Source organism: Salvelinus namaycush, chromosome 14, assembly GCF_016432855.1.
Source record: "Salvelinus namaycush isolate Seneca chromosome 14, SaNama_1.0, whole genome shotgun sequence".
Classification (NCBI taxonomy): Eukaryota; Metazoa; Chordata; class Actinopteri; order Salmoniformes; family Salmonidae; genus Salvelinus; species Salvelinus namaycush.
In genome coordinates this window covers 41,169,866-41,241,954 of record NC_052320.1, presented here as the reverse complement: position 1 = coordinate 41,241,954, position 72,089 = coordinate 41,169,866, and the positions used below count along the sequence as shown (strand labels likewise).

At 41.4% G+C, this 72,089-nt stretch overlaps 3 protein-coding genes and 1 long non-coding RNA gene across 4 annotated transcripts; 3 read left to right on the top strand and 1 right to left on the bottom strand.

The window, feature by feature from the left end:
- The first annotated feature begins 1,292 nt into the window (after positions 1–1,292).
- On the top strand, positions 1,293–4,685 carry LOC120058760 (probable G-protein coupled receptor 139). The gene is made up of 4 exons (XM_039007497.1): positions 1,293–1,371; positions 3,126–3,274; positions 3,734–4,438; positions 4,668–4,685. Exons 1-4 carry the CDS (start codon positions 1,293–1,295, stop codon positions 4,683–4,685), a joined length of 951 nt encoding a protein of 316 aa, XP_038863425.1.
- Positions 4,686–5,524: 839 nt separating this feature from the next.
- Positions 5,525–14,441, top strand: LOC120059522. The gene is made up of 2 exons (XR_005478155.1): positions 5,525–5,589; positions 12,119–14,441. It is a non-coding gene; the product is annotated as an uncharacterized LOC120059522 (long non-coding RNA).
- Positions 12,006–24,392, bottom strand: eif2d (eukaryotic translation initiation factor 2D). The gene is made up of 15 exons (XM_039008644.1): positions 24,148–24,392; positions 16,244–16,434; positions 16,066–16,149; positions 15,883–15,973; positions 15,623–15,730; positions 14,478–14,725; positions 14,033–14,150; positions 13,838–13,883; positions 13,534–13,640; positions 13,281–13,439; positions 13,083–13,172; positions 12,791–12,886; positions 12,577–12,697; positions 12,292–12,466; positions 12,006–12,175 (listed from the first exon to the last, which is right to left on the bottom strand). Exons 1-15 carry the CDS (start codon positions 24,201–24,203, stop codon positions 12,102–12,104), a joined length of 1,764 nt encoding a protein of 587 aa, XP_038864572.1. The 5' UTR covers positions 24,204–24,392; the 3' UTR covers positions 12,006–12,101.
- A 5,965-nt stretch (positions 24,393–30,357) lies between these two features.
- LOC120059520 (MAP kinase-activated protein kinase 2-like) lies at positions 30,358–63,144 on the top strand. Its single transcript, XM_039008643.1, has 10 exons — positions 30,358–30,946; positions 49,068–49,207; positions 49,314–49,378; positions 56,217–56,296; positions 56,402–56,528; positions 56,687–56,762; positions 56,868–56,992; positions 58,692–58,777; positions 61,340–61,420; positions 61,665–63,144. The coding sequence occupies exons 1-10, from the start codon at positions 30,713–30,715 to the stop codon at positions 61,806–61,808; spliced, it is 1,158 nt and encodes a 385-aa protein (XP_038864571.1). The 5' UTR covers positions 30,358–30,712; the 3' UTR covers positions 61,809–63,144.
- Positions 63,145–72,089: the final 8,945 nt, after the last annotated feature.

Genomic DNA, 72,089 nt, shown 5'->3' with positions numbered 1-72,089 from the left:
ATTTCTGTAATCGCCCTGTGATTTTCTCACTCCATCCTTTATCGAAATTCCTTCGTGTGAAGAGCCTGTCTAATGTCTGTGGTTGGTGGCCTCCACTGCTGCCAGCAACGATTTGGGTCTCGCAGTGCCTCCCTTTCAGATGGTTAAAGATACACTCTTGGGATCTTAAGTGCTTACAAATTCGTAACATACTGTACAAATTAAAATTCATATTTTATATTTTAATTTTTTTTCTGAACATTTAATTCAAATTGAAATTCGGAACCTATCATACGAATTGCCCCCCCACCAAAAATAATTATGACATAGTGGACCTGTAGTGGATCATCCATTTTTCCAACTGTCAACAACGATGACATGCGTAGCGCTTTATATCCGTGGCAAATATTTTTTTTGAAATCCCCCTTTATAATGATGATTGGTACCTGTTAATGGTAGTTTTCTGATAAGTGCGCTGTGATTTAGTTTTTCGGTTAGGGATTTCTTCTAAATGTCAACAATCCCAATTTAATTTAAACATTCACACCCCTATCCAGAACATGAATATCTTTATTCTGAGAACATGGCAACCATGGTCTGTGTATGTTTGGTGTGACATTGATGAAATATTCCCCTAACCTTTAGAAAACTGGACACGGATGTTCTTGCAATGTCCCATGAAACATGTTCTCAGAATATCCAATATTAATGTTCTAGACATGTTTCATGGGACATTGCAAGAACATCTGAGTCCAGAGAACATGCTAACCATGTTCTGGGTAAGTTTTGTTTGACATGTTCGAATGTTCTCCTAACTCTAACAACAATACCTGCTAAATAGGTTCTCAGGAGGTTTTTGCTGTTCCCTTATCTAACGAAAAACTGGACACTCTAACATCAGAGGAACATTACAGGTAATACAAAAATGTTCTCTCTCCCTAGACGGGTAATATTACAAAAACGTTCTCTCTCCCTAGAGTTGTTAACTTGGATGTCAGTATGAGACAAGAAAAGTAGATCGATGAGAGGAAGAAGGTTCTTTAGATGCACACAAGGTGAGTAGAATATCCAACCTCTGTAGTCCAACCAATAAGCTTGTCTGTGCCTCAGAGATCCTCACAGAGTAATGATTAACAATAGGTAAATAAAGACACGTGTGCACGTTTGCATGTCTGTGTGGGGTGTGCTTGTGAGGGGATAACTCTTAGTGATATGACAAAAGCACAGATATGTGCTAGTGATGTTGAGAGGAGAGGGACTCTCCTGGATGCTGTTTCTGCTAATAGTATACAATATATCTGGTGGGTAAAGACATGAACCCCCAAGAGGAACACTGGATGGTCACTCTGCAGGTTGTGTTCTACCCAGCCTTGGCTATAGTGGGCATCCCTTGTGAGTATACCTAAACCTATAGAACTAATTGCTGCAAGGTATGGATGTCTTATACAGATGGATGAGTACAATGACTAGGGGCGTTGTAGGAAAACTGGCACATTTGTTCAGCACACATCAGAATATGCATGTTATTTTTTCCCACAAATATATTTGACAAATCAAATGTATTCCGCATTTAATGGATAATGCATTTAATGGTTATAATGAATCTTTGAGTAAATTATTAAATAAATTATTAAAAAGAAACGTCCCTTTTTCAGGACCCTGTCTTTCAAAGATAATTCATAAAAATCCAAATAACTTCACAGATTTTCATTGTAAAGGGTTTAAACACTGTTTCCCATGCTCGTTCAATGAACCATAAACAATTAATTAACATGCACCTGTGGAACAGCTTACAGACGATAGGCAATTAAGGTCACAGTTATGAAAACTAAGGACACTAAAGAGGCCATTCTACAGACTCGAAAAACACCAAAAGAAAGATGCCCATGGTCCCTGCTCATCTGCGTGAACGTGCCTTAGGCATGCTGCAAGGAGGCATGAGGACTGCAGATGTGGCCAGGGCAATAAATTGCAATGTCAGCACTGTGAGACGCCTAAGACAGCGTTACAGGGAGACAGGATGGACAGCTGATCATCCTCGCAGTGGCAGACCACGTGTAACAACACCTGCACAGGATCGGTACATCCAAACTTCACACCTGTGGGACAGGTACAGGATGGCAACAACAACTGCCCGAGTTACACCAGGAACGCATAATCCCTCCATCAGTGCTCAGACTGTCCGCAATAGGCTGAGAGAGGCTGGACTGAGGGCTTGTAGGCCTGTTGTAAGGCAGGTCCTCACCAGACATCACCGGAAACAACTTCGCCTATGGGCACAAACCCACTGTCGCTGGATCAGACAGGACTGGCAAAAAGTGCTCTTCACTGACGAGGCGCGGTACTCTGGAGCGGGATCGATTTGGAGGTGGAGGGTCCTTCATGGTCTGTGGCGGTGTGTCACAGCATCATCGAACTGAGCTTGTTATCATTGCAGGCAATCTCAACGCTGTGCGTTACAGGGAAGACATCCTCCTCCCTCATGTGGTACCCGTCCTGCAGGCTCATCCTGACATGTCCCTCCAGGATGACAATACCACCAGCCATACTGCTCATTCTGTGTGTGATTTACCCGAAGACAGGCATGTCAGTGTTATGCCATGGCTAGCAAAGAGCCTGGATCTCAATCCCATTGAGCACGTCTGGGACCTGTTGGATTGGAGGGTGAGGGCTAGGGCCATTCCCCCCAGAAATGTCCGGGAACTTGCAGGTGCCTTGGTGGAAGAGTGGGGTAACATCTCACAGCAAGAACTGGCAAATCTGGTTCAGTCCATGAGGAGGAGATGCACTGCAGTACTTAATGCATCTGTTGGCCACACCAGATCCTGACTCTTACTTTTGATTTTGACCCCCCTTTGTTCAGGGACACACTATTCCATTTTTGTTAGTCACATGTCTGTGGAACTTGTTCAGTTTATGTCTCATTTGTTGAATCTTGTTATGTTCATACAAATATTTAATAAACGCAGTTGACAGTGAGAGGACGTTTCTTTTTTTGCTGAGTTTATATGGCTATAGTAACATTAAGCAAAGGCTGATACAAGCTTGATATAGGCTATGCATGTATGATTAAATGCTTAATTTCTTTCCAATGGTTTCCAATGGTTTTGTTTCCAAAACCCTAATGACACAAATCCCTCCACCAGCCAACATTGTTACCTTCCTCATCTTCTGGCGGAGAAACTGCCTGCTGTCCAAGTCCAGCACCTTCTACCTGATGGCCATCTCTGTAGCTGACACTCTGGTCCTCGTCTTCATCGTGGTGCTGGAGATCACGGTCAAATTTTGCCAAGAGGTACTTATTTAGTCAGAAATGTCACTGTTCTTTTCATTTCTAGTTCTGTCAGTAAAAGTTTACATTGGATTTCTATAAAAACGCTGTAATTACTACAGTAACAGCAAACAGCATTGTATTAACCCAGTAGCCTATTTCAGGGTTTCCCAAACTTTGTTCTGGGGCCCCCCTAGTGCATGCTTTAGTTTTTGCCAAAGTAGTACACAGCTGAAACAAATAATCAAAGCTTGATGATGAGTTGGTTATTAACTGAATCAGCTGTGTTCTTCTAGGGCAAAAAACAAAATGTACAACCACGGGGATCCCAGGACCGAGTTTGGGAAACCCTGGCCTACTTTACTAATTGTTTTGTCATTTCTTTGTAATGGATTTGAGTGTTTGTTGTTATTACACTGATGGCAATAGGAACTGTTCCCTCCATTGTATATGCACTTTAAATGAGGCTTGATTTGATTTGAGGAGCCGTTTTGGAGCCGTGAGCCCTGGTGCCGCCTGAGAGACATTTTCAGCTACGGGGCCTACAACACCTCAACCTGGCTGGTGGTGGTTTTCACAGCAGAGCGCTTCATTGCCATCCACACCTGGACCATCAAGACCAAACTCTGCACCCCGTGCAGTGCCTTAGCAGCCATCACCACCATCTTACTCCTCAGCCACCTCCTGGCAATACCCTACTACTGGTCCAATGTCTCAGTTTACGACCACAACCAGACCAGATGGGCCTGTATATACGAACCTGAGGCCCCGCATGGTTATGTGCATGCCCTGTTGGGGGCCCAGACCTTAGTGGCCTACGTCCTACCTTTCCTCATCATCCTCACCCTCAACGGGCTGACTCTGCGACAGATCTCCCTTAGCAACAAGGTCCACGTGGTGACGGATGCCGACCTAACCTCAGGGTCCTACAGGGTGACGCCCCTGCTGCGCTCCAGAAAGAGGAAGTCCGTAGTGCTCCTGGTGACTGTGTCCATGAGCTTTGTGCTGCTATCCGTCACCCGCGCAATCACCCAGATCATCATACGCACCACCTTCGTCTACGGCCAGGATCGCAACGACTACAACCTGCAGATCAATGTGGCGGCTGACATTGGTAGCATGCTGAGCCTCAGTAATGCAGCCATCAACACGTACCTTTATGCCTGCACTCAGGCCAAGTTCCGTCAGGTATTCATAACCTGTGTCAGACAGGTTTTGTCCCATTGCAAGACTAACAAAACCCTGCCCAGCAGTAGACCTGTTATTTACCATTTATAACACTTTAGCCTTGTCCAGGTCTGGACCAAGCTGAAGGTACTTGGGGTTAGTGAGACTGTTTAAACCCTAGTTTCTCAGGACAATGGAAAACGGATTAGTTCTCATAACACAAATTCATAAATGGTTACCGTTTCTCCAGAAATCTACAGTTAACTAGGAACTCCATAAAACTCAGTTTAATATTGTCACCCGGGTAGTATGTGTGGGGTGGCAGGTAGCCTAGTGGTTAGAGCGTTGGGTCAGTAACCAAAAGGTTGCTAGATCAAATCCCCGAGCTGACAAGGTAAAAATCTGTCGTTCTGCCCCTGAACAAGGCAGTTAACCCACTGTTCCTAGGCCGTCATTGTAAATAAGAATGTTCTTCTTCATTGACTTGCCTAGTTAAATAAAGGTCAAATTAAATGTGTACTTCACACCTTTTGTTGCTCTGTAAAAGTAGGATGACGTCAATGCTCACAGCAGAATTACACATCTGCAATGTTTGCCCCTGCAGTCAGAATTAATTTCCTTGAATAGGTTCCCAGTTACAATGCAAACAAAAGGAGAGATATACAAGAAAGGGAGAGCTCTGTTCCTGGCTGTAGCATTTTTAATTTCCTAAACAGGTGCCTGGGATTAAGAAATGCTATCTTGATTGTTTTGTCAACAAATATTTTGGAGTGGTAGCATTGTCTGCTGTTTGCTTAAGCCTGCTTGAAAGAGTTGTTTTTATATTTAATAACGGCAGCTGTGTTCACACTACCATATTGATCTGAGCCTTGCTGATGGAAAGCCACGACAGTGTCCGACTTTCGGCTATCGCAGATGCACCTCCCCTGACGACTTTGGTCAATAGTCGCCTTCAGTAGCCTTACAACTCGAACATACCCAATGAGTTCGACCTCCCCTGTTCAGACGTTGCATGCCTCAACCAATGGCTGCGTGCCACATCAACGACTGTGCTGTCGGGCAAAATCAATAGGTTAATCCTACCTTAAACACGCCATTTTGAAGTCAGCACAAACTACTTATAGGATGGTAGGTTCAGGTCGTGTTCCCCCAGAATGTCAGATCCTCACAAGGTAAAGTTCTTATTATTGAGAAGTGAATTTCTAAGTAGTAAGAGAGGATCTACAATATCAGAGGAAGGTATTTGTGTGTGCTAATTCCCAGGTTTGAGTAAAACGATGGAAAATATGCTTTTCTGTGTATTGGGCACAAAATGGTTGAATCAAGGGCATTTGTCAACGCATGGTGATGTGAAAAGTACATGGAAAATACATTGGCTTTGCAAAAAGTAATCAATGTTAACTGTTGTTTAGAGGGTGAAATTTCAACTACAGGATTGTCATAGCTAACCACGTTTCCATTCAGTTTTTATGCGAGTAAAGTCATATTGTTCAAGCTGTGATGGAAACAGATAATACTTTCTGAAAGCACTCATACCCCTCGACTTAATCCACATTTTGTTGTGTTACAGCCTGAATTCAAAATCTATTACCCTGAACAAAAATAAAACGCAACATGTAACAATTTCAAAGGTTTGCTGAGTTACAGTTCACAAGGAAATCAGTCATTGGAATAAATTAATTAGGCCCTAATCTATGGAGTTCACATGAATGGGAATACAGATATGCACTGTTGGTCACGATACCTTAACAATGTGGATCAGAAAATCAGTCCGTATCTGGTAAGACTACCATTTGCCCATGCAGGGCAACACATCTCCTTTGCATAGAGTTGATCAGGCTGTTGATTGTGGCCTGTAGTGTTGTCCTCTTCAATGGCTGTGCAAAGTTGCTGGATATTGGTGGGCCTTCAGCAATTTAGCATGTTTGCACACCACCCCGTAATTGTTTAATCTAGCATGGATGACAACCTGTAAAAAAACAACCTTGAAAACTTTTTCCAGGTTGTCTGGTCTAGTACTGCTCAGCTTTCACATTTTGCTGCATTAAAATTAAAATCTAGAAAGTGACTACATTTTTTCCCCTACAAACGTATACAATCTACTCCACATTTAAGTCAAATAAATTATAGAAAAATGATCTAATAAAAAATGGAATGTCTTGTTTTCACACCCCAGAGTTAATCCTTGGTGGAAGCAGTGTTGGCAGCTATTACAGCTGTGAATAATTTTGAATAAGATTCTCACAACTCTTTTGGAGCATACAGTGCATTTGGAAAGTATCCAGACCCCTTGACTTTTTCCACATTTTGTTACATTAGAGCCTTATTCTAATATGGATTTAATACATATTTTCCTGATCAATCTACACACAATACCCCATAATGACAAGGCAAAAACAGGTTTAGACATTTTTGCACATTTATATATTTTTTGTTACAGAAATACTTTATTTACATAAGTATTCAGACCCTTTGCTAGAGACTCAAAATTCAGTTCAGGTGCATCCTGTTTCCATTGATCATCCTTGAATTGTTTCTACAACTTCGAGTCCACCTGTGGTAAATTCAATTGATTGGACATGATTTGGAAAGGCACACACACCTGTCTATACAAGGTCCCACAGTTGACAGTGCATGTCAGAGCTAAAACCAAGCCATGAGGTTCAAGGAAATTGTCCATAGAGCTCCGAGACAGGATTGTGTTGAGACAGATCAGTGGAAAGGTACCAAACATTTCTGCAGCATTGAAGGTCCCGAAGAACACAGTGGCCTCCACCAGACTCATCCTAGAGCTTGCCGCCCGGCCAAACTGAGCACTCGGGGGAGAAGGGCCTTGGTCAGGGAGAAGACCAAGAACCCGATGGTCACTGAGAGAGCTCCAGAGTTCCTCTGTGGAGATGGGAGAACCTTCCAGAAGGACAACTATCGCTGCAGCACTCCACCAATCAGGCCGCTATGGTAGAGTGGCCAGACAGAAGCTACTCCTCAATAAAAGGCACGACAGCTCGCTTGGAATTTGCCAAAAGGCACCTAAAGGACTGAAAAACAAGATTCTCTGGTCTGATGAAACCAAAATCGAACTTCTTGGCCTGAATGCCAAGAGTCACGTCTGGAGGAAACCTGGCACCATCCCTACGGTGAAGCACGGTGGTGGCAGCATCATGGTGTGGGGATGTTTCTCAGTGGCAGGGACTGGGAGACTAGTCAGGATGGAAGGAAAGATGAGCGGAGCAAAGTACAGAGATCCTTGATGAAAAGTGCTCTGGAGCAGATTAAGACCTCAGACTGGGGCAAAGGTTCACCTTCCAACAGGACAACGACCCTAAGCACACAGTCAAGACAACACAGGAGTGGCTTCAGGACAAGTCTCTGGATGTTCTTGAGTGGCCCAGCTAGAGCCCGGACTTGAACGCGATCAAATAGCTGTGCAGCGACGGTACCCATCCAACCTGAAAGAGCTTGTGAGGATATGCAGAGAAGAATGGGAGAAACTCCCCAAATACAGGTGTGCCAAGCTTGTAGCCAAGAAGAGTAAAGGCTGTAATCGCTGCCAAAGGTGCTTCAACAAAGTACTGAGCAAAGGGTCTGAATTCTTATGTAAATGTGATATTTCAGTTGTATTTTTTATAAATTTGCTAAAATGTCTAAACCTGTTTTGCTCTGTTATTATGTGTAGATTGATAATTTAAAAAAAAAGAATTATCAATTTTAGAATAAGGCTGTAAAGTAATAAAATGTGGTAAAAGTCAAGGGGTCTGAAAACTTTCCGAGTGTACTATATATCAATTGTTTGTCAAAATTGCTCAAGCTCAGTATATTTTCTTGGGAATCATTGATGGAAGGCAGTTTTCAAACCTTCCCTGATTTTCAAGCAGATTTTCATGTCAGGACCATTCAGGAACCCTCAACACCTCTTGGAAAGTCATACTGGTCTGTCTTCAGCATTAAAATGTGTAATTGTCCTGCTGAAAAATACAACTTTATCACAGGGTTAGGTATTTGAGAAGACTACGACACCTTTCCTTTAACTTTTTACCTTTGCATCTATTATATTTATTTTGATCCTGACAGCGAGCTGGCCATTACTCTGACACTTAAAAAGGCACAACACAACTTGCTCTATAAATACTTTGAAAAAACAGTGAGTCTAGACAAGTTGAGCCACACGGCTATCTCTCTGACCACCACAGGGCTCATGGCACTAGCCTAGCTAGTTAGCATATTGCTAGCCGGAGAGAAGCGTGGGCTTCCCTTGTCTCTCAACAAACAAAATGTGTCTCTCGACCGTCGAGCTGTGAAGCTAGGGTGATCAGTCTAGTCAACACGATACGGTGAACGTAGGGCTGGGCGATATGGCCCAAATATCATATTACAGTATTTCTCACTTTTGACATTTCTGAATAATAAAACGTTCTAAGTATGCTTTTAGGGACGTGCATGACCCTAGGATGGCAACTTAATTCTAATTGGTTTTAATGTGGGCTTTATCCATCCTGATTCCTTTATACTGTTCAACCAAACTTCAACCAAAAATAAGTAGGACAATACTTCACTGTCAGTTGTCTTATTTGTAGAACATTGCATAGGAATCAAAATCCTCTTTTGTAGACCAACTATGGTACTCGACCAATGGTTTTCCATTTGCATAGTTATTTTTTACAATGTTTTATCATTTACACACGTTTTTTTGTGTTAGTATGCCTATAATTTTTTTCTGGCTGTGCATTTATCTTCAAATACAGTTCTTACTTTCACCACTAGAGGTAGTAAGACAACTGAGAACTATCTATTTGGCATGGTTGCCCTCCCGAAGTTGACTTGTGCTAGCAAGTACAACAGTTCTCAGCTTTTAGCAGTTTCTTGCTGGCTATAAAAACAGATTTAAATAATTATGGAAACAAATCAAACATGAAAATCCAAACCAGTCCATGAATGAATACAGGTATATATTATTTTTTTTCTTCAATAACACAAACTCCAAAGCAAATCAGGGGGAGGAAAATAGGTAAATAGGTATACTATATTTAGTACTCTAGTTTAAAGTCCTCTCATCCTCTCAGTTGTGTATTTATCTTCAAAATATTCTTATTCCGCCCAGCCCTAGCCTAAATGCGAGTTAGCAATTTTTCACTTGCGGGTGAAAAAGCTAGTTTGGGGTAGCTAGCCTTCCGGCGAGTTACCCGCGTTAGCTAAGCCTTACGGCAAGAGCTAATCGTTTTAGTGTCATTTCTAGCTAGCTAGGCGAGAGATCGGAGCTAGCAACACTACCGTTGCTGTGTAGTACTAGTACGGTTAGCTTGCCTTGCGGCGAATGCTAGTCCTTTGTTAGCTAGCCTTGCAGCTGGTTGGCTAAAGCCTTGCGGCGGCGATGACTAAACTAATACCAATAGCAAGCCGTGTGGTGCTAGCTAAACGGAGACTGACGAGTAGAAAATTAATTCTACTCTAAGCAAAACCTTTCAAGTTGAAGTCCTACATTTGGCAGTGTTAACCTCACAGTTCTCCTGAGAACGGTTCAGTAAGAAAAACAGAAATCCACTCGAGTTGAAAAGCGCTTTAGTGCACGCAGTCAACCTCCGCAAGGAAGACAGGCGAGAATGACCAGTTGGGCGGGCGAGGGGCTCACCTCACTCACCACTCGACCTGTCTGTCTCCATCAGATGCTGTGTGATTGCTTACTTCGAGCTGGTGAGTTTTTGTCAGGATCAAAATAAATAACAGAGCAAAGCCCAGGTAAAAACTTAGAGGAAAACCACACTCAGTCTTCTGAAAACTTAATCCCGGGAGAGATTTTCTGCAGGACAATTACACACATTTTTATGCCAAAGACACTCCAGAATGCATTTCCAAGAGGTGTTGAGTGTTCCTGAACGGTCCAGTCTCAGTCCTGACTTTAAGCTGCTTAAACAAATCTGAGACAACGTTTGAATATTGCTGTCCAATGATTACCAACCAAATTGACTGAACTACAGCAATTGACAAAAACAACAGAAATAAAGGTAGCTGCCAAAATAAAAGGCAACACTTCAAGTAAATGAGGGATAAAAAGTATATTGAAAACAGGTGCTTCAACACAGGTGTGGTTCCTGAGTTAAGTAATCAATTAAAATCTCATCATGCTTAGGGCCTGAGAAAGCATTTTGTGGAAGTATGGCGTCACATCCCTACAATAGAGATCCAGAGGCGCATTGAAGCGGTTCTGGCAGTTCATGGTGGGCCAACACCCTATTAACATACTTTATTATGTTGGTATTTTCTTTATTTTGGCAATTATCTGTATGTTGCCCTAAGAGTTGTGCAAGGTTTGTGGAATCTTATTCAAAATGATTGACAGCTGTTCCATTTAAATATTTTTGGGGAACATTTTCACATTTTCTTTCACTTTGAGAATGTAACGCAGATCGGTAGGAAAAATATAAAATGTAATCCGTTTTAGATTTAATTTTAAAGGCCGCAAAATGTGAACTGTGCAAGGGGTGTAGAACTTCACTACGCACTGTAAATATGAAATATACTGTATAGAATTGGGCCAAAGGCATTTAAAACGTGTTAGTTACTATTGTATTAAATGCGCTTATATTGTGACTCAAATTTTAATACAATTCTTCAATATGAAAATATTTTTCTTTTTCAAATGGGCTATACATGTTTTGCTTTAAACTACCACATTTGGACGGACATTACCAATACATTTTAATGACAAATGTTTTTTTTTTTTTTAAGGAAATCAAAGCCATCTATTTAATCTGATCATGTATAATAATAAGATATCTATTTAATCTGATAACTTTTCACCTCTGTGTAAAGCCTCTGATGGAAATTCACCAGTGACTCAATTACAGAACTATGTGATGGCAGGTTTTGGTGCAATGCTCCATCTCTTGACCACAGTATTTTACCATGATTAAAATCTTCCAAAAGTGTAAATATGACATTTACTGCTTAGCTACTGATTTTGCAGACATCTGCTTTGACTACATTTTCTACTGAATGACTCGGTGTGGGATGCTACATGTAAGTGTCCACACACACAATTCAATAGTGACAGACAGAATGCAATAACTTCTCTGACAAAGTGTAGGTTGTTAGAAGTACTGGTTCTGTAACTGTTATTACATCAGATACATGTAGGGCAAAATCTCTGCTTCATATCAGCATAATTTCTTTTTTTTTTATGAATAAAGATCCTAAAATAATATCAACCCATTCCTTACCAATTTGTTATATGTACAATAATAAGGCCTATTCAATGAAACAGTTGTCCTCATTTTAAGGCTACAGAGAGCACAATGTTAGCCTGGATGCAAGTCAGAGACTTGCTTCACTTTCTCAGCCTGGTAATTCTGTCAAAGAAATTCGGGGCATTGTATCGTTAATGAGCGCCGTTTCTACGGAACACAGGGCGGTCATATTTTAATTACTTGGTCATTTTGTCATAAGCAACCATGGTCACAGAAGGCCCAATGTCAGGTATTGTTAACCCCACCCATAGACCCAGAGGGTGATGCTTGGCCAGGTCATATTCTAACTGTGTAGTGTATTCTTACTGAACAGACATCACGTAACATTAACACCCAATTTAGCCAAATCCTGGAGTAGACTTTATTTCATGAATGATAAACAATTTGTTGTTGGGCTTTTTTGCACATCTATACATACTTGTCGATGAAATATTGAAGTTCTATTATTTCTTCCTCCCAGGCTTCGGAACTTTGTTGTCTAGTCCCTGGATGTACTTGCCGGGAATTTGATACTTATCTGCAAAATAAAGTGTGAAAAAGCTTTAGAAATTATGCACATAAACACCTGTAAAATCAAGAGCCGGAATCAAGACATTACAAGACTGAGGTTTCCAAAAGGACATATTTGCGAACCTAGTAGAAGTTTGCAGACTTGCTGGACCTGGTTTCCCTGTATTTGGACCAGGACTCGGTCCTTGGAGCCGGGGACCGGGTTCAGGGCTGAGCTGGCTTGGACTCTGTGCTGCAGGGCGACTGACACAGCCATGGGGTCCAGACCATACACCTCCAGGTTCTTTATCATTGTCACCTAAAGAGAAGGGAGAAAGGGACGGACGGAAGGATATTTGATTAAAATCACAAAGATTGAGGAGTGTTGCTTTAAAACATGAGTTCGTAAACATGTTGTCATGGGTGTACCTTCTTGTTGGAGCCCCTGGAGGCCACAGAGATGTCTATGGGCTCAATGTGGCCCTTCTTTACTATGGGTGGCTGGCCAGGGAACACCAGCTGGTGGCAGTGCTGCATTTTGTATAGCGTCCTGTGGACACAAGATGGTGGTGTTGAGTCATAATCCAAGGCCAGTGATGCAGCATGACTTCAGGCCAATGTTTCACTACCCACAGCCGTTTACCTGCTGAAGAGGTCATCCCACTTGAGTGCCTCCACCTCCTGGTACTCTGACTTCTCCAGTAGGCAGTCACATAGGATCGGGTTAATGATGACATAACTGGTGGAGAGTTCACACAGACTGTGTTAATATAGGATTGTGGATAGCTATCACCTTGAACAAGATACTCTCTTGGGGCATATTTGCGCTGGCAGTGCATCTCCCAAACAACTGGATATTGAACGTCTCAGATCATAAAATCATGTCTCAAATAACGAATGAAAGTAAACGCTTTGAATCCACGCAATCATCTCACTTTTTATTATTTTCATCCACCAGCTCATTCCTCTTCACATAATCTGTGATGATTGCTCTCACTTCCGATGGTTGGAGTACTGTTCCTTTCCTTTGAGAGAGAGCACATACATGTCAGTATAACACAAAAAAAAAATTAATTTTTTTTTTTTAAAGACTACAAACACACTAACCCTTGCAGGCATGTACCCAGACTCACCTCTTCTTGGCATCTTGAAACAGAGGCTCCAGACGAGAGGACACACTGTAGAGGGTAGTGATCTCAGGGGGATGGTAGGGCTTCTCCCCCTCTGCTCCTCCCACCTCCACTGAGGCCTCCTCTATCCCAGGATCCTTTGGGGTGCGGAAGGAGCGCAGTCTAGATGCAGCAGAAAAGACTGTAGTAAAACACTTCACTATTGCTAATCTCAAGCCCCTTCATAAATGTCGTAGGTGGAAGAGGCTATACTCACTCTGGGTTCTTCCAGTCAACCTCTACAATGCTCTCCACCCCTTTACTCAGCTCCTTCACCCTCACCAGGCTGTGCTGCTGCTGCATGCACTGAAGGAACTTGGATAACTGGGGACAAAACATTTAGGATTTAAAAGGATAATTCAGTGATCATTGATGGATAGTCAAATTAAAAATGTCTGGGTTTTGCCATCCTGTCTCCAAAATTCAAGATTCAAGTTTATTAGAAACATCATAGCATTATGAAATGAGATGTATTTTATAAGTTTAGTCAAGGTCCACTCTTATTCTAAGACAGGGGTTACCTTTTTATAGCTTGATTTCTTGATGTCAAGTTGCTTTCCACTTGGACTGTAAAAACAACAATTCATATGAGTGTTCAATTCAAAGCTACTTCTTTTAAGCAGAATCCTAACTTGAGATAGGCCAGATGCACAGAACTCTTTTGCACTTATGCACTGATGTTAGTGGGAAACTCAATGTCCCCGAGTAGTGTTTACCAGCAGGAGAACATGTGGATGCGCAGGAAGCTACTGGTCAGCAGGGGGAGCTCTGACTTCTTCACTTTGCTCTTGAGCGCCTGGAGGAAACACTGCAGTAGCAGGGCATCCATCTGCTCTGTAAGGAGAGGACTATGTTTGAGATGCAAGTTTGTGATATATACTGTAATTGTCTCTTTTTGTTTGTCAATTCATGACTCATGCAATAAGATAACTGCTTTCAAAGAAAGACACTTAAAATCAAATATGTTTGCCATCAATCTCTGTTTTAAGGATTTTGATTTATGAAGGACAATGTAATTGTGATGGAATTACATATTGACAGAATACTAGAGCAAAGAAAACCAGAACTCTTCTCAATTCCCTTAGACCCAAACACATGGACACATTAAATAAATGCCAAACTCTCCTCTCCCTGGATCTCCAGTTGAGCAGTAATAGCTACCTTGTGGGCTTCTCGGGTCTTCTCCTTCCTCTTTCCCATGCTCCCCCTCCTCCCTGTCAGCCAGGCTGAGCTCCTGGATACCAGGACAGGGGGCATCTGTGGCCTTGTCACCATCAGAGTTGGGACACGGTTCCTCTTCACCCCCCTCTGTTGCCTCATCATCCTCCTCTTCTTCTCCATACATTGCCTCGACACCCTCAGTGTCCACATCAGGAATGGAGGGAGGACCAGACTTGTCTCCAAATGCCCTAAAAAAGAAAGAAAGTGTAACACTAACCAGGTTTCCATCCACAGTTTTTATGCGAGTAAAGTCATACCGTATAAAAATTAAAAATCACGGCAGCTGTGATGGAAACAGGAAGTTTCGTTACAATTTTGTAAATGTCGACAGATAATCTGTTCGTTCGACATGGTGGGATCTTTTTGTGTCTAAAATTAATTATGCAATAAATGGTGGTGGAAACGACTTTATGCACAAATATTGATATCATATCGAAGTAGACTTTGGAGTCACGCGATTATATGGTGGTGGTCCTCCGACTGACTCGGGAAACCATGCAGTTTACTAGGCCACAGACTTCACAGGGTGGTGAAAGTGCACTGTGATCTTGATGACCCTTTCCCAATAAATATCAATGGTCGTATTCTGGTGACCTGCTGAATGATGCTGGACTACCATTTCACAAATAAAAACATTCTTCTCGCCCTTATCCATAATAATATCATCATGTAGACCAGCCTACCCGCACTGTATCTGCTAGAGCACACATGCCAAGGCCAGAAGAGGCTATTCAATGCAACAGTTTGTGACAAAACTATCGGTAGAGTTGAAAATGCGATGGAACTTTAAGTTTTTATTTGTTACATGAAAACTTAAGCAAGAAAGACAGTTTTGTTTGCACTATGTCATCACGTATATATATTTTTTAAATTTTGTTTGCACTACGTCATCACCCAACACGTTCGTTGGGTGGAAACGCACCAAATACGCATATTTTCTTTATGTGGATTTTAGAATATTCACATGAAAATCTGTCCCCAACTGGATGAAAAACTAGCTATTGACAAACAAATCTGTCAGGGTTATAGCAATTGACCGTCTGACCATGCTTCAGTGTGTGTGTTGAGGTTGACCAGGCACTCACCACAGGCTGTCCATGTAGGTGTGGAGGACTGACACCCCTCTGCCCTTCATGCCCAAGCTCCTCATCTCAGCACTGGACATGGTGGCAGTGCCCACTGCCATGGGAGCCCTGGAAACAAACAAACAACCAGGACGTTGTGAGAAAGAATATGAAGCCTGTCATTGTCAATGTGTTCATTATAGACAGCGGTAACAGCCAATTAGTGACCACAAACGGCTTTAGTCGATCAACTTTCTTCTGGATGTATGGCTTAGCCCTACCTGTTGCTAACAACTTTAACAGCACAGCAGTCCCCCTTCTTCACCTCTGGGAGACCACTTAGAGGCACCACCACTCCAGGCAGCATGAGATCTGTGGAGGAGCAGGGAGGATAGAGTTTCAGAATACATGTTAATGACTGATACATTGATTAATATTAGTCCAGGTTTTACATAAGACCTCACCTGCCCCTCCAGCCAGCTTCTGTAGCACTGGAGGCCATGTTGTGAATGTTGGCAAGACATGGGGATAATGCCAAAGCGTATACACTGAAAAACAACAAGACACACTGTACAGTCAAGAATTCACTTTTTTTCCCGGAATTATATGGTCAGTGCCTCTGCCACTTGACTGTAACCCTACCTGTGGGATAGAGGCATTTCTCCAGCTCAAAGAACACTGGGTTCTTATGAAGCACGTAGAGGGTCACTGCATCTCCCTTGTGGGCATAAATCTTCACCACATTCAGCTCCTCCTTGTTTGGGACCAACTCGGATAGTTCCTCCACAGACAGAGAGGGAAAGGCTGTGGATAAGTCAGCTTTCAGCTTCCTCCTAAAGGTGAGAGGTGATATGAAATATTATCTGAAATAGTTTTCAGGAAATGTTATGCTTTCATTTCCACAAGCCTATAATAACTGAATTACAACCACCACCTGCATCTTAGTTGTGGAGTAGGAAATGGAACAGGTCATATATCCAAAACCTAGATGTATGCAATAATCTTCAGTAGCCCAAAGGCTGGCAGATGGTGATATTTTGTCGCTTTGTCGCAATCTGCCGGCCTTCGGGCTACCGGCACAGTAAGTTGGAATTTGATTTAACTTCAGGCTTCCCACCGATAGTTTTTGTGCAACCCAATACAATAGCGAGCAACGCTGCAGTGTAAATGATGATAGAAGCAGAGAATGAACGTATTCACGCATGCACACACCATCTGCTTGTGCAGGAGTGTCATCAGAGTGCGCTTCTGAACACTGTATGCTGGAAAAACTCGGTTTGTTATTTTTAACTAAAACATAACCAATCTTTGTTAATCATAAATACCGAACGTGTTTGCATGGATTCCGCATCGCGGTTAACTTTTACCAGCTAGGACCACTCTCTCTCGTCCCGGAATCTCGCTCCACGGTGGATGGAAAGTGTTTTTTTCTCTCTGGAAAAGTTCGGCAAAAAGCTGGCTTTAGGCTAAAAACAAACTGCTAACTGCTAGCCTCCGGGCCCAAACCCACCTGTCTCTCATGGCTTCGCTCACCCCTGGATGTACCACCTGCCAGTACCTGAGCCAGAGAGTCGCTGAGCTGGAGGGGAGAGTATCTGTCTTGCGCCAGATCAAGGAGGACGAAGAACTCCTGGACTCCATGGTTATACAAACCACCTCCAAAATCGACGACGTCACCTGCCCCTGGCTCGGCACCTCCACTTCTGGGGAGCCTGTAACTGAGAAACTCCATTCGGTTCCCTTAAACGAGCCATGGCCCAGACTAGGAGCTAAACCGAAGGGCCTGGTCTGTTCCACCCCTTCTACTCCGCCTCAGGATGCCTGGATTGCTGTCCGGGGAGGAAAGCACTCCAGGAAACGGAATCCATCAAATGTTTCGGAGGTGCTACAATTGGGGAGGAGATTCAAGGTCCTGGAAGACCTGGAAGTGCATTCCAATCATACTGTACAGGGTCCCTCCGCTTCATCTCTACTGCTGCCATCTCACTCTCAGGTGGAAGTGCCCAAGCACACTCATCTGCGCTCCTTGCCTGCCACTAGGTCGTCAGTCTCAGCTGCTAGCCCCCCTCAACCTGCTAGGAGGCAGATCACCCGGGAGAGGCCCCGTCATTTACCCAATAAACCCATCTGTAGTCCTTCCGTTCTCGTGGTGGGTTCATCCATGGTCCGAAACGTTTCAATCCGGAAAGCTGAGACCTTCTGCTACCCTGGCGCTAGGATCTCTGACCTAGATTCCATGCTACCGCTACTTATTAGCAAGCACTCCGCCGCTTCAACTGTCATTGTCCATGTTGGGTCAAATGACATTAAACTCCAGCAGTCAGAGAAATTGAGAGACGATTTTAAAACATTGATAAATACGCTGCTGGAATCTGGGAAGCAGTGTGTTGTTTCCGGTCCATTTCCATCCCCACGCTATACGGATATGGTTTTTAGTCGTATACGCCAATTACGCCTGGCTTAAGCGATACTGCTGCACGATGGGAATTCCTTTTGTGGATAACTTTGCAGCTTTTACAGACCGACCAGGTCTATTTCTTCGGGACAATTTACATCTTAACAGGTATGGCTCCAGCATCCTCTCCACCAACATGTCTCTTACTCTTGCCTCATGTAGAGCCTTTGATACCTGACGTTGTGTATTCTCGGGGGTTGACTTTTGGGATTGTACGCTCCCCTATCAGACTATGTTCAATGCTCCTCTCCCAGTTTCATTAATTAGTTCCTCAATTGCAAATATGGAACAAACTACAGTTAACAACCTTTCTGCAATTCCTAGATTATTGTCCAATCACCGTATTGCGAATACTACTCACATGCAGAGAGGTATTGTTAGTAGTAATCTTGTCCCCATAAAATTGAGCTCTGTCAATAGCTCGAAAATGGTTTATTGCTCATCCAGTGCAGCTTCAGGTGCTACCTTGGATACTCCATCTGATATGAATTCCCGTAGCAATGGTATTGGAATAATTCATTTGAATGCTAGAAGCCTGATCCAAAAGTTGGACTTTATTGAAATTTTGGTCTCACAATCAAATGTTGACGTTCTGATTGTATCTGAATCGTGGCTGTGTGATTCTGTGCCAGATTCATATGTTCAGTTGATTGGATACAATATTTATAGAACTGATAGAGTTGGTAGAGGTGGTGGTATTGCGATTTATGTTAAATGCTGCTTAAATGTTTCTGTGTCCATATCAACCTCTGTCTCAAAGCAATATGAATGTCTAGTTTTAAACGTGGTACTTGGTAATAATGCTCATTTAACTCTAGCAGGGGTATATCGCCCCCCCTCAGCTCCTCCTTGTACTCTATGCAAATTATCTGATATACTGTCTAATTATGCAAACTCTGAATTACTGATTTTGGGAGATTTTAACCTGGATTGGCTCTCACCAGTATCCGATAAATTAAAAGGCATTTGTACTGAGCTAAATCTAACTCAGCTGATAACTAAACCAACCCGTCCCAACTTTAAGAACCCAGTAAAATCCACTCTACTAGACATTATTCTAACAAATACCCCCCATAAATACACAGCCAGTGGGGTTTTTGCAAATGATATCAGTGACCACTGCCCTATTGCTTGTATTAGAGATACCAGGCTGAAACACTCTGATCCCTGTATAATCTCTAAGAGAAATTATAAACATTTCTCACAGCAAGCTTTTATCCTTGACTTATATCACTCTGAGCTTTTATCCACTTGCTGCTTTCTGGACCCGGTTTTAGCCCTTGCTTTTTTCTCTTCTATTGTTACCTCTATGTCTGATAAACATGCCCCGCTTAAGAATCACAGAGTAAGAAACCGAACCAGTTCTTGGTTCTCTCCTGAATTGTCAGGTCTTTTCCTGCAAAAGAATCGGGCCTGGGCCTTGGCGAGGAAAACAGGTACTCCAGCTGATTGGCTGTTTTTTAGGCAATTGAGAAATAAATGTACTGCAGCTGTCAAAAAGGCAAAATCAAATTACTTCCTTAATGCTATGACAGATTCTGCAGGAGATCCTGCAAAATTCTGGAAAACCGTTAATTCACTGAAACGGGGGAATTCTGCTGTTTCTCTTCCTAAGCAAATTACCTCAGACTTCTGTATTCTAACTGAAAAAAATGATATTTGTGATGCTTTTAATAAGCATTTCATCTCTGCTGGTTTTTTATTTGAAAGGAAAAGTGGACTTTGTGGTACTGGCCAGTTAGTTGATTTTTCGTCTTGCTTTTCAACCGTTACTCTGAAAAATGGTAACCCTGTTTTTAGTTTCCAGAAAATAACTGAAGCAGAGGTTCTAATTGCCCTGTGTGCCATTGATACTAAGAAATCCTTAGGCGCTGACAATTTAGACCCGTACTTACTTAAGTGTGCTGCACCTATTTTTGCTGGTTCAGTAACACACATTTTTAATCTAACATTAAGCACAGGAAATATCCCTAAGGTGTGGAAAGCAGCTTTTGTTCTGCCATTACATAAGGGAGGTGACGGTAGTGATTTGGATAACTATCGACCCATCTCTAGGCTCCCTTGTCTGGTAAAGATTCTAGAATCTATAGTCAACAAACAGTTACAATCTTTTCTTTCTGCTAACAGTATTCTTAGTACCAATCAATCTGGTTTTAGATCTAAACACAGTACCACATCGGCCACTATGCTTGTTGTAAATGATATTGCAAATGCCTTAGACGATAGAAAGCACTGTGCTGCGTTGTTTGTAGATTTGTCAAAAGCTTTTGACACTGTAGACCATGCTATCCTTTTGAGTAAGCTGTCATCAATAGGACTGGGCACTGATGCCTGCCGATGGTTTTATGACTATCTTAAAGATAGAACTCAAGCCGTCATGGTCGATGGGGTCAAGTCTGACCCCTTACAGTTACTTAAAGGGGTCCCTCAGGGTTCAATAATTGGCCCACTATTGTTCTCACTTTATATAAACAACATTGGTGATGATGTCAGATATTGTAAATTCCATTTATATGCAGATGACACAGTGATGTACTCTATTGCTCCAACAGCGGACCAAGCTTTAATGCAGTTGGAGTCTGATTTTAGGATACTACAGGGGTCTCTTTTACAGCTTAAACTTGTTTTAAACACTAAGAAAACAAATGTCATGTTTTTTTCTAGGTCTAAACTCTCAGTTAGAAACACGTTTGTAATCACTAGCTTGGATGGTACTCAAATCAATAAGGTCTCTGCATATAAATACTTAGGGGTATGGTTAGATGATAGGCTTTCTTTTAAAAAACATGTTACTGAATTGGGAAAAAAGCTCAAATTCAAGATAGGATTCCTTTACAGAAACAGGGCTTGTTTGTCCTCTGTAAATAGGAAAAAAATTGTGCAGGCTACTTTTTTGTCCGTTTTAGATTATGGTGATATTATCTATATGCATGCATCGGCAAACACATTAAAACCACTGGATGCTATTTACCATTGTGCACTCAGGTTTATCACGGGTGATAGTTACAGAACTCATCACTGTATCCTATATCAACATGTGGGTTGGGTCTCTCTATCTGTGAGGCGAGAGCAACATGCTCTCTTGTTTATTTATAAAGCACTTCTTTTAAAACTACCTCCATATATATCATCATTAATTTCCACAAGATGTACTAATTTTAAAACCAGATCACAGATGTGGATTACATTAGAGACTCCTGCGGTCTCCACAGAGTTGGGTAGGACTGCCTTCAGTTCCTTTGCACCTTATTTATGGAACAAACTGCAGATCCAACTTAAGTTAGACACTCTGGTGTCCCTTGCCCATTTTAAAATGTTTATGGAGGATCAATATGATGTTGTCTGTGATTGTTTCTGTTGAATTGTGTATGTTTTGAAATGTTCTTGTCTGTATGTCTAAAACTGTACATGTCAACATGTTTACACAGGGCACAGCCGTAAAAGAGATCCAGGTCTCAGTCTGTTTTCCCTGTTAAAATAAAGATAAAAAAAAAATAAAAAAAAATACTCCAGCGTTGCTAATAATAGCAGATGGGTACCCATCTACACTAATCGTAGACGCTAACTATCATTAGCGTCTATTGATGAAGGGGGCTCAATACGCATTTCATGGGGGACTTTTGTTAAGAGCCCCGACGCTTTCTCTAAATGTGAACAGGCATCCCTTCCAGTACTGTTTTGGAAACATTAAAGATTGTGTTCCTTATATCAGTGAGAATTTTTTTTATACAAAATGTTTAATTACTACACACCTTCATAGGGTTACCACACGACCATATTTCCACGTTACAGCACTTGTTCACAGAAAAGAGATGGAAGACAGGCATACCAGCGCTAATTAGATTTCTGCATCTCCAAACACCTGTGTGTAAACGGAAGACTGACGCCACAAACGTGTGGTCACTGAAAAACACTGTCGGCTGCAATTGTGTTAAAAACAGTTAAAAAGTGTCCAGTAAGTGTATATTTTGATGTGATATAAAAGTAGAGGTCTTTAGGTTTCAAGAACCGTACGTACTGCAATTGAGAATCAATTTGTCCTTTGACTATACATTGCATCCGTGAAGTATTCAGACCCCTTGTCTTTTTCCACATTTAATTACATTACAGCCTTATTCTAAAATGGATGAAATAAGTGTCCTCAATCTACACACAATACCCCATAATGACATTTCATAGACATTTCTGCAAATGCATTGAAAATAAACTGAAAATATCACATTTACATAAGTATTCAGACCTTTTACAAAGTACTTTGTTGAAGCAACGTTGGCAGCGATTACAGCCACGAGTCTTCTTGGGTATGACGCTACAAGCTTGGCATACCTGTATTTGGGGAGTCTCTCTCATGCTTCTCTGCAGATCCTCTGAAGATCTGTCAAGTTGGATGGGGAGCATCGATGCAGAGATATTCGATCGGGTTCAAGTCCGGGCTCTGGCTGGGCCACTCAAGGATATTCGGAAACTTGTCCGAAGCCACTCCTGCGTTGTCTTGGCTGTGTGCTTAGGGTTGTTGTCCTGTTGTAAGGTGAAACTTCCCCCCAGTCTGAGGTTCCGAGCACTCTGGATCACGTTTTCATCAAGGCTCTCTGTACTTTGCTCTATTTATCTTTCCCTTGACCCCGACTAGTCTCCCAGTCCCATGCCCACTGCATGATGCTGCCACCACCATGCTTCACTGTAGGGATGATGCGTGGTTTCCTCCAGGCGTGACGTTAGGCATTCAGGCCAAAGAGTTCAATCATAGTTGTCGGACCAGAGAATCTTGTTTCTTATGGTCTGAGAGTCCTTTAGGTACCTTTTGGCAAACTCCAAGTGGGATGTCGTGTGCCTTTTACTGAGGAGTGGCTTCCATCTGGCCACTCTACCATAAAGGCCTGATTGGTGGAGTGCTGCAGAGATGGTTGTCCTTCGGGAAAGTTCTTCCATCTCCACAGAGGAACTCTGGAGCTCTGTCAGGGTGACCATCGGGTTCGTGGTCACCTCCCTGACCCAAGACCCTTCTCCCCCGATTGTTCAGTTTAGCCCGGCGGCCAGCTCTAGGAAGAGTCTTGGTGGTTCCAAACTTCTTCAATTTAAGAATGATGGAGGTCACTGTGTTCTTGGGGAACTTCAATGTAGCAGAAATGTTTTGGTACCCTTCCCCAGATCTGTGCCTCGACACAATCCTGTCTCGGAGCTCTACAGACAATTCCTTTGACCTCATGTCGTGGTTTTTGCTCTGACATGCACTGTCAACTGTGGGACCTTATATATAGACAGGTGTGCCTTTCCAAGTCATGGCTAAGCAATGGAATTTGCCACAGGTGGACTCCAAGTTGTAGAAACATCTCAAGGATGATCAATGTTAACAGGATGCACCTGAGCTCAATTTCAAGTCTCATCGCAAAGGGTCTGAATACTTACGTAAATAAGGTATGTTTATTTTTAATACATTTGCTGAAATGTCTCAACTGGTTTTCTCTGTCATTGTGGGGGTATTGTGTGTAGATTGAGGAAAATATGTAATTTAATCAATTTTGAAATAAGGCTGTAATGTAACATGTGGAAAAAGTCAAGGGGTCTGAATCAATCTCTGAATGCACTGTAAATACCAGTGAATTCTCGCCTCTGAGAATAGTATTGACGTATACACTGAATGGGTGACTGTTCATCGGGAAGTGAATAGAGGATGTTGTTCCTATTGACAACTGGAACGTATTAAAACCAAAACCAGTAGACAGTTTTGGTGTGTGTGTGTGCAGTTAATAAATACAAGTAATACGGTTACTATTTATTCCCATGTATGTGTAGATGGTACATTTTAAGTCTTCAATATCACGAACTGTTTCTGCATATTGGATATTGATTTGGACACGTTAACTGTGCTATTGGGCTATTTATCTGAATGTTGTCTCAACTGGAAGCAGCAAAACAATTTTCAACTTCAGTTTTAGGAATCTGTCAACATTAATTTCCAATGGTATTGTACTTAACTAGGTAGAAACCGCTGACCGAGTACAAAAACCTGCTGTGATATACAGAAATAAACCTAAAAAGGTTTTACCCTGCCAGTCTATAACTGGCAAATGGAACAAGGGACTCTCCTCACCTGTCGGATCCTTTGATCACTGTGTTGGACTTGACACGGAACGATTTCGAAAACATCGTATACGTTACCGTCGTTAGTTCAAGCTCTTACTCCTGAGATGTATTCAAATATTTAGTAAGTTCAAACCCACATTTCGCAAGTTCATTCGTAAAAAAATAAAAATACAGCACTAGAAATGGAAAACAGCGTGTCCATTTTGGTGCATCATAAAATACGTCCGACAAGACTCTGCCATTGCTGCTAGTTTGTTCCTAGGATGGGGTTTAACAGCGGTTGGCATCAATGCATTACCGCCACCAGCTGGACGGAGTTTTTAATAAGAAACTAAAAAAAACGACATACAAAATTAAACACTAAAATTAACTAAATCCATTCCACTTCAATCAGTCCACTTAACAAATTGTCACGAGGGGGTGTGGTATATGGCCAATATTCAACGGTTAACGTTTTTTCTTATGTACGACGCAACGCAGAGTGCCTGGATACAGCCCTTAGCCGTGGTATTTTGGCCATATACCACAAACCCCCGAGTTGCCGAATTGCTATTATAAACTGGTTACCAACGTAATTAGAGCAATAAAAATAAATGCTTTATCATACCCGTGGTATACGACTGTCAGCCAATCAGCATTCAGGGCTTGAACCACACAGTTAACTATCCAAAATAAATCCCTACACAGCCTCAGGGTCCTGTGAAGGAGTAACATCCACCGACAGGATTACTTGCACAGCCTCGGCTGTGAAATTTGTTGGTACCCTTCCCCAGATCAGTGCCTCGGCACAATCCTGTCTCAGAGCTCTATGGACAAATCCTTCGACCTCGTGGCTTGGTTTTTGCTCTGACATGCTCTGTCAACTGTGGAACCTTACATAGACAGGTGTGTGCCTTTTCAAATCATGTCCAATCTATTGAATTTACCACAGGTGGACTCCAATCAAGTTGTAGAAACATCTCAAGGATGATGAATGGAAACAGGATGCATCTGAGCTCTATTTCGAGTCTCATAGAAAAGGGTCTGAATACTTATGTAAATAAGGAATTTGTTTTTAATTTTTTATAAATTTGCTAAAGAAACTAGAAACATGTTTTTGCTTTGTCATTGTGGGGTATTGTGTGTAGATTGATGAGGAAATCATTAAATTTGATCAATTTTAGAATAAGGCTGGAACGTAACAAAATGGGGTTAAAGGGAAGGGGTCTGAATACTTTCCGAATGCACTGTATATAAAAAAATACAATAAATTAAATTATTGACGGTAGCCTCTGTGCAGGAATACAAGCACAGCCTGCACAGCCAGCACAGGCCCATATTTATGGATTAAGGAATTAAAATAATTGTTTCTTAATGTGATAGATAAACCAAATCATGCAAAAACCCATTGTGTTTCTCATATAGTTTTAAACAAAAATTCTATGTTTTATGTAAATACATCTGTAGAAGGTGTTCTGGGCAAACAGAGTAAAATCCATGTATTGTCGAATGAAATGGTCACAACCAATTCCAGTTTATGGTTCCTGACAAAATGAGAAAAGTTTTTCTGTTGAAATTGTAAATATATTCACAATTCCTGACATTTAATCCAAGTAAACATGTACCTGTCTTAAGTCAGTTAGGATCACCACTTTATTTTAAGAATGTGAAATGTCAGAATAATAGTAGAGAGAATTATTTATTTCAGCTTTTATTTTTTTCATCACATTCCCAGTGGGTCAGAAGTTTACATACACTAAATTAGTATTTGGTAGCATTGCCATTCAATTGTTTAACTTGGGTCAAACATTTTGGGTAGCCTTCCACAACCTTCCCACAATAAATTGGGGGAATTTTGGCCCATTCCTCCTGACAGAGCTGGTGTAACTGAGTCAAGTTTGTAGGCCTCCTTGCTCGCACACGCTTTTTCAGTTCTGCCCACACATTTTCTATAGGATTGAGGTCAGGGATTTGTGATGGCCACTCAAATAACTTGACTTTGTTGTCCTTAAGCCATTTTGCCACAACTTTGGAAGTATGCTTGGGGTCATTGTTCATTTGGAAGACCCATTTGTGACCAAGCTTTAACTTCCTGACTGATGTCTTGAGATGTTGCTTCAATATATCCACATAATTTTCCTGCCTCATGATGCCATCTATTTTGTGAAGTGTACCTGTCCCTCCTGCAGAAAAGCACCCCCACAACATGATGCTGCCGCCCCCGTGCTTCATGGTTGGGATGGTGTTCTTCGGCTTGCAAGTCTCCCCATTTTTTCTCCAAACATAACGATGGTCATTATGGCCAAACAGTTCTATTTTTGTTTCATCAGACCAGAGGACATTTCTCGAAAGAGTACGATCTTTGTCCCCATGTGCAGTTGCAAACCGTAGTCTGGATTTTTTATGGCAATTTTGGAGCAGTGGCTTCTTCCTTGCTGAGCGGCCTTTCAGGTTATTTCAATATAGGACTCGTTTTGCTGTGGATATAGATACTTTTGTACCTGTTTCCTCCAGCATCTTCACAAAGTCCTTTGCTGTTGTTCTGGGATTGATTTGCACTTTTCGCACCAAAGTACATTCATCTCTAGGAGACAGAGCGTGTCTCCTTTCTGAGCGGTATGACGGCTGCGTGGTCCCATGGTGTTTATACTTGCGTACTATTGTTTAGCCTACCAGAAGCTTCTAAAGCCATGACTTCATTTTCTGGAATTTTCAAAGCTGTTTAAAGGCACAGTCAACTTAGTGTATGTAAACTTCTCACCCACTGGAATTGTGATACAGTGAATTATCAGTTAAATAATCTGTCTGTAAACAATTGTTGGAAAAATTACTTGTGTCATGCACAAAGTAGATGTGCTCACCGACTTGCCAAAACTATAGTTTGTTAACAAGACATCTGTGTAGTGGTTGATAAACGAGTTTTAATGACTCCAACCTAAGTGTATGTAAACTTCCGACTTCAACTGTGTGTATGTGTACATATATATATGAAATTCTTAAAGTGCATCAAATTGTATTTGTCACATGCGCCCAATACAACAGGTGTTGATCTTACAGTGAAATGCTTACTTACAAGCCCTTAACCAACAATTATTTAAGAAAAAATATATGTTAAACTATTTACAAAATAAACTGAAGTTAACAATAAATAAAAATAAATAAAAATAGAAAAATAGCAAATAATTAAAAAGCAACAATAAAATATGAGCAATGAGGCTATACACAAGGGGCACCCACACACAGAGTAAATGCGCGGGGGCACTGGTCAGTCGAGATAATATCTACATGTAGGTAGAGATAAGGTGACCATGTATTGACAATAAACAGAGAGCAGCAGCAGGGGGACCTAGACTTGGCGATCTGATACCGCTTGCAGTGCGGTAGCAGAGAACAGTGAATGACTAGGGTGGCTGGAGTCTTTGGCAATTTTTATGGCCTTCCTCTGACACTGCCTGGTATAGAGGTCCTGGATGGCAGGAAGCTTGGCCCCAGGGATGTACTGGGCCGTACACACTACCCTCTGTAGTACCTTGCAGTCGGAGATCAGCAGTTGCCATACTAGGCGGTGATGAACCCAGTCAGGATGCTCTCGATGGTGCAGCTGTAGAACTTTTTGAGCGTCTGAGGACCCATGCCAAATCTTTTCAGTCTCCTGAGGGGGAATAGACACCGTCGTGCCCTCTTCACGACTCTCTTGGTGTGTTTGGACCATGACAGTTCATTGGTGATGTGGACACCAAGGAACTTGAAGCTCTCAATATCACCCTTATATGATAATTGACACCAACCGTAAGTTTCCAAGTGTGTTTGGGGAAAACTTTGACACAGTTAGGGAATTGTATTGTGATATTTAAATCAGGAAACCTGGCTCCATTGGGATGTTAGCTGACCAACGAGGATGATAAGGACTTTATTGACTTGCATTAGGGCAATTCCACAGTTACGGAATTACACGGAGACTCCATTTTTTTCACTTTAAAATGTATTGTTTTCAAAATGTTAAATTTGTCCAAAAACATTTACTGGAAGAACTGTGCAGATGCAAAGTGTGGTAATAGAATTACCGAAAAATCTCCCTCAATTTGTTGTGCGACAAATCTCGGCTCCGAATTTAGTTTAAAATATATCTGCAGAAAGACGGGTGTCAGCTATGACATGACACCTTGACATGACATCTCTTGGTTTTTCAACTACAGTAAGTGAAGTGGATTTACACCTCGTAACATAATTATGGTAACGGGATTACATCATGGGTCCCTGATCTGAATGAACACTAGAATGCTACTTGGCCCTAAACAGAGAGTACCCAGTGGCAGAATACCTGACCACTGTGACTGACCCAAACTTAAGGAAAGCTTTGACTATGTACAGACTCAGTGAACATAGCCTTGCTATTGAGAAAGGCCACCGTAGGCAGTCCTGGCTCTCAAGAGAAGACAGGCTATGTGCACAATGCCCACAAAATGAGGTGGATACTGAGCTGCACTTCCTAACCTCCTGCCAAATATATGACAATATTAGAGACACATATTTCCCACAGATTACACAGATCCACAAAGAAAAAAAAACAAGTTTGATAAACTCCCATATCTACTGGGTGAAAAACCACAGTGTGCCATCACAGCAGCAAAATGTGTGACCTGTTGCCACAAGAAAAGGGAAACCAGTGAAGAGCAAACACCATTGTAAATACAACCCATATTTATGTTTATTTATTTTCCCTTTTGTACTTTCACTGTTTGCAACACTGTATGTCAGTGAAGAGCAAACACCATTGTAAATACAACCCATATTTATGTTTATTTATTTTCCCTTTTGTACTTTCACTGTTTGCAACACTGTATGTATACATAATATGACATTTGAAATGTCTTTATTCTTTTGGAACTTCTGTGAGTGTAATGTTTACTGCAAATTTGTATTGTTTATTTTCTACTCACTTGCTTTGGCAATGTTAACATATGTTTCCCATGCCAATAAATCCCTTGAATTGAATTGAGAGAGAGAGAGAGAGAGAGAGAGAGGAGGGAATTGTAACATAGCTCATATAGTGAGGATTGCTACAATAGAATAAGAAAAGTTCAAGTTTTCATTTTTTGGCTCAAGAGGTGAAGTGTTGAAGCAATAAAAAAAGGCCTCTGAGGGACATACTGTACATTGATTGCACTGTACAATCAAGTCAGGTCAAAATGTAATGTCAAACTTTATTCTCCCACTGGGAAATTTACTGTGCAGACAGGAACGGGATTAAACCTATATTGTTTTTTTTAAACAATAAAGATACATTCAACTGTGTGGGTCAGTGGTGATAATACCTCATGTGTTGATCATGCACCATTGATCACTACCATTAGATCTGTTGTCTGGTCTTTGCTCAGCCATGATCAATCTTCCCATGTTTAAAATATTGGAAGAAGTATTACTTTTATCTCTACCAACATGTGTTTTTGTTATTGGGGAAATTAGATAATTTGCCCACCATGTCCAGAGACCGCTCTCTGATTACTGCCAATCCATGATTCGAGCCTCGAGCTACAAGTGTGAGGTCATGGGAAGCGAGAGTCGGGGGAAAATCAACAACTGCGAAGTCGTGACGTCTGGCCCATTCGATACTGAAGTCAGAGGATTTTTTTGCAGGGGGAGCTACCCTGTAAAGACAGAGAAGCGACAAAGACATGATAAGACATGATAAGACATGATAACATCTTGTCAATGAAAGGAAAGCGTCTGCAAAGATTTCTTATAACTAAAACAAGAGACCACGTTTCCAACTGGAACAGATGAGTCATAGTGGGCAGAACAAACGAGGTGGGCAGAGCCAAGCACGAGCTAGCGAGATCCTATTGGCCTATGCACTACGCGTGTGAAATAACTAAATTCGCCTTTGCACACCTAGACAACGTGATTTTGTAAAACTTTGTCAAAGGGTAAAGTTGACTAAACTTAGTCCACTCTGTTCATAACATATTCTAGTTTTGGGAAAATAATATTGATTGAGATCAAGTGTTTAATCGATGAGAAGATTTGCAGAATCTAGGCCAAACTCCATCTCCTTTCAAGTTCTCCCACTGCCGGCCGCTGAGCTTCCTCTCACTACCATTCCTCTCACTACCATATGTGGTAGTGAGTGGAAACGCCAAGCGGATGCTTCATATTGATACATCCAGTGAAATGTCTCTCATTGTTCTATCTGTGGTGTCCGCTTCACGAAAAATAACCCCTCCTCCTTTCTCTGGTGGTGACTTTAATGCAGGTGGCAGTGAACGAGTCAACTTAGCCAGCTAGCTTCGCCGCCAGATAAGTTGATATAACTTTGCTAGATATGAATATCACGCGACGGTTCATAAGCAAGTAGGTTAGCTAGCTAGCTCGTTGGCTATCTATCTAAAGTTATTTTAAGGGTACTGTTGACTGTAGCACTGTGAGATATTGCTAGATCGTTAGCATGCTAGTGCAACCACACATCAGCAGGTAGGTAGCTAGCATTAGCGATTCATTAAGGAAGCCACTGTTTCCATCTTAACTGAGGATTTCACGGCGGAGAAATTAGAATTGTTATCAGTGAACCCGCGCTCTCAAACCAAATCAGAAAAATGTTGTCGAATCCTCAAAACCAGAACCAACCGGCGTTTCCGAACCAACAACAACAGCAAGTGCCAAATCTGAACTCTGCTCCGTTTTTCGTCAAACCCCACAACCCTCTTCAAATAAAAAAGAATGCCATAACTGACGACTACAAAGTTACAAATCAAGTCCTTGGTATGGGAATCAATGGGAAAGTATTGGAAATATTCCAAAAAGGAAGTGGAGATAAATGCGCTCTGAAGGTAAATGTGTTTTGTGTATCACTCGACTTGAAACAATGTTGTTATTCTTTTTATTTGAGACTACCAAGTGAAACTGTCTAAAGTGGTCAAGAAAGGGGAACCATTTTACATTTTGAGGAATGGTGCTTCTATAGCCTTGCATATTTGTAAACACAATCGAGTTATGAGTATTTTTACCATCCCACTGATGAATGATCAATTATGGTAGTGCACTTCCATGTGCAATGGCCGAAATTTTATTTTGACAGCAAAAACGCGAATTAATTCCTTAAGACATACCCACACTTTTCAAAGCACATTCCATTTCCAGACTGGAAGTTGAATAAGTTAATAAATCTCACTTGCAACTTTGTTACCATATAATGTTTTCAATGTGATTTGTACTTGTATTTATTATGGATCCGCATTAGCTGCTGTTTTGCTTCGTCCCCGCTGTTCCATAAGTTTTTCTATTATTATTTTTTATTTTTTAAATCAGATTTTACTGCTTGCATCAGTTACTTGACGTGGAATCGAGTTCCATATAGTCATGGCTCTATTTAGTACTGTGTGATATGGATGATTTGAAGCACAATAGGTTTCTGTTTTTTAAAAATTGGGGTGAGAAATCTGTTTACTCATAAGAGCGCAGATGAGAGTCCCACCGATACCCAGTTAGTCTCTTGTGGGTGCCACTTTCTCTCTGAGGCCCTGACTATACACTATAAATCCTATGATTCATATCTAACCATCAGGGTTGTTGATAGAGCAAATCATTGCTTTTTTGATTGCATTACAGTCAGCCTCTCCTCTCATTTTAAAATGGGTAAACTTTCTGATCTTGTTTGAATATGTCTGCATTTAGGGATCTTCTGCACCTATTCTGACATTGTTTTTTAAATACTCAGAAAAATGAAAGCAATGAGTCTTAACAGATCTCTCAGATAAGCCTTAACCAATAACAGCATCCCACCCCCTCCTGTCTCCTTTCACCTCACACACTCTTCCTCTGATCTCACAGACACACACTCTTTCTTCTTCCTTTCATTACTCCTCAGGGCAGTGTTTCTGCCTGCAAGCCCCAGTGTTAGTAGGCAGGTGAAGATCATTGAAAATGGATCACTTCCCCTGAGAGTTCCTCAGTCTGCTCCTCTGGGATCTATTAGTCAGCCCTAATGCATGTGTCCTCCTCCTGGACACCTGCTCTATTTGGGGGACCAGGGTTTCAGCTTTGGGATGCTGAGCACAGCTTGACTTTGAAGTGGAGATGAGTGTGAAGATGATGTGTATATGCATTTATACCACAGTAGGGCTGGGCGATATGGCCAAAATATTATATCACGGTATAATTTTACTGTATTTAGTTTTTGAATAATAAAAGTTCTACATTTGCTTTTTGAGTAGTGAGTGATCCTAGGGTGGCAGCACATACATTCTAAGTGATTTCAATGAGTCTTTCTCCATTCTGATTGGTTTATACTGTTCAATTCAACTTCAACCAAAACAATTTCAGCACTTTCATAATTTCTGTGTTTCCTGCACTCAGTTGCAGTGGTTGAAAAAGTACCCAGTTGTCATACTTGAGTAAAAGTAAAGATACTTTAATAGAAAATTACTCAAGTAAAAGTGAAAGTTGCCCAGTAAAATACTACTTGAGTAAAAGTATAAAAGTATTTAGCTTTAAATATACTTAAGTGTCAAAAGTAAATGTAATTGATGAAATGTACTTAAGTATCAAAAGTAAAAGTATAAACCATTTTCAAATTCCTTATATTAAGCAAACCAGATGGCACCATTTTCTTAATTTTTTTAAATTAATGGATAGCCAGGGGCACACTCAGACATAATTTACAAAGAAACCATTTGTGTTTAGTGAGTCCTCCAGATCAGAGGCAGTAGATGATCAGGGATGTTCTCTTGACAAGTGTGTGAATTTGGCCATTTTCCTGTCCTGCTAAGCATTCAAAATGTAACCGAGTACTTTTAGGTGTCAGAGAAAATGTATAGAGTAAAAAGTACAGTATTTTCTTTAGGAATGTAGTGAAGTAAAAGTTGTCAATTAAAGTAAAGTACAGATACGAAGAACAAAACGACTTAAGTAGTACTTGAAAGTATTTTTACTTAAGGACTTTACACCACTGCTCAATTGAGGTAATTTCCACACTGCCATGTAGGGCTGCACGATATGGGCAAATAATCTAGGACTTATTTTTAGCCAAATGTTGTATTTGCGATTTTGACTTTCGAATTAGAGCAAAACTGTTTGAATCATGGAAATATAATTACTATTCTAATTCTACAGTTAGAATATAATAGTGGGCACATTGAATACAGTGTTTGAGATGATGACAAATTAAAATGCCAGGGAGGGAGGAGTTATTGTGACAGGGTAGGAACTGAAGTGTTGATAAGTGTTTCCTAGGGGACCCTTTAAGCGTTTGGCTACATTGCATGTTTTCTCTTATCTACTTCATGTAGCTTACATATTCTTTCTTTGCATATTCCTCTTTGATTTAGAATATACTGTTGCACAAACAACATGCTGATTTAGGTCTACACCATCTGGTATTATCAGGCTGTATTAGCTAGCTACGTTTGCTCTTACTCAGTACATTTATTAGCATTAGCAATTAGCGCTAACAATTAGCGTCTCACAAGATTTAGGGCAACTTTCTAAGAAAAGACAAACTACCTGGTTGCTGATGTAAGAAACACAAACTAATAGTTTCATTATAGATTGCCAGTGGATTTATATTAAGTAGCAAAGTGAAAACAGCATTGTTGTCATGAACATTGTTGCATGTACTGCATTGACCAGGCAGACTGAAAGAATGTGTCTCGTGGTTGAGGCATATCAAATGCGCTCCTTGAGTGACAGGGGGCGTGGCTAGGTCTGTGTGGAAAGTGGCGCGGAGAGAGATGACTCAAGTAGCAAAGTAAACTATAAAAATTGACATTGCACATGGGGTATCACGTTTAACAAACCAAACATTAAAATACCGGTATAGAAGGTAAAGTAAAAACCCAAACCGGTCCCTGCATCAATACCGGTATATAGTAAAATACGGTATACCGCCCAGCCCTATACCACAGCATTGTTGATTACTCATTTCTTATGGGCTAGAAGGGCATTCTAGAATGGGCATTAAAACCAGATAATGGACAGTTGGAAAATAAATCAGGATACCTTGCAATCTTGAAACAATATGCACCTACACATGCAGACCGTACTTGTTACAGAAAGCTAAACCAATAACCACACAAACGGAAATTGGATACATTGTAAATGCAGTACCAAAAATGCAAAACTAAGCTAGCTAGCTGATTTTGTTTTTGGAGAGACATTTTGTTTTGGGGGCATCTAATGATGAACATGAATTTCTCCAGTCCCTACTGTTGCAGTCATGACGCAAGTGGCACTAAGCTGTCATCCTCCCACATGTTTCTAGTTTTGACCAGCGAATCATTTCAATTTTAATTTTTTTATTTAAAAAAATCAGCAACAGATTTAAAAACATTCAGTTGTCATATTGATAGGTTTGTTAGTAACAAAGTATTTAGCTAGCTTCTAGCCTAATGTTTGATATGCAATGTGATCTCCTCGTAAGGAACAGTGTTCCGTGTCCTGATGATAAGGCAAACTTTTCTAGTTATGTCATTTTTATTGATGTATCCAAATGAATGTCAATAGAAAATGCAGCTACTATGCTGTTATTCTGGCTGCAGTGGTCGTTACTGTTTTTAGACGTAGTTAGCTATTAAGCAAGGGATAAAAATGTTGCCCGCGAGCATGGCAACGGAACATATAGAACGAACAACTGGGTCGCATCCATAAATCTAGAACTAATCGAACAAACTGGGTCGCGTCTCTAGCAACCAAAACATGCGAAAGTATGATTTTGCTTATAGAATGAAAATATCAACGTACATTTCTTTCCTACTGTGCTTTATTATTGTTTTATTTGCCAACTGTGGTATAAGCAGGATAAACGCCTCCGTTCTGTACATTACCTTGGAAAAATGAACTCCGCAAAGGGACGAGGTGCTGTGTCGTCCATATTTTCCAAGGAAATATACAGGACGTCACCGTTTATCCCTTACTCATCGATCACCCTCTAGCAGCTTGTAATGCTATATTGTGTCCGTGGCTTTGGCTCTGTAAGCTTATATACAGTAGATGGGCTTCATTGATCAGTGGTTTGTTGATCCAGTGTATTTTACACATTGCCTTTAGGATGAATTATACAACAACAGATGTCATACTTCCTTTCCCACAGTCATATAAGGCTAGATATTTAGATCTCTTTCTCAGGTCATCTTCGAATACGGAGTCAACTTTTGAATTTTTTTGTAACCTCACAAATCCTTCCTTTCTACTGCGTCCAAATTCTTTGAAAAGGAGAGCTTTTCTTTTAGGCTTATTGTCTACACCCCATCCTTATCATTTCCTCCTCTGCCTGGGCCAGGCAAATACTATTTGGCCTAACAGGGATGGAGAGAATGGTGTTCACTGTACAGCATTTGCGTACTCTACCATAAGTCAAGATCATTTACGATCTGAAGATGACAGGTTTGCCATTAATGACCCCATCCCTGCTGTCTTTTCCTCCACTGCTTGGCCCATGCTAATACTTTTAGCTGGAGGAGAACGATAGGGACATGCCTTTGTCTAAAAGTAGCCTAGCACGAGAGGCCAGAGTGGACTGGGGATTATTTGGTCTGGAGTCCTACGGCACCATGCTCCACACTGATATTATCAGCATTTATTGGGCAGCGAAGGTATCCAGTGACGGGTACATTTACTCTGCACAAACCAGCACAGACCTCCCTGGAATGACGAACCATGATCTTAGATGGCCTTTCCCACTCTGGATAGAGGTTTGTCTACGAGCCTGGCCTCATCTGTATGCACTGTAGCCAAGTCCTCTATCAACAAGCTGGGCTGACTGGGCTCTTCAGGGTTGTACTGTATGATTAGTCGGCCGTGTGTGTGTCTGAAATTCTGTTGTACTGGAAATAAGACCAACATTTCCCTTCCCAAAGGTGTCCTTTCAGGGGGTTTTGCGTGAGTAGAGCAGATTCTTCCCTAGCTGCAAATTCTTGTCGGTATACAGAGGGAAGATTTTTTCCCATATATCTGCCAATGGCTAGCCTGTCTGTGAGGAAAATATTCCTTCCTGTTTTTGCCTGAATGAATTAGCAGGAATTTATGATTCATGATAATCTTCTGCCATCAGCAAACTGGAATACCAGAATACTACCTAATTGTGATGCGCGTGTTGACTCATAATCCACAGTCCCTGTGGTTTATATAAGCGGAGTGGACTGTTTTAGGGTCATTAAATATCGTGTGGATAAAGGGAGGGTGGGTGGGTGGGTTGAATAGAGAACAATACCTTAAATCCATAAATATATTATTGTGCAATTGTACAGTGCATTCGGAAAGTATTCAGACCATTTTACTTTTTCCACCTTTTGTTACGTTACAGCCTTATTCTAAAATGTAAGGATTCATTTTGTCATCCATCTACACACACTACCCCATAATGTCAAAGCAAATTTTGGCAAATTTATTAAACATTTAAAAACAGAAATGCCTTACGTACATAAGTATTCAGACCCTTTGATATGAGACTCAATTGAGCTCAGGTGCATCCTGTTTCCATTGATCATCCTTGATGTTTCTACAACTTGATTGGAGTCCACCTGTGGTAAATTCAATCGATTGGATATTATTTGGAAAAGCACACACCTGTCTATATAAAGGTCCCACAGTGCATGTCAGAGAAAAACCAAGCCATTATGTCAAAGGATTTGTCAGTAGAGTTCAGAGACAGGATTGTGTCGGTGTGTAGATCTGAGGAAGGGTACGAAAACTTTTCTGCAGCATTGAAGAACCCCAAGAACACAGTGGCCTCAATCATTCTTAAATGGGAGAAGTTTGGAACCACTAAGACTCCAATTGAGAAACTGGGAGAGAAGGGTCTTGGTCAGGGAGGTGACCAAGATCCCGATGGTCACTGAGACAGAGCTCCAGAGTTCCTCTGTGGAGATGGGTAAACCTTCCAGAAGGACAGCCATCTCTGCATTACTCCACCAATCAGGCCTTTATGGTAGAGTGGCCAGACGGAAGCCACTTTTCAGTAAAAGGCACATGACAGCCCGCTTGGAGTTGGCCAAAAGGCACCTAAAGACTCTCTGACCATGAGAAACAAAATTGTCTGGTTTGAAGAAACCAAGATTGAACTCTTGACTGGAATGCCTAGTGTCACGTCTGGAGGAAACCTGGCACCATCCCTATGGTGAAGCATGGTGATGGCAGCATCATGCTGCAGGAACTGGGAGACTAGTCGGGATCAAGGGGAAAGATGAACAGGGAAAAGTACAAAGAGATCCTTGAGCTCCAGAGTGCTCAGGACATCAGACTGGGGCAAAGGTTCACCTTCCATCAGGATAACAACCCCAAGCACACAGCCAAGACAACGCAGGAGTGGCTTCGGGACAAGTCTCTGAATGTCTTAGAGCTGCCCAGCCAAAGCCCGGACTTGAACCCGATCAAACATCTCTGCAGAGACCTGAAAATAGCTGTGCAGGGATGTTCCCCATCCAAGCTGACAGAGGATCTGCAGAGAAGAATGGGAGAAACTCCAAAAATACAGGTGTGCCAAGCTTGTAGGGGAAGGGAAGAAACTTGAGGCTGTAATTTCTGCCGAAGGTTATTCAACAAAGTACTGAGTAATGGGTCTGAATACATACAGTTGAAGTCAGAAGTTTACATACACTTAGGTTGGAGTCATTAAAACTCGTTTTTCAACCACTCCACAAATGTCTTGTTAACAAACTATAGTTTTGGCAAGTTGGTTAGGACATCTACTTTGTGCATGCCACAAGTAATTTTTCCAACAATTGTTTACAGACAGATTATTTCACTTAATTCACTGTATCACAATTCCAGTGGGACAGAAGTTTACATACACTAAGTTGACTGTGCCTTTAAACAGCTTGGAAAATTCCAGAAAATGAAGTCATGGCTTTAGAAGTTTCTGATAGGCTAATTGACATCATTTGAGTCAATTGGAGGTGTACCTGTGGATGTATTTCAAGGCCTACCTTCAAACTCAGTGCCTCTTTGCTTGACATCATGGGAAAATCAAAAGAAATCAGCCAAGACCTCAGAAAAAAAAATTGTAGACCTCCACAATTCTGGTTCATCCTTGGGAGCAATTTCCAAACACCTGAAGGTACCGCATTCATCTGTACAAACAATAGTACGCAAGTATAAACACCATGGGACCACGCAGCCATCATACCGCTCAGGAAGGAGACGCGTTCTGTCTCCTAGAGATGAACAAACTTTGGATTTGAAAAGTGCAAATCAGTCCCAGAACCATGCAAAAGACTTTGTGAAGATGCTGGAGGAAACGGGTACATAAGTATCTATATCCACAGTAAAATGAGTCCTATATCGACAAAACATGAAAGGCCTTTCAGCAAGGAAGAAGCCACTGTTCGAAAACCGCCATTAAAAAAAGCAAGACTACGGTTCGCAACTGCACATGGGGACAAAGATCATACTTTTTGGAGAAATGTCCTCTGGTCTGATGAAACAAAAATAGAACTGTTTGGCCATAATGACCATCGTTATGTTTGGAGGAAAAAGGGGGAGGCTTGCAATCCGAAGGACAGCATCCCAACCGTGAAGCATGGGAGTGTCAGCATCATGTTGTGGGGGTGCTTTGCTGCAGGAGGGACTGGTGCACTTTACAAAATAGATGGCATCTTAAGGGAGGAAAATTATGTGGATATATTGAAGCAACATCTCAAGACATCAGTCAGGAAGTTAAAGCTTGGTCGCAAATGGGTCTTCCAAATGGCCAATGACCCTAAGCATACTTCCAAAGTTGTGGCAAAATGGCTTAAGGACAACAAAGTCAAGGTATTGGAGTGGCCATCACAAAGCCCTGACCTCAATCCTATAGAAAATGTGTGGGCAGAACTGAAAAAGCGTGAAAATTCCAATATTCTGTGTGTATGTAAACTTCTGACCCACTGGGAATGTGATGAAAGAAAGAAAAGCTGAAATAAATTATTCTCTCTTCTATTATTCTGACATTTTTACATTCTTAAAATAAAGTGATGATCCTGACCTAAGACAGGGAACTTTTACTAGGATTAAATGTCAGGAATTGTGAAAAACTGAGTTTAAATGTATTTGTCTAAGGTGTATGTAAACTTCCAACTTCAACTGTATTTAAATATGACATTTCAGTATTCTTTTTTTTTTATATATATACATTTGCAAAAATGTCGAAACCTCTTTGCTCTTTCATTATGGGGTGTTTGTGTATTGAAGAGTTTTTGTAAATATATTTTTTTATCCATTTAAGAATAAGGCAAATGTAACGTAGTAGAATGTGGAAAAAGTCAAGTGGTCTGAATACTGTACTTTCTTGAATACATTTTTCAACCATTTCCCATATCAAAAATGATGAATATGCAAAGTATTTGATTTCTCAACTAAATCAGGAGTTCTTAAGAGTTATATAAAATATGACAAAACACAATGTTGTAGTAAAGACCCCTGCAAACTAATATCAACACTTTTTTACAAATATTTCGTTTTGGATGAATTATTTGCCTTCTATAAGTTGAAGAAACATTGTCTTGTAATTCCTCTACCAAAAATAGAAAAAACTATTTTCTCTCCATGAAGAGGGAGGATAATGAAAGTTATCAGATGTGACAAGTAAAGGTAGACTGCCAATATCAAGGAGGAGGGGTACACGTGCGTCAGGGCTGATAATAGATCCCAGAGGAGCAGACGGAGGAACTATCAGGGGAAGTTTTCAATGATCTTTGCCTGCCGGCTAACACTGGGGCTCGCAGGCAGAAACACTGCCCTAAGGGGTAATAAAAGAAGGTGTAGTCTATTTGTTGTTTTTGTTTTTATGAATTCTTAAGTGATTTAAACTCGTAATTCTGTTACCAAATCGGAATTGGCTACAATGGGGAAATCATAGTAGTCACAATCCACAGTTGGGTCACCTGCTACTGTCCTCCCTTCCACTGGCATACTGTTATGTTCAGCTAATAACTGCTTTCTTTCTGTCATCTGTTGGTCAAAGCAAGACTGTGAAAACAGTCTGGACAACCCCTTACTCTCCTCTCTCTGCCGCTCTCGCTCTGTCTCCTCTCTCTCTCTCTCTCTCCTGTTAATGTCAACTCTCCCGGCTCTTACTGACGGCTACCATGATGCCTACAACCTACCCTCTTTCAATTTACTGTAACAAGTATCCTCACCCGTTGAGCACCGACTGACACCATACGTCCATGGGCATTGAAAGTAGTTAATTGTCAGACCGCCTTGGCCTGACCAAATCTGAACCAATCGTAGACTTCTGATTCACAAATTTGGACAACACAGTACAGTTAGTGTTTCCCCTATGATTTTTTTTCCCCCCCAGCAGCGGTGGCAAAGGTCGCGTGGGGGGAGGAGGGTAGTGGGCGTGTCCAATGGCACGGATGTCGAGGCCGCAGAGACAATGTTGCTGTATTAAATGGTAAATCTTAACCCTAATTTCAGCCAACCACTTCAAATAAAAAAAGTGTTTAGGTCAGAAGTGTTGGGTGTTGGGGAATTGCTCATAAGTATTCATTTTGGGGGTGGGTAACGTAGTTGTACCTGATCACAACACTTTCTCTAAAGTATTTTTTACCAGAAGTACACTGGCACTCTGATAATTCAATTATGTGCATCGCGAGCAAATACGGCTCTGGGCCCGGTTTCCCAATAGCGATGAAATTTAGGCTTACAAGTGTTTTTTAACGATGTATCTTTCTTACAACGGCCAAAGATGCTTTTGCTAAGTGTGTCGTTGAGGCACGTGTCGATACTGATAGGATCAAAAGAGCAGCGGTGCTCTCTGGTCAGCTTTCTCCTTTCAAATATTACCATAACATTAAGAATTATTCCGAAATACTGACGACAGATCAGCTCCTGGAGAGACAGATATCACTGTTATTCTTCTATGTTTAGCGGAGATCTTCTCTTTATAAAGTGATGCGGGAGGGCAAAAAGCTTCCAGCAACTTCTAGCAACGTGGCTGTTCTAGGAGTGCTCTGAGGCTGGTGTTAGAATATGAGCGTTTTAAGTGCAGCGTTAATAACATTGGTTTTAGTAAACAGCTCGCATATTTTAACGAGGCTCCTACGAAGGTTCTAACGATATTTGTATTTTTGATTTAACTAGGCAAGTCAGTTAAGAACAAATTTTTTATTTACAATGACGGCCTAACAATGAACTTGGCCTTAAAATGCTTTTGGGAAACCGGGCCGAGGACAGTCAGCTCACAGGGGTAAGGCACCAAGTTCCTGACATCTATTTCCACTTGCGGTGTAAGTTTGAATACCCCCCATTGCACGCAAAACAATTTTTTGAAATGTGGACCAGTGGTGTAAAAATACTTTCAAGTACTACTGAAGTAGTTTTTTGGGGTATCTGTACTTTACTATTTCGATTTTTGGCAACTTTTACTTTGCTACATTTCTAAAGAAAATAATGTACTTTTTACTCCATACATTTTCCCTGACACCCAAATGTACTCGTTACATTTTGACAGGAAAATGGTCCAATTCACACACTTATCAAGAGAACATCCCTGGTCATCCCTACTGCCTCTGATCTGGCGGACTCACTAAACACAAATGCTTCATTTGTGCCCCTGGCTATCCGCCTAATTAAAAACTTTTTTTTTTTTTTTTTTACACAAAAGTACGGAAATGTGCCTTACTGCCTTTTGAAATTTGTGTAACGTCAGTAGTCTTGTCAAGGAAACATCATGCAAAATATATTGGCACACTCCATTTACCAGGACCATTGCCAAATAAGGCGCGCTGTCACCTGCTTTTATAGTAAGCCTTGAGGTGGTACCACCCAGCACATCTAGAAGGGAGTGTATTTCATACCGAACCTCTCCCTTGAGATTACTGTTAAGGCATTTCATTTAGATAAATGAATGTAATACTTCTAAGGACCCGTGGACACTCTAACAGTAGTAGAGAAGAGTTCAATACAGTACGTTATACTGTACTCTACAGTACTTTCTGCATACTTTATATCTGGTTTTAGTCATTTAAGTTTACACTGAAAATGTTTTCCCACCCCACAATACAGTAAAGAAAGTAGAGTACAGGACAGTAAAGAAAGGTAGAGTATAGAACAGTACTGTATAATGTATTGTATTGTACTGAACTCTACTCAACTACTGTCAGAGTGTCTGCGGGTCCTTTGAAGTATTACATTCATTTATATAAATGGTCTTATTCAGTTTTCAAAGGTCTTAAAAAATATGACCGAGAGCCTCCCAAGTTGCGCAGCGGTCTAAGGCACTACATTGCAGTGCTCGAGGCATCATTACAGATCCGGGCTCGATCCCGGGCTGTGTTGCAGCCGGCCGCAGATATTTAAGAGTTTTTGGAAAACGTGGTCGCATAAAAACTGAAGGAGATTTTACTGTAATTCTGTTACCAAACTTTCCATTTGGACAGTTCATCCAGTAGATGTGTTTTTGTGAACTTGTCTGTCTAAATTGTACAAAGAAGTCATTGTGCATAGAGTTTGTGTGGTTTGTTAAACTTTTTGAAATCAGTGTTTTTTTATGTTTGGCATACTTTTTTTTTTAAAGTGAAAAATCTGAATCAAATTGTAATACCGTCACACTGGAATCATTTTGTCATTAAAACTGACTGGGCTAGTAACGTTCTCCTGATAAAAGTTGTGACGATCACATCCAGCTCTCGTGACAATGCTTAGGTGGTCCATAGACACGTGTGTGTGTGTGCGCGTGCGTACGTACGTGTGGCCGGTGTGTGTCATGCTGAGGCAATGGTAGTGGCAGCTGTACGGCACCCCTTCCTCCCGTGAATACTGAATGAAGTCAGGGAGTGACTCATGTTTGTTGACGTGGAAGTGGGTAGGCTACACGCAGTAAGCCGGGTCAGGAGGACGCAACATCGCTGACACCTTGCGCCTTAAACCTCCGACATGGATTAAGTGCTATTTATTCATATTAGTGCCGTTCCCCTGTTCAAATTGTTGGCCTACTTTTTACTTGCTCTGGATTTCTGCATGTTTGGTTTAGTGCATATAGGACTATTTACATTGAGGTAATATCAGGAGTCAACTGTACTGGGTATTTCCAAATGTATACAATACTTTAACGAGGAGAATCTCTTATCTGTCTCTGTGTGTGTTGGGCATTGCCATGTAAAGTACCTATGAGCACCAACGTGACGTTCATGGGAGCATGTCAAATTGGGTGTCAAATGAAAGCGAAGAGTCTATATATTTTTAGTTGTTGAAATGAAAGCATATATACATTTTATTACCATTTGCCCTCCTAACAATTAGGAATAAGCAAAGAGTTTGATTTCTGGTCAGATGGAAAAGGGATTTTGGACATCTACCAGAAAGTCTCTTAAAAGCTAAATATGTAAAAACACAATATTGAAGTTCAGACCCTAATATCAGCACTTTTATATTTAGTTTGGTAGAAATTATTTGCCTTCTCTAAGTTTAAGAAACATTGCCTTGTGCCTTGTAATTCCGTTACCAAAAACCCACATACAGTGCATTCGTGAAGTATTCAAACCCCTTGACTTTTTTCAAATGTTGTTATGTTACAGCCTTATTCCAAATGTATTAAATCTTCACACAATACCCCATATTGACAAGGCAAAAGTAGGTTTTTAGAAATATTACATTTACATAAGTATTCAGACCCTTTACTCAGTACTTTGTTGAAGCACCTTTGGCAGCGATTATATCCTTGTTTTTTCTTGGGTTTGACGCTACAAGCTTGGCACACCTGTATTTGGGGAGTTTCTCCCATTCTTCTCTGCAGATCCTCTCAAGCTCTGTCAGGTTGGATTGGGAGCGTCGCTGCACAGCTATTTTCAGGTTGTATTCCTGTTGGAAGGTAAACCATCGCCCCAGTCTGAGGTCCTGAGCACTCTGGAGCAGGTTTTCATCAAGGATCTTTCTGTACTCTGCTTCATTCTTCCAGACGTGACTCTTGGTATTCAGGCCAGAGAATCTTGTTTCTCATGGTCTGATAGTCCTTTAGCTGCCTTTTGGCAATCTCCAAGCGACTGTCATGTGCCTTTTACTGAGGAGTGGCTTCTGTCTGGCACTCTACCATAAAGGCCTGATTGGTGGAGTGCTGCAGAGAAGGTTCTCCCATCTACACAGAGGACGATCGGTACTTGGTAGAGGTCGACCGATTTATCGGAATGGCCGATTAATTAGGGCCGATTTCAAGTTTTCATAACAATCAGAAATCGGTATTTTTGGACACCAATTTGTCCGATACATTTAAAAAAAAAAATGTTTTATTTTGTAAATATTTTTTTTACACCTTTATTTAACTAGTCAAGTCAGTTAAGAACACATTCTTATTTTCAATGACGGCCTAGGAACGGTGGGTTAACTGCCTTGTTCAGGGGCAGAACGACAGATTTTTACCTTGTCAGCTCGGGGATTCAATCTTGCAACCTTACAGTTAACTAGTCCAACGCTCTAACCACCTGCCTCTCATTGCACTCCACGAGGAGCCTGCCTGTTACGCGAATGCAGTAAGAAGCCAAGGTAAGTTGCTAGCTAGCATTAAACTTATCTTTATAAAAAACAATCAATCAATCATAATCACAAGTTAACTACACATGGTTGATGATATTACTAGCGTGTCCTGCGTTGCATATAATCGATGCGGTGCACATTCACAGGGTAAGAACTGGCGTTGCTCCAATGTGTACCTAACCATAAACATCAATGCCTTTCTTAAAATCAATACACAGAAGTATATATTTTTAAACCTGCATATTTAGCTAAAGGAAATCCAGGTTAGCAGGCACAATTTCACCTGGTTAATATGGTCACTTCTCTTGCGTTCATTGCACGCAGAGTCAGGGTACATGCGATAATAATAAACGCTTTGTTTTCGAAATGATAGTTTTCGGATTCGACCATATTAATGACCAAAGGCTCGTATTTCTGTGTGTTATTATGTTATAATTAAGTCTATGATTTTATATTTTATAGAGCAGTCTGACTGAGCGATGGTAGGCTCGTAAGCATTCATTCAAACAGCACTTTCGTGCGTTTTGCCAGCAGCTCTTCACTGTGCTTCAAGCATTGCGCTGTTTATGACTTCAAGCCTATCAACTCCCGAGATTAGGCAACCTAAAACCTCTTACCTTGGAATATTGAAGTCTCATGTTAAAAGGAACCAACAGCTTTCATATGTTCTCATGTTCTGAGCAAGGAACTTAAACTTTAGCTTTCTTACATGGCACATATTGCACTTTTACTTTCTTCTCCAACACTTTGTTTTTGCATTATTTAAACCAAATTGAACATGTTTCATTATTTATTTGAGGCTAAATTGATTTTTATTGATGTATTATATTAAGTTAAAATAAGTGTTCATTCAGTATTGTTGTAATTGTCATTATTATAAATCTTTTTTTTTAAATCGTCCGATTAATCGGTATCTGCTTTTTTTGGTCCTCCAATAATCAGTATCGGTATCGGCGTTGAAAAATCATAATCGGTCGACATCTAGTACTTGGTCACCTCCCTGCCGAAGACCCTTCTCCCCCGATTGCTCAGTTTGACCGGGAGGACAGCTCTAAATCATTTTTTATAAATTAGCAAACAGTTCTAGAAACCTGTTCGTTTTATCATTATGGAGTATTGTGTGTAGATTGAGGACTTTTTATTTTATTTAATCCATTTTAGAATAAGACTATAAATGTGGAAAAGGGAAAGTGGTCTGAATACTTTCCGAATGCACTGTATCTTTAAGATATTGAGGAGGGACAATAATGGAAATTCGTAAAAGTAAACGTACCAATTAGTTGTCGTGTTTTTACTGATATTAAGTTTGTTTATGAATTATTAAATGTTACCAGAATTGCTACAATTTTAATTGACTGCAATGGGAAATCATAGTAGTCTCAAACCACTTTTGGGTCATCTGCTACTGTCGTTTCATGATCAACAACTCATGGTGTGGCGGTAGGAATGTACAAACCCTTAAGCGTTTCTGTTCCCCTGACCTGGAATACTTCGCAATCAAATGCTGACCCCATTATCTCCTGAGACAATTCACAGCTGTTTGTATCACGTCTGTGTACAGTGCCCCACAATCCATCACCACGCTGGCACTCAAGGAATTACACAGGACTTTGAACAAATTGAAAACAGCATATCCCGAGGCTGTATTCGTTGTACTTTAACAAAGGACGTTTTAGGAAAATTCTCCCTAAATTCCACCAACACATCTCTTGCTTCACCCGCGTGAAAAAATAGGTTGGACCATTGTTATTCTCTATACCGAGACAGGTACAAACCCCTCCTTTGCTTTATGAGTAGTGCGTGACCCTACGGAGGCAACACATACATTCTAAGGGATTTCAATGGGTCTTTCTCCATTCTGTTTTATACGGTTCAATTCAAATTCAACCAAAAATAATTTCCTGCAATTTCTGCATTCATTTGAGATCATTGACACACTGCCACGTAGGGCTGCATGATATGGGCAAATAATCAAGGCCTTATTTTTATCCAAATGTTGCAATTGTGGTTTGACTTGCGATTTAGATCAGACTGTTTCCCATGCTTGTTCAATGAACCATAAACAATTAATGAACATGCACCTGTTGAACGGTCGTTAAGACACTAACCGCTTACAGACGGTAGACAATTAAGGTCACAGTTATGAAAACTTAGGACACTAAAGTGGCCTTTCTACTGACTCTGAAAAACACCAAAATAAAGATACCCATGGTCCCTGCTCATCTGCGTGAACGTGCCTTAGGCATGCTGCAAGGAGGCATGAGGACTGCAGATGTGGCCAGGGAAATAAATTGCATTGTCCGTACTGTGAGACGCCTAAGACACCGCTACAGGGACACAGGACGGACAGCTGATCGTCCTCACAGTGGCAGACTACGTGTAACAACAGCTGCACAGTATCGGTACATCCGAACATCACACCTGCGGGACAGGTACTGGATGGCAACAACAACTGCCCGAGTTACACCAGGAACGCACAATCCCTCCATCAGTGCTCAGACTGTCTGCAATAGGCTGAAAGAGGCTGGACTGAGGGCTTGTGGCCTGTTGTAAGGCAGGTCCTCACCAGACATCACCGGCAACAACGTCGCCAATGGGCACAAACCCACCGTCGCTGGACCAGACAGGACTGGCAAAAAGTGCTTTTGTCTGACGAGTTGCGGTTTTGTCTCACCAGGGGTGATGGTCTTATTCGCGTTTATCGTCAAAGGAATGAACATTAAACCGAGGCCTGTACTCTGGAGCGGGATCGATTTGGAGGTGGCGGGTCCGTCATGGTCTGGGGCGGTGTGTCACAGCATCATCGGACTGAGCTTGTTGTCATTGCAGGCATTCTCAACACTGTGTGTTACAGGGAAGACATCCTCATCCCTCATGTGGTACCCTTCCTGCAGGCTCATCCTGACATGACCCTCCAGCATGATAATGCCACCAGCCATACTGCTCGTTCTCTGTGTGATTTCCTGCAAGACAGGAATGTCAGTGTTCTGCCATGGCCAGCGAAGAGCCCAGATCTCAATCCCATTGTGCACTTATGGGACCTGTTGGATCGGAGGGTGAGGACTTGGGCCATTCCCCCCGGAAATGTCCAGGAACTTGCAGGTGCCTTGGTGGAAGGGTGAGAACATCTCACAGCAAGAACTGGCAAATCTGGTGCAGTCCATGAGGAGGAAATGCACTGCAGTACTTAATGCAGCTGGTGGCCACACCAGATACTGTTACTTTTGATTTTGACCCCCCCTTTGTTCAGGGACACATTATTCTGTTTCTGTTAGTCACATGTCTGTGGAACTTGTTCAGTTTGTCTGTTGAATCTTATTTTCATATAAATATTTACACATGATTAGTTTGCTGAAAATAAACGCAGTTGACAGTGAGAGGACGTTTCTTTTTTTGCCGAGTTTATTATTTGTACGTTTTCCTGAGTCTCACCTTTCCATAGAGTGGTCATATTAGTGTGTAGCCTGAACTGTTCGGATGCTACAGACAGAAGTGGGCAGTTTGGCGGTACCGACTTCAGACGAATCCCCTGACACTTGTGGGTGTCGTAGAGCAAAACTGAGAACACCATCACATTCATGAGTCATCTTTCCAGAGTGGATCTTGGGCCAAACCGTTCGAACCCAACAGATTTTCGGGATGTTTCATGGTCTCACAAACACTGCTGTAGCTCGGCCACCTTCCATTCCGGAAGGCCACCATTTGGCGGATGCGGTGGATTGATTGTCAATGTGTGTTTGCTTACTAGCCACACGTCAGGCAGGCCAAGGGTTAAGCCTTTACCTTTTCAACCAACTTGGACTTTTGTGTGGTATTGTTCTTGAACTCCCAAATTGGTGAGTAATTTCATTAGGTTCCATTAGGCTTGTTCCATCTGGGAAGGAGGGAAATTGTATTATGATGTGTCTGAGGCTGCCGTAATCAGATCTGAATGTCAAAATCAGGGAAGTGACTACCTCTGGATGGCTTTTGCTCTGTCTGGTTTGAGGCCTCTGAACTTGGAGTGAACTGAGGATGGAAAATCTTCTGCATTGTTTTTCTAATTCAGAAACAATGACAAGTTAGACACTGCATGTTTGAGACCCCTGGCCTGATGTACTATCAATAGCAGAGAAAGTAGGCTGCACTAGACACTGGTTGGGGAGAAATCTAGACGTAACCTTTTGAAAGACATGTTAGTCAGCAGCTTGCTCTGTGTGGTTTGCCTCATTGGCCTAAAAATCCCTCATGCTGGTAATTGTCTCTCACTCTTCCATCATATTTCCTTCACTTTTATTTAAACCTGTTATCTTTGACAACAGTGGTAATCTTCTTGAACTGCACTTTTGGTTAAGGGCTTGTAAGTAAGCATTTCACAGGTTGTGTTCGGTGCATGTCACAAATAAAGTTTGATTTGATTTTAATGGTGGTAAGGAGAGGAGGAAAGGAAGCCATGAAGATCCGATTTAGCCTCTGATTCCCCCCTTACTCTTCTCTCTTCTCATCTACTCCGCCCCCTCTCTTCAGATGCTGCAGGATTGTGCGAAAGCTCGTCGGGAGGTAGAGCTCCACTGGAGGGCGTCGCCATGTTCTCACATCGTACGCATCATGGACGTCTACGAAAACCTCTACCAAAGCAGGAAGTGCCTGCTCATCGTCATGGAGTGGTGGGTGACTGACACACACACACACACACACACACACACACACACACACACACACACACACACACATTTACCCTATGTTATTCAATGTTTTCTCTCTCCATTTTAGTATGGATGGAGGTGAGCTATTCAGCCATATTCAAGACCGAGGGAACCAGGCATTCACAGAAAGAGGTAATGAGTAGGGCTGTTACGGGGACCGTATTACCGCCACACCGGCGGTAACGAGTCATGGCAGTCAAATTCCATGTGACCGTTTAGTCACGGTAGTTAGGCTTCTCCAAGCTCTGATGCTGCTGATGGTCATTAGTAGCCAACCAATCTTGTTAACTGCCTGGTACTCAGCACTCTATTGAGCATTTAATCACTCTGACATCAATACAAATGTATTCGAAAATCTAACCAAATACTTCACGAGTGCCCATCAGCTCATGTGGCGCAACATTTCGATAGGCTATGCAAGAAAACAGATGATGACCTCTATTAAAACGAGGATCCCATCAGCTTTCTATAGACTATACCTACTATATTTATTTCTTAACTTTCCAAATATTAAGCACATTGGTTCTCTTTACAACAGGAGTATAGCCTACCTGGCTGGCATGAAAATGAACCACGGGTAAAGCGTCCTCCATTCGCTATTTAAGCGCATAGTTGACATCAGAGTTGGGAAGTAAGGGTTTACGAAAAGCCGGTAACTAATCCTTTACCAGCTAAAATATTGTCATCAGATTACAGATACTTTTGAAAAACTAGAGAATTACATCGAGGATTACTTTTAAATTCAGAAAGGATGTTTGGGTAACAAAATGTTTGACAATTCTCTAATAAGCATTGAAAAAAGGCGCAAGTTTTTAAGTTTGTTCCACCTGAGTGAGTCTGACACCACTGTGATGACATGCCAAATGTGTAGGCTACAGTCCAAGCTATGTCATTCAATGGTGCGACTGCTGTCGGCATCCAAAGATTATCCAACTTGAATAATACCTTAGAGGTAAGGATGACCGCAGTGGTGTAGTCTATGGCGATACGGATATCACTTATTATTCATATCTACATAGCGCATTGATGTGAATCCTGCTGCTGCTGTCATTTAGCTATTTGAGCCTCACGGATTGTGGTTGTTGTGGATGGCTGTTCACAAATTTCAATGTGTATTTGAACTCAATAATGGTTGAATTCAAGAAGTTTAAGCTGCCTATCAATCATTGTTTTTGAAACCAGTGGAAAATGTGCTCTTGCAACAGCAGATCCCTGCCTATGGAATAAAAGTGGGGCTTTTATTGCTCAATCTAATTCATGCTGATAAGGGAAAAAATGATCAATAGGCCTAATTTGCAGACTTTTGATAGACTTAAAGGGACAATCTGTAGTTGCTACATCCATTTTTGGACTTAATTCAATTATATCTTTACCTAAATTATATATATTAATGTTATTATATGTAGTAGAAAGCGATGGGTTAGAAGAAGCCTTCATAACCAACCCATAAAGTAAAATGTAACATCCATATATGAACAAGTATGTAAACTTTAACAGTGATTTATCCTGCAATAGATGTTATTCAATTGGTAACATACATTTTTGTCTTCTAATGCCTCTTAACTTCTCTGGGATATGTGGGACGGTAGCGTCCCACTTGGCCAAATGGCAGAAAAAATGTAGCGCGCCAAATTCAAATATTTTACTATAAAAATCAATCTTTCATGAAATCACACAAAGACACCAAATTAAAGCTACACATGTTGTGAATCCAGCCAACATGTCTGATTTCCAAAAGGATTTACGGTGAAAGCACACCAAACGATTATGTTAGCTCAGTACATAGCCACAGAAAAACACAGCCATTTTCCCAGCAAAAGATAGTAGTCACAAAAAGCAGAAATAGAGATAAAATGAATCACTAACCTTTGATGATCTTCATCAGATGACACTCATAGGACATCATGTTACACAATACATTTATGTTTTGTTCGATAATGTGCATATGCACTACCTGAGCCACTTGTGTGGGTTGTAGACTCCGTCTCATGCTAACACTAGAGTGAAAGCACCGCCAGCATTCAAAAGTGACCAAAACATCAGCCAGGAAGCATAGGAACTGAGAAGTGGTCTGTGGTCACCACCTGCAGAACCACTCCTTTATTGGGGGTGTCTTGCTAATTGCCTATAATTTCCACCTTTTGTCTATTCCATTTGCACAACAGCATGTGAAATTTATTGTCAATCAGTGTTGCTTCCTAAGTGGACAGTTTGATTTCACAGAAGTGTGATTGACTTGGAGTTACATTGTGTTGTTTAAGTGTTCCCTTAATTTTTTTGAGCAGTGTATAATTAAAGATACACTTGTTCTTAATGCAACCGCTGTGTCAGATTTAAAAAAAACTTTACGTAAAAAGCACACCATGCAATAATCTGAGACGGCGCTCAAACATAACATTTCTCCGCCATGTTGGAGTCAACAGAAATACGAAATTACATCATAAATATTCCCTTACCTTTGATCATCTTCATCAGAATGCACTCCCAGGAATCCTAGTTCCACAATAAATCGTTGTTTTGTTCGATAATGTCCATTACTTATGTCTAAGTAGCTACTTTGGTTAGCGCGTTTGGTAAACAATTCCAAAGTCAGGAAGCGCGTTCACTAAAACCTGACGAAATATCCAAAAGTTCCGTAACAGTCAGTAGAAACATGTCAAACGATGTATTGAATCAATCTTTAGAATATTGTTAAAATAAATCTTGAATAACGTTCCAACCGGAGAATTACATTGACTTCAGATGAGCGATGGAACGGAGCTGCCTCTCATGTGAACGCGCGTGGTCAAAGAATGTTCACCTCATGGCAGTGGTGACTAATTCTCCTCTCATTCGGCTCCCCTTCACAGTAGAGTCATCAGACAAAGTTCTACAGACTGTTGACATCTAGTGGAAGCCGTAGGAAGTGAATACTCATTCATATCTCGCTGTGATTTCAATGGGATCTTGGTTGAAACTCGACCAGCCTCAGAATTTCCACTTCCTGTTTGGATTTTCTCTCAGGTTTTTGCCTGCCATATGAGTTCTGTTATACTCACAGACATAATTCAAACAGTTTTAGAAACTTCAGAGTGTTTTCTATCCAATACTAATAATAATATGCATATATTAGTAACTGGGACTGAGTAGCAGGCCATTTACTCTGGGCACCTTTCATCCAAGCTACTCAATACTGCCCCTGCAGCCATAAGAAGTTAAACTTAACTATATTAAAAAACAATCAATCTTCACATAATCACTAGTTTAACTACACATGGTTGATGTTATTACTAGGTTAACTAGCTTGTCCTGCGTTGCGTATAATCACTGCGGTGCCTGTTAGTTTATCATCGAATCACAGCCTACTTCAACTTTGCCAAATGGGTGCTGATTTCACAAAAGAGCATCCGTGAAAAAAGCACAATCGTTGCACTAATGTACCTAACCATCAACATCAATACCTTTTCTTAAAATCAATACACATAAATATATTATTTTAAACCTGCATATTTAGTTAAAAGATTCATGTTAGCAGGCAATATTAACTAGGGAAATTGTGTCACTTCTCTTGCGTTCAGTGCCAGCAGAGTCAGGGTATATGCAGCAGCTTGGGCCGCCTGGCTCGTTGTGAACTGTGTGAAGACTATTTCTTCCTAACGAAGACCGTAATTAATTTGCTAGAACTTTACATACTTATGACATAACATTGAAGGTTGTGCAATGTAACAGCAATATTTAGATTTAGGGTTGCCACCCGTTCGATAAAATACAGAATGTTTCCGTAATACACTGAAAGAATTAACGTTTTGTTTTCGAAATGATAGTTTCCGGATTTGACCATAGTAATGACCTAAGGCTCGTATTTCTGTGTGTTTAGTATATTATAATTAAGTCTATGATTTGATAGAGCAGTCTGATTGAGCGGTGGTAGGCAGCAGCAGGCTCGTAAGCATTCATTCAAACAGCACTTTACTGCGTTTGCCAGCAGCTCTTAGCAATGCTTGAAGCACAGCGCTGTTTATGACTTCAAGCCTATCAACTCCCGAGAATAGGCTGGCAATACTAAAGTGCCTATAAGCACATCCAATAGTCAAAGGTACATGAAATACAAATGGTAGAGAGAAATAGTTGACACGTCATAATTCCTATAATAACTTGCAGCTGAACTTGAAAGGGGTTCCTTCGTTATTTTACCGTTGATCTCTTCAGTAGGGAATGTCTTGATCTACTTCAAATAAGGTCTGTTTCGTGCAGGCTTAAACCACCTCAGCGTGTTGATGCCCGTGTAAATCTCACAAATATAAGGTAACATATTTTCATAAATCCACTCTACAAAAAAGAATATATCTTCTCTTATATTTAGCCAATATTGATCAGAGTTACCTTGTCCTATGGATATCTACACAGTTATCAAATTGGCAAGGTGGTGTAAGCCTACACGAAACACAGACCTTATTTGAAGTGAATCTAAAAAATATCCTATGGAATAAATGAATGAAGGAACCGCTTTTCAGATTTTGCTGGAAGGTGTCATGGGAATTATGAGTCACACTGGTAGTCAATTCTTACCATGCCCATTATTAAAATAGGATTTTGTGCATATAGAAATTCGTTTTTGTTTTCAACATTCATCACAGGTAACTTAAACTATAGTTTTATTATTCAAACAGTTGAGAGTATTTGTGTCTCCTAAGCAGACTCTTCAGTGTCCTTGTCACTTCAGAGAGGTGTGTGTGTAAACTTAATATAATCATACAGACGGCAGAGAAAAGCAGAGCACCAGTGTTGGGACTATTACATTGAATTGGCACCAGGGAAAGCAAGGTGTCTTATTTGTGAGAAAGATGTAGGTCAAAAAATACCACCAACCTGTTGAATCACCTTAAGAACACCCATCCAAAAGCTCATAAGGAAGCAGTGATGAAAAAAGCAAACACAAATTCTTCACAAGGAAAAGGTGATAGACACGTCACAGACATCGCAGGCTACAATATTACAACTTTTGAATAAACAAACAAAATGGCAAGACAAAAGACCCAAGGGCCAAGAAGATGGATGAAGCAATTTTTGAGATGATTGCCACTGACAACCAGCCATTCACAGTAGTGTCTGATGTTGGTTTTCAGTGGCTGATTACTCTTGCTGAACCCTGGTACAGGATCAAAGATGAAGAATTCTACCTCCACAGAAATGCTAGATAAAACACATGAAAGAGTTGTGAAGAATCTGGTGGCACCAGTGGATGCTCCACACATGGCATTCACAACTGACTGCTGGTCAGGCACTACAGAATCCCTGATGAGTCTTACTGGACATTTTCATTGACAATGTCTGGACAAGAAAGCAGGTTGTGCTGAATGTCAAGACTATGACTGGATCACACACAGGGAACTACATCCGAGAGATGTTTTTGACCATGTTGGAATACTGGGAAATCCAGACTACGTGTAGATCCTCAGGGACAGTGGGGCAGACATGGTGAAAGGTATGAGACTGGCAGAGCTTCCAGACTTCAGCTGCAGTGCACACACCCTACAGCTTGTAATCAATGATGGCCTATCCAGTCAGAGAGCTGTGCTAGACATTATTGCCATGTTGAAGAGCTGTGCAACTCACTTTGACCACTCTGTACTGGCCAAACAGAGTCTGAGGGTCATTCAGGAAGTGCTTGGCCTTCCGAAACACAGCATCATCCAAGCAGTTCAAACTCGCTGGAATTCAACACTACACATGTTGCAGAGGATGTTTGAACAGTGGCGTGCACTGAATGTGTATGCAGGTGAATATGGACACATCAGCAGTTTGTCTGCTGCACAGTGGGACATTGTCTCTAACCTAATTGAGACTGGCTCCTATGGAGGAGGTGACACTGGAGATGTGCCACTCCAACTCTACAGCCGCATGCATCATCCCCAGTGTGTTGGTGCTGATGCTGCAGCAGGAGGTTTCTTCTACTCAAGGCATCTCAACTTTACGGAAGACCATGTTGGACAGTCTGACAAGGTGGTTCTCCAAGGCTGCGGAGACCAAGTGCCTGGTGCTGGCAACTGTCCTGGATCCACGTTACAAGAGCTAATGCCTTCACCTCAGGAACAGCACGAGAGAAAGCAAAAGAGTGGCTGAAGGAGGAATCTGACCTACTAAGAAACCAAATCCCAGAGCCACAGCAGAAGGGACTAGTGAAGAGGAGGAGCCAGATCCAGATGCTAAGAGTCCTGGTAGATCAGCCACCCAGTCTGGTGGACAGCCTCTACACTAGAATCCTTGGAAGTCAAGAGGGCAGTCCAGTGAAGTTTTGAAATTGAGTTGGTGCGTTACCTCACAGAGCCTGTCATTGACAGAAAGAGCTTGCCTTTGGAGTGGTGGAAGCAGAATGAGGACAGACTTCAATCACTTGCTCCACTGGTAAAGAAGTTTCTCTGTTCCCCACCTTCTTCGGTCCCAAGCGAGAGAGGTGGGGATCATTTTATGATAAGCAGAGGAGCAGACTGACAGGGGAACATGCAGACGAGCTCTGCTTTCTGCACTACAACCTAAAACTTAACTGGGAATATTGAAGTCTCATGTTAAAAGGAACCACTAGTTTTCATATGTTCTCATGTTCTGAGCAAGGAACTTAAACGTTAGCTTTTTTACATGGCACATATTGCACTTTTACTTTCTTCTCCAACACTGTGTTTTTGCATTATTTAAACCAAATTGAACATGTTTCATTATTTATTTGAGACTAAATTGATTTTATTTATGTATTATATTAAGTTAAAATAAAAGTGTTCATTGTTCGTTCAGTATTTTTGTAATTGTCATTATTACAAATATATATTCATATATATAAAAATCGGTTTCGGCTTATTTTGGTCCTCCAATCTGTATCGGTGTTTAAAAATAGTCGGTCGACCTCTAATCCCTTCACTCCACTGGTATTCAACTCTGTTCACTCGCTCAGTTATGCTTCTAACTCGGTCTTTCTCTTCTCTCCCACCCCGTCTAGAGGCCTCTGACATCATGAAGAGTATAGGAGAAGCCATCCAGTACCTGCATGCCATTGACATTGCTCACAGAGACATTAAGGTAAAGTCTGTCTGGTGATTCAATGAACAGAATTATACTAAACATCTCTTATTTTGCATACATGTTCAGTCCAATAAATAATTATGCTATTTTCTCGTCCGTCAGCCAGAAAATCTGTTGTACACCTCCAAAAAACCAGATGCACTCCTCAAACTAACCGATTTTGGTTTTGCCAAAGAAATCACCACACTCAACTCCCTGGCAACGCCATGCTACACCCCCTATTATGTTGGTAAGGTTACGCAACTCAGTCTTACTGACTGGTTTAATAGTACGGCCTACCCTGTCAGTATAATTATTCATGAATATTTCAGTGGCATTGATTATTAAGTTCATAAAATATAAGGCTTCAATGTATTTTGAGTCTGTATTTCCTCTCCTTGATCCCAGCCCCTGAGGTTCTTGGTCCAGAGAAGTATGACAAATCCTGTGATATGTGGTCTCTGGGCGTTATCATGTATATCCTGTAAGTGATAAAAAATAGCTTGACAGCATGAATCGATTCCCAATAACTGCAGTGTACAAGACATAGCACCTTAAGTGGTTCTTATCTATTCTCCTCTCCTCCTAGGCTGTGTGGATATCCTCCCTTCTACTCTAACCACGGCCTGGCCATCTCCCCTGGGATGAAAAAACGCATCAGGAACGGACAGTACGAGTTCCCCAACCCAGAGTGGTCTGACGTGTCAGAGGACGGTAAGAGAGAGAAGACAGATATTTACAGTTGAAGTCGGATGTTTACATGCACCTTAGCCAAATACATTTAAACTCAGTTTCACAATTCCTGACATTTAATCCTAGTAAAAAATCCCTGTCTTAGGTCAGTTAGGATCACCACTTTATTTTAAGAATGTGAAATGTCAGAATAATAGTAGACAGAATGATTTATTTCAGCTTTTATTTCTTTCATCACATTCCCAGTGGGTCAGAAGTTTACATACACTCAATTAGTATTTGGTAGCGTTGCCTTTAAATTGTTTAACTTGGGTCAAACGTTTCGACTAGCCTTCCACAAGCTTCCCACAATAAGTTGGATGAATTTTGACCCATTCCTCCTGATAGAGCTGGTGTAACTGAGTCAGGTTTGTAGGCCTCCTTTCACACGCTTTTTCAGTTCTACCCATACATTTACTATAGCATTGAGGTCAGGGCTTTGTGATGGCCACTCCAATACCTTGACTTTGTTGTTCTTAAGCCATTTTGCATCAACTTTGGAAATATGCTTGGGGTCATTGTCCATTTGGAAGACCCATTTGCGACCAAGCTTTAACTTCCTGACTGATGTCTTGAGATGTTGCTTCAATATATCCACATAATTTTCCTACCTCATTATGCCATCTATTTTGTAAAGTGCACCAGTCCCTCCTGCAGCAAAGCACCCCCACAACATGATGCTGCCACCCCCGTGCTTCACGGTTGGGATGGTGTTCTTCGGCTTGCAAGCCTCCCCCTTTTCCCTCCAAACATAACAATAGTCATTATGGCCAAACAGTTATATTTTTGTTTCATCAGACCAGAGGACATTTCTCCATAATGTACGATCTTTGTCCCCATGTGCAGTTGCAAACCGTAGTCTGGCTTTTTTTATGGCGGTTTTCGAGCAGTGGCTTTTTCCTTGCTGAGCGGCCTTTCAGGTTATTTCGATATAGGACTCATTTTACTGTGGATATAGATACTTTTGCACCTGCTTCCTCCAACATCTTCTCAAGGACCTTTGCTGCTGTTCTAGGATTGATTTGCACTTTTCGCACCAAAGTACGTTCATCTCTAGGAGACAGAACGTGTCTCCTTCCTGAGCGGTATGTCGGCTGCGTGGTCCCATGGTGTTTATACTTGCATACTATTGTTTGTACAGATGAACGTGGTACCTTCAGTCATTTGGAAATTTGGCTGATTTCTTTTGATTTCTTGGCTGACTTCTTGGCTGATTTCTTTTGATTTTCCCATGATTTCAAGCAAAGAGTTTGAAGGTAGGCCTTGAAATACATCCACAGGTACACCTCCAATTGACTCAAATTATGTCAATTAGCCTATCAGACACTTCTAAAGCCATGACATAATTTCCTGGATTTTCCACACTGTTTAAAGGCACAGTCAACTTAGTGTATGTGAACTTCTGAACCACTGCAATTGTAATACGGTGAATTATAAGTGATATAATCTGTCTGTAAACAATTGCTGGAAAAATTGCTTTTGTCATGCACAAAGTAGATGTCCTAACCGACTTGCCAAAACTATAGTTTGTTAACAAGAAATGTGTGGAGTGGTTGAAAAACGAGTTTTAATGACTCCAACCTAAGTGTATGTAAACTGGGTTCAAAATGAATATCATAACTTTGATGGTAATTATGTGAATTGCTTAAAACTTTGTTTTCCTGTGTTTTCTCTCTCCCAGCTAAACAGTTGATCCGCCACTTACTGAAGACTGAGCCCACCCAGAGGATGAGCATCACAGAGTTCATGAACCACCCCTGGATCAATGTAAGCACAGCACCCTTCTGTTACCCCCCTAGTCCAGGCAGTATGACCATGAAACAATTGTGGTCGATTGTTATGAAGATACATACTGATTATTCACTAGCGACTTTCAATGCCACTAGACCACAAGAAGACAACAGAAGAGCGCAATAAATGGTTGTTTTTTCTGAATGGAATTTCACGTTACATTTTTATTTAACCTTAATTTATCTAGGTTAGTCTCATTGAGATACACATATATTTTTCAAGAGAGACCTGGTCCAACCAAGACAGCAGCAGAAAGAAACAATGATTCAGTCAAATCAAATCAAACATAACACATACAGTGGGTATAGAAAGTCACCATCCCCTTTCAAAATCTCACAATATCCAGGTGTGGGAAAAAAATCTAGAAAATGTATTGACATTAAAACAGTAAAATACCTTATTTGGATAAGTGAACACCCCCCTGAGTTAATACTTGGAACCACCTTTTGCTTGAATTACAGCCACGAGTCTCTATGAATACGTCTCTACTTACTTTGTACACATAGACTGTGCAATATTTGCCCATTCTTTCTTGCAGAGTTGTTCAAACTCAGACAAATTGCATGGTGACCGTTCACGGACTACACTCTTAGAGTCATTCCACAGATTTTCAATGGGATTTAGGTCGGGGCTCTGTCTAGGCCACTCAAGGACATTCACCTTCTTGTCCTTCAGCCACTGTACTGTTACTTTGGCAGTGTGCTTTGGGTCATTGTCATGTTGAAACGTGAACCATCTTCCTATTTTCAACTTCTTGGCGGAGGGCTGCAGGTCTTCCTCAGGAATCTGTCGGTATTTTGCACTGTCCATTTTCCCTTCTATTCTGACAAGTGCTCCAGTCCTTGCTGAAGAGAAACACCCCCGCAACAGGATGCTGCCACCGTCAAGCTTTACTGTAGGCATGGGGTTCTTTGGGTGGAAAGATCTAATGGGTTTTGACCACAGCACCTTTTGCCACTTGGCCTTAGAACCTACAATGTGCTTTTTGGCAAAGCTCAAACAAGACTTGATGTGTTTTGTTTTTTTTAGGAAGTTTTTTTTCTTGCCACCCTCCCATAGAGGCCAGATTTGTGGAGCGCTTGTGATATTGTGGTCATATGCACACTTGACCAGTCTTTTCCATAAAGGCCTGAAATTCATTCAAAGTCGCCATTGGCTTCTTGTTAGCCTCTCTGATCAGTCTCCTCCTTGCCCGATCATCCAGTTTGGAGGGACGGCCTGATCTATGTAGGGTCTGGGTGGTGCCATACGCCTTCCACTTCTTAATAATGGTCTTAACTGTGCGCTGAGGGATAGACAAAGCCTTTGACATTTTTTTTTATATCCATCCCCTGACTTGTGCCTTTCCACAACTTTATCTCGTAGATGTTTTGAAAGTACCTTTCTACCTATAGTGGATTCTTTGCTTTGAATTGCTCTACTAAGCAGTGGAGTCCTCTATGAACAACTGCTTTTATTCTGAACTAATCAAAGTCACTACAATTGACCACAGAAGCCAATTAGCTTGATTTGTGGTCTGGGGGATGGTTGGTTATACTTCAAATGTTGTGTTTTTAAATTTCAGGCTGTAAGGCAACAAAAGGTGAACATTTTGAAAGGGGGTGGTGACTTTCTATACCCACTGTTAGCAGTTGATGTTATTCTTCAATAACACAGCCCCCAAAGCAAATCAGGGGGAGAAAAATAGGTTTATTCAAAGAGAAGAAATCATATATGTTATGCTGGGAAGTAGATGGTCAATGTTCATTCTTCCCTGTCCTCAATGATTCTCCACAGAACAAAGACACAGGAGGTAATTTATAACCCCTAACCCTAGCCTTTGATTGACCAATTAGAATTCCTTGCAGTAAAATTGGGCCAATGGCCAAAAAACAAGTATGCTGTTTCAGGCTCAATGTATAGACGATTCAGACCAATGAGATCTTGCCACATGAATCCAGGACTGAAACCCTCACACAGATTCTAACCAGATGTTGAATTGAAAATCAACTATTTCCATTGATCGTTAATTTCCTATTGACCTCTAGTCCTCTCTGTTGTGTATTATCTTAAAATATTCCTACACCACTGTACATTACAATTACAGAAACATACAAGCGTCACGGATGAAAATAATCATATGTACCACCGCATGAAGTCCTAATGACAATCACATTCCTCGGTCAACCAAACTAAACTGGCCGTGTGATGTCAACGCGACACATTTGCTGTCGTAGCGTATTATGTTGTTGCACTCGCATCCTTTTCTTGCCTGGTGGTCCAGTCTGTTTGTGCTTAAGCTAACTCCTCTCTGTTTCGCTTCTTTGTCATACCAAAGAAACTGGCCTCACAGTAATGTTAACTTGGCAACCATAAAACCACATACGGTATGAGACCGGGCTCATCTTTTGCAACAATGTTTTTTTTTGTAATAATTGACCTCCCTAGAGTTGCTGAATATTTTTCACATTTCCAATTTGATCCTATATTCATGTTCCTTGATTGGACACAATGTTTTTTTCCAAAGCAATGCGCTAACCTAAGCTGGTCTCCCTACAGCAGTCTATGGAGGTCCCTCAGACCCCTCTCCACACCAGTCGTGTGCTACAAGAGGAAAAGGACGTCTGGGAGGAGGTCAAGGTGAGCACTGGCACTGCAGTGGTGTGAATACATTCTTTCTGCATCTAACTTGGATCCACACACCTCTAGCATGCAGATTGAGCACAAAAACAACAATATCCTTCTATAGACTGTACAAAGTACAGTGTTTTGGTCTGCTTCTATCTACACAATTGCGCATTTGCTCCTTTGGATTTTCTCAGTCCTTTACACATTATTTATAATTGTTTCTGTGATATGCTAATGGTGTGATTTTTGTTACTAGGAGGAAATGACAAGTGCCCTGGCAACCATGAGAGTGGACTATGAGCAAATCAAAATCAAGACCATCGAGGATTCGACCAATCCGCTGCTGATTAAGAGAAGGAAGAAAGCAAACAATGCAGCCGCTGAACCACCGGGCCTGTGAAACAAATTAACTTACACCACACACACGCCCTTCCATGCTGATAGGCTGATAGAGCTGATAGGGCAAACAGGGATTATTAAGGGGTGAAAGTCTGAATCTCCAGAAATATTACATTTACAGTGTTTTAAACTTCCTTTGTAGGTGTTTTATTCTCATCGTTTTAACCCATTTTAATGTTTTTTTTCCCACCTTGCTATTCAAGGTAAAGAACCATTTTGTTAATTTGCTTTTTTGTCCACATAGAGATCTGATGTTTATCGTCACGTCTCGGTGATGTACTGGGTATTTCTGTCGTTGTTGCTGATCACTATGCACGCTGACTGACTGCACTGTAACTAATCCAGTATCTGACCCAGCTCTGTTCTGTGTTTTATCATTGTTGATTCCCCTCAGTATTGGCCACATGTTTTTCTATCTTTATCTGTGGGTCTTCAGATGATACTGCCATGGGTAGCTGAGAGACCATGAAAACATTGAATGCTCTTCCAGTTATACTGTGGATCCATAATCTTTTTCTGCTATGCACTGCTTAACTCTACACAATGGAGGAAGCATCATTTTTCTTTATGTATAATTGAATGTCCTTTAGTTTCTTCTTCCTTTAGTTGTCATTCATTGTATATACTTATTCACACCTCACACCAACAATATCCATTTTCTATTTGTTGTGTGGGGGTTTTGTTGCCCTGAACTCTTTGCTTTTGTTTTGATTGGACTTCTGAATTGTATGACTGCAGTTGAATGTGTTTTCATGGTTGGTTGGGTTTGATTTCTTAGCCAACGCACCTGTAGCCAAAGTTATAGTCACCATCTTTTTAGAGTGGACTGACTGTTTAGGAAGACTGTGTGCCTTGAGGACATTAGGAAAAATCCGTACTTGATATTTGTGCACATAGCCTAACTTTTCATCTCCCATTGAGGTTATGCACGATCGACACAAGTTCAAGTTCTGTGCACTAATCTCAAATTCGGATTTTTCCCAATGTGATGACAGTGGGGGAATATTCAAGCCACTTCGGCAGTAGCAAATGTACATTGTGTTATCAAATCATGATCACAAAATCCCCACAGATGTTGTAGCCCACTTTACAATTATCCTGATGAAAGTAACAGTTCAATGATGATTGCACTTGTTTAAATATATTTTCAGTGAATTCCCACTAATGAACTATACAACACAAGTGTCACTATTAGTTTCCACGCAGCAGCAATAATGTTAAGGGTTTCTGCTGTGTTTGGTGATGGGCAACACTGAAATGCATGGGGGTATGGCAGTACACATATTACATGTAGCACTGGCTGTCTTTTGGATTAAAACTTGTATAAAATCCCTTATCCGCTCAAATGTGTTGACTGGTGGTGTTGTGCCAGAATCCTAAAGTAGCCTTGATGTCAAACTGTGGCAATGCGGGACATTATCCTGTTTGTGCAGCCCTGTACCACCCTCTGCTGTCATGGAGATGGAAAGACAACCTCTGATACAGTGCCTTCAGAAAGCATTCACAACCCTAGCATTTTTCCACATTTGTTGTGTTACAAAGTGGGAGTAAAAATATAATTGCATGAAATTTGCTTTAAAACTGCAAAAATAATCTTTACGCCCTATGGCAAAATGTGTAGAATTGCAGGAAATTAAAATCTAAAACTTAATTATTTTCTCAAAGCTGTCAAGAGTGGCACAGCTAAAATGTTTTGCTTGTTGGCTCCCCAACAAAACTTCACTTAGGGCCCCCAAAAGGCTAGGGCCAGCTCTCCCTGACTGAGTCTGTAATACCAACATGTTTCAAGCAGACCAACACAGTCCCTGTGCCCAAGAAAGCGAAGGCAACCTCCCTAAATGACTCCTTCCCCTGTAGCACTCACATTAGTAGCAATGAACTGCTTTGAAAGGCTGGTCAGGGCTCATATCAACACCATCATCCTGGAAACCCTCGACACACTCCAATTCGCATACCGCCCCAACAGATCCACAGATGACGCAATCTCAATCACACTCCATACTGCCATTTCCCAAATTAACAAAAATAACATGTGAGAATGCTGTTCATTGACTACAGCTCAGTGTTCAACACCATAGTGCCTACAAAGCTCATCACTTAGCTAAGGACCCTGGGACTAAACACCTCTCTCTGCAACTTGATCCTGGACCTCCTGACGGGCCGCCCCCAGGTAGTTAGGGTAGGCAACATCACATCTGCCATGCTAATCCTCAATACGGGGTCCCCTCAAGGGTGCGTGCTTAGTCCCCTCCTGTACTCCCTGTTCACCCATGACTGCGTGGCCAAGCACGGCTCCAAAACCATCACTAAGTTTGCTGACTACACAACAGCCTATAGGGGGGAGGTCAGAGACGCCAGGACAACAACCTCTCAACGTGAGCAAGACAAAGGAGATGATCGTGGACTACAGAAAAAGGAGGGCCGAACACGCCCCCATTTACATCGACCGGCTGTGGTGGAGCGGGTCCAGAGTTTCAAGTTCCTTGCTGTCCACATCACCAACAGACTATCATAGTCCAAACACACCAAGAAAGTCTTGAAGAGAGCACGTCAATGCCTTTTCCCCCTCAGGAGACTGAAAAGATTTGGCGTGGGTCCCCAGATCCTCAAAAGTTATACAGCTGCACCATCGAGAGCATCCTGACTGGTTGCATCACCACCTGGTATGGCAACTGCTCGGCATCTGACCTGCCATCCAGGACCTAGAGTGCCAGTCAAAAGTTTGGACACACCTACTCATTCAAGTGTCTCTCTTTATTTTTACTACTTTCTACATTGTAGAATAATAGTGAAGTTGCGCTGCAATTAACTGCACCTCAGCCTAAATAAATGCTTCACAGAGTTCAAGTAACAGACACATCTCAACATCAACTGTTCAGAGGAGACTGCGTGAATCAGGCCTTCATGTTCGAATTGCTAAAAAGAAACCTCTGCTAAAGGATATCAATAAGAAGAAGAGACTTGCTTGGGCAAAGAAACATGACCAATGGACATTCAATCGGTGGAAACCTGTCCTTTGGTCTGTTGAGTCCAAATGTAAGATTTTTGATTCCAACCGCCGTGCCTTTGTGAGACGCAGAGTAGGTGAACGGATGATCTCCGCATGTGTGGCTCCCACCGTGAAGCGTGGGGGTGCTTTGCTGGTGACACTGTCTTAGATTCATTTAGAATTCAAGGCACACTTAACCAGCATGGCTACCACAGCATTCTGCAGCGGTTCGCCATCCCATCTGGTTCACAATTAGTGGAACTATCATTTGTTTTTCTACAGGACAATGACCCAAAACACACTTCCAGGCTGTGTAAGGGCTATTTGACCAAGGAGAATGATGGAGCGCTGCATCAGATGACCTGGCCTCCACAATCACCCGACCTCAACCCAATTGAGATGGTTTGGTATGAGTTGGACTGGGGAGTGAAGGAAAAGCACTTCATCCAATAATATTTTTTTTTCTTTGTTATTGATTGAAATTAAAACCCTTGTTTTCCACCAAATACTTAGCAATTGTGTTGAAACCAATCGTTTTGAAATGTAGTCTGGAAGGTATCTGTTGGTATTCACTTGTAAATAACGAATTACCTGAGACAGGACTGTAAAATCAAGATTTGATCACGCTTGAAGGTTGCCCATTACTCACATTCTGAAAGCCTTTCATTGGCTCAATGAAAATTCAAACTCTCCAAGTATGTTTATCCACAAACAATCACTTTCATTGAAATACATCATTTCATGAATGGAAATAAACATGCATTCAAATACAGTAACCTACCAGCCTGTTATTTAGAGGCAGTCCCTCCTCCCCAGTCTCTTTTGCAGTGTCTCTTTCAGACTGAACTGGAGAGGGGTTTTAGAGTTTTTTTTAGCATGGTGTAAATAGCTCTCTTACCTCTCTCCCTCCCCAGCTGCAGCCCAGCCACTCTCTCATTACAACAAAAAAACGTTCCACAACCATGTAATACATCATATCACACCCAGCCATGTCAATATAAATCCCATCTGTGTGTTGGCGGCGATGCCATCTAGTCTTTAACATTTATGGAATCGGTGTGCGTGTCTGTCTGTCTGTCCCCTGCGTGATGGTTGAGCTAACGTGTGCTAATGTGATTAGCCCGACGTTGTAAGTAACAAGAACATTTCCCAGGACATAGACATGTCTTATATGGGCAGAAATATTAACAAGAATTTAAGCTAACTGCACTGTGCAATTTACAGTAGCTATTACAGTCACAAAATACCATGCTATTGTTTGAGGAGAGTGCACAACAACAAAAAACGTATCACGGCAACTAGTTTGATACATTCACCTCTGAAGGTAAATAATGTACTTACATTCAGTAATCTTGCTCTGATTTGTCATCCTGAGGGTCCCAGAGATAAAATGTAGCATAGTTTTGTTTGATCAAATTTTTATTTTCAAATGTAGGAACTCAGATCACTGCACTTGTACATAGCCCATCTGTAAATAGCCCATCCAACTACCTCATCCCCTTACTGTATTTATTTATTTATCTTGCTCCTTTGCTCCCCAGTATCTACTTGCACATTCATCTTCTGCACATCAATCACTCCAGTGTTTAATTGGTATATTGTAATTACTTCGCCACCATGGCCTATTTATTGCCTTACCTCCCTTATCTTACCTCATTTGCACACACTGTATATAGACTTTTTCTACTGTATTATTGACTGTATGTTTGTTTATTCCATGTGTAACTCTGTGTTGTGGTATGTGTCGAACTGCTTTGCTTTATCTTGGCCAGGTCGCAGTTGTAAATGAGAACTTGCTCTCAACTAGCCTACCTGGTTAAATAATTGTTTTATTTAAAAAATGGGTTCTACAGTTTGAACCCCTGCTATGTCTGGCCAGCCCACCCCCATCTAGATGTGTGAAGGTTAATCTTTTATGTAGGGAAGCTAATTATCCATCATTTATAACATTCCTGGGAGTGTGTAAACTTAAATGTTGTATTACCTTATCATTTTTGTATGTTCTCTATAGTTATGTACTTGAAAATGTATCAACTGACCAATTTGGTACATTTTGGCAGACTTGATACAATATTTTGAACAGTAATGCAATGGTTCATTGGATCAGTCTAAAACTTTGCACATATGCTGCCATCTAGTGGCCATAATATAAATTGTGCTTGGACTCCTAAGTGATATAATGGCCTTTCTCTTGCATTTCAAAGATGTTATTTTTTTTATAGAGAAAATGTTTTTCTTTGTATTATTTTTTACCAAATCGAATGTGTTATATTCTCCTACATTAATTTCACATTTACACACACTTCCAAAGTGTTTCCGTTCAAATGGTATCAAGAATATGCATATCCTTGCTTTAGGTCCTGAGCTACAGGCAGTTAGATTTGGGTATGTCATGTTAGGCAAAAATTGAAGGGGAAAAAAGGGTCCGATCCTTCCTTGTTTCCCCCTCTCTGTTGTGCCATATCATTTGCTTTAGATCAGCAGTGGGCTATGCCATGATGTTTCTACCTGAAGGCTTTCAGGAAAGGGGTGCAGGCAAAGGGTGTATGGTACGATTTATGTGACTCACCACCTGGATTCGGTCTTATGTAACACATTGTCGTAAAAAATTAAGCCCCCGAAATTCTTAAAAACAAACTGAGGTACAATTTTCCAAAAACTTTGTTTTAAACGGAGTACCCTTTAACCCGGTTGACTTTTGATTTCTGATAAAAGAGAGTGAAGTCTAAGACATTTAGACCGCCGTCACAAACCATGTTGGTGATAACATCTCTTTTTCTTATGTGAAGTTGTACAATAGCCGACAGCAAGTGGATTTGGGAATGTCAACAGATGAAAAAAGATTGAATGCACGAGATAGCCCCTCAGCTTTGGCTTAAAGCCCCTTCCCTAACCATGAGGATTTTTTTTTTATCAATTCAGTTACAGGATTCAAATTAAGATCATTCATAGTCTTTGAGATTTTTAGTGATTTTTACACCGATGTAGGTTACAGTATATGTCTCAGAGATGTTACAATCAGCTGGATTATTGTCTAATAAAAAGCATGAGCTGGCGCACACCCAGAGAAACTTATTTAGTGTAGAGGTGCTGACAAATGACGAATAAACTGTAAGATATGAAAACAAAAGGTCACACACTCTGTATGCATATAAACTCAGCAAAAGAAGGAACGTCCTCTCACTGTCAACTGCAGTGAGAGGAACCAGGCTATGAGGGGTGGCCAGTCCTCTTCTGGCTGTGCCGGGTGGAGATTGCCTGCAATGACAACAAGCTCAGTCCGATGATGCTGTGACACACCGCCCCAGACCATGACGGACCCTCAACCTCCAAATCGATCCCGCTCCAGAGTACAGGCCTCGGTGTAACGCTCATTCCTTTGAAGATAAACGCGAATCCGACCATCACCCCTGGTGAGACAAAACCGCAACTCATCAGTGAAGAGCACTTTTTGCCAGTCCTGTCTGGTCCAGCGACGGTGGGTTTGTGCCCATAGGCGACATTGTTGCGGTGATGTCTGGTGAGGACCTGCCTTACAACAGGCCTACAAGCCCTCAGTCCAGCCTCTCTCAGCCTATTGCGGACAGTCTGAGCACTGATGGAGGGATTGTGCGTTCCTGGTGTAACCCGGGCAGTTGTTGTTGCCATCCTGTACCTGTCCCACAGGTGTGATGTTCGGATGTACCGATCCTGTGCAGGTGTTGTTACACATGGTCTGCCTCTGCGAGGACGATCAGCTGTCCATCCTGTCTCCCTGTATCGCTGTCTTAGGCGTCTCACGGTACGGACATTGCAATTTATTGCCCTGGCCACATCTGTAGTCCTCATGCCTCCTTGCAGCATTCCTAAGGCACGTTCACGCAGATGAGCAGGGACCATGGGCATCTTGATTTTGGTGTTTTTCAGAGTGAGTAGAAAGGCCTCTTTAGTGTCCTAAGTTTTCATAACTGTGACCTTAATTGCCAACCGTCTGTAAGCTGTTAGTGTCTTAACGACCGTTCAACAGGTGCATGTTCATTAATTGTTTATGGTTCATTGAACAAGCATGGGAAACAGTGTTTAAAAACCCTTTTCAATGAAGATCTGTGAAGTTATTTGGATTTTTACTAATTTACTGATTTTTACTAATTTACTAATGAAAGACAGGGTCCTGAAAAAGGGACGTTTCTTTTTTTGTTGAGTTTAGATCTGTACCAGTACAGAGGGAGTGTTAGCTGTGTCGTGTTAGATGCTACATTAGTGTATTTATTTTATCTTTTTTTCCAGCACCAGTCTAATAGGTGGCGGTAATGCAAAATGTATTGGATGCCAACTGCCATTAAACCTCATAGAAGAAGAGGAAGAGTGTTAATTCTTACCATGCTTCAGTTATAAAGCTAAAAGTAATAGTACTTCAGTCTCCATTGTTAATTCTACCATGCCATCTAGAGCACGACAGCTCGATCCTCATCCAGTTCCTTTTCCGCACAACAAGAGATGCAGTTTAGAAAAAAGCAAAGGAAATCGCCTTTCTAAAATGAGATTTGGTGAAGACCTGACTACAGCAGACAAGGCTGCAAATGCAAAGTTGGGGCCTCTCGTCCAACAGGCCCAAAATCAAGTAAAGGGTGGATTCTACAGGGGAATCAGAGGCTTTTTCGCCTATGGAAAAAATAATTTAAACCGGGGTGATTTCCTCCGCCGGTAGGCTTACAAGGTAGCCCCTTCACCCACAACAAACTGAGCATTATAGTTCTGAATTGTGGTGTTATGGTTTACAAGTTAAGACTTCTGTTTCTACATTTATGAAGCACCTTTAGGATTTTCCTTTCTATTTTGTATATATGAACTTGAAGTTTATGTCAATCAATGCCAGGGGGATAAGAAACCTGTTGAAGAGGAAAGCTTTTTTTTGGTTTTGTAAGGACTGCAATGCAGATCTTGTATTCGTTCAAGAAACACATCCATGCAAAGACAACTATAATTTTTGTAAAAATCAGTGTGGCAGTGACATTTTCTTTGTCCACTGGACAAATCATTCAGCTGGGGGGTTAACATTTTAGCACACATTTTCAAAGGGAAATGTTTGTTTACTCAAATGAACACCAATGAACATTGGCTAGTAGCAGTCATCAACCACGTGTAATGTATATGGAGACTGTTCTAGTCCTGGTCAGTCACTGGATAGGAGACCAGATGCTGCTGGAAGTGGTGTTGGAGGGCCAGTAGGAGGCACTCTTTCCTCTGGCCTAAAAAAATATCCCAATGCCCCAGGGCAGTGATTGGGGACATTGCCCTGTGTAGGGTGCTGTCTTTTGGATGGGATGTTAAATGGGTGTCCTGACTCTCTGTGGTCACTAAAGATCCCATGGCACTTATTGTAAGAGAATGCTGCACACTCCCTTGTCTCATGCCCTTCTGCATACTTCTCACACCTAGCAACCTCCCTCCTACACACTGCTGCCACATTCCCATAAGCTTGACACCTGTAACAACGTAATGCATTCGGCACAAAAGCTCATACAGGATAACTTATATATCCTAACATCACTTTGTCGGGCAAAGACTCAACATCAAAACTCAAAAGAAAAGGCAATGACTCTTCTGTTTGACCAATTACGCCACCCTCTCTGGGTCACACCAAATGACGAGCATCACAAACACTGGGAATCTTCCCCTTCAGTTGGTCAACTTTTACATTTACTGCTACCCCAGTAATCACTCCTTTCAATGGCACCCTTTTCTTGAGAGCAAAACAATTTACATGTCTTGCCCCCATTCGATTAACGCGGAGTACCTTGACCAGCAGAAACAAAAACAGTTATCACAGGACCACTTCTGGTTACCCTCACCGATTCCACAGCACCTAACTCTGTTTCACTCTCCCTGAAACCACAAATGGATCAGCCAAAAGGCAAGGGTGGGTCCACTTTTTCCAAAAACTTCACTCCTACTGTCACAGACTCAACTTCATGAATTAACACTGTGCACACTGGCACACTTCAAACTGCCAGACCGCTCGTTTACATATCCCTTGACCCTCAACCTCGAGTGATACTGATTGTCTGTTAAACTCCATATGTTACATCCCCCTCGTAACTAGAGCTTACAAGAACATAGTCTTTTTAATACTGCTGTAGAGTCAAAGGTAGGTGGTGGTCTAGTTTCACTTACAATACCAGGCTTTACCTCTGACTCACTCTAGCACATAGACCTGTAGCCTCGCTGGTAGTTTAGTACATCTACCTACTCTGGTGCATTGACTGGTGAGAGTCTCTATGACAGAGGGTTCTGGTGCTCTGTCATTTGTCATGATCGGTCTGTGTTCATTTGTGTCTCTTTGTGTCGCCTCTTCAACCTCCTGGTCTGAATCAGTCCGTGATTGTGACTTCTTCGTTGTCCCTGTACCTCACTGTTTTGCCAGGTCTGAGATGCTTTCTGTTTCTTCTGTAGCGTGCTCCTGCGGGTGTGATGATATCGTACCATCTCAGTTCATCTCTGACTCTCACCACTGTTGCTGGCTGCCATCCTTTTGTCGTCTCCATGCACACTCTCTCTTCCTCCCGAAACTAAGGAAGCGGTGACGCCGTTTTCTCATAGCTCGTCTTCTGCTGCAGCTGTCTGCGTTTCAAGCCAGGCTAGACATTTTTGGGAGTCACTGGCTAAAGGGCTGCTTTACTTGTAGCTAGGTTGGAGCGCAGGACACGTCCCATGAGTAGCTGAGCAGGGGATTACTGCAGATCCGTGACAGGTCTGTTTCTCAGGTTCAGGAGAGCTGCGTGAAGGTCAACACCTGTCTGTGCTGTCAACTTGAGCATGTTTTTTCACTGACTGAATGGTCCTCTCAGCCTTTCTGTTTGACTTGGGAAACCCTGGGCTAGAAGTAATGATTTTGAAACCCCTCTTTTGCAAACTGAGCCGTCTCAGCACTTGAAAAGGGTACATGATCTGCAATCGGTTCAACTGCAATACAATGTCTAGCAAACACAGCTTTAAACCTTGCTATGACAGCATCTCTGGATATTTGGAGTAGTAGTCCACTATCAGAAGGAATGATAGTGGAATGAAAGATATCAGCAGCAATTTTTGTTGTGCCATAAAGTGTCATGCACTTTGTGTGGTAGGCGTGGTTCCTTTTGGTTGCTGGACAGTTTTTCTTGACAGGAAGTGCGAGATTCGACCATCATTCGTACATCATCAGTGAGGCCTGGCCAATACATGAGAGCTCTGCCATGCGCTAAAGAGCATTGAATGCCCTGATGTGCAATGTGGAGCCTCTTTAAGTACCTTAGCTCTAGTCTTTGGGAATGGTAA

Bases quoted from the DNA above. Each gene is read 5' to 3' on its own strand.
- LOC120059520 (XM_039008643.1), top strand. From the start codon at position 30,713: ATGTTGTCGAATCCTCAAAACCAGAACCAACCGGCGTTTCCGAACCAA. The intron at 56,297-56,401 runs GTAAAGTCTGTC...CTCGTCCGTCAG, and splicing joins TTGCTCACAGAGACATTAAG to CCAGAAAATCTGTTGTACAC. The intron at 56,529-56,686 runs GTAAGGTTACGC...CCTTGATCCCAG, and splicing joins CTACACCCCCTATTATGTTG to CCCCTGAGGTTCTTGGTCCA.
- eif2d (XM_039008644.1), bottom strand. From the start codon at position 24,203: ATGTTTTCGAAATCGTTCCGTGTCAAGTCCAACACAGTGATCAAAGGA. The intron at 12,887-13,082 runs GTGAGATGATTG...ACTCTCCACCAG, and splicing joins GTGGATGAAAATAATAAAAA to TTATGTCATCATTAACCCGA. The intron at 12,467-12,576 runs GTACACCCATGA...CCTTCTCTTTAG, and splicing joins CCAGGGGCTCCAACAAGAAG to GTGACAATGATAAAGAACCT.
- LOC120058760 (XM_039007497.1), top strand. From the start codon at position 1,293: ATGAACCCCCAAGAGGAACACTGGATGGTCACTCTGCAGGTTGTGTTC. The intron at 1,372-3,125 runs GTGAGTATACCT...TCCCTCCACCAG, and splicing joins GGCTATAGTGGGCATCCCTT to CCAACATTGTTACCTTCCTC. The intron at 3,275-3,733 runs GTACTTATTTAG...ATTTGATTTGAG, and splicing joins CGGTCAAATTTTGCCAAGAG to GAGCCGTTTTGGAGCCGTGA.